Raw genomic sequence first — 72,089 nt, 5'->3', positions numbered from 1 at the left:
TTACTAAATTTTAATTGGGGTTATTAATTTTAGGGTTTTAAACTTTTTAAATGTTGGCCACTTTTGTAATATGCTTTGTTTTAAATTCTGTTTTAATTGTGTATATTGTGGATTTTATTCTGGCTGTACACCGTCCTAAGTCCTTCGGGAGAAGGGCGGTATAAAAATCAAATAAAATAAAATAAATAAAATAAACTTAGCAGTCAGAGAACATTTTAACGTATCAGGGAAAAACTTCCTTTAATCTGACTAATGGAGGAAACCCATCCACAGTAAGAAGGTGATCCTTTGGCCCTCTGGAAAATTGTTCTTGTTTCTTGTAGTTTTCCAACCTCACTGCTCTTTCCAAAATGAAATAGATTCTGGAAGCCAAGATGTCACAATATTGTCAGCAGATTATGTCTTGGAATCACTCTTTTCTTCTTCCCTTCAGCTGGCAACTTTTGGGAAGAACAGCAGGAGAGGGAAAAAAGAGCAAATAATAAGTAAACAAAGTGCAGAATTGCTCTTTGAGCAATCGGCTCTTTGAGAATCGGCTCTTTCTTGAGGGTCCCACATAATCTTTAGTATTATTGTTGGGACAGTCTGTATTCCAGGTAGAATTTGCCCATCCTGTGCAACCATCCGGAAGAGATGCTTAGAGCTCCCACCCCCCCATCTCCATGACAAGAGGAATGGGAGCCCAGGGACCGATTTCCTCAGTGTGAGACTCAACACTGTGGAATAGTTTTCCACCTAAGTGCGACTGACTTTCACCCTTTTGGTTCCTTTGGGAGCTGCTGGAAAATGGCCATATTTAAAGCAATGTTTAGATACTGGAGTGGGGATGAGGTGTTTGGGTGCAGCGTTATGCCTTTCAGGCAGTGGTGAAATCCAATTTTTTTTTACTAACAGTTTTGTGGGCATGGCTTTGTGAGTGTGATGTGGCTTTGTGGGCGTGGCAAGGGAAGGATACTGCAAAATCTCCATTCCCACCCCACTTTGGGGCCAGCCAGAGGTGGTATTTGCAAGTTCGCCGAACTACTCAAAATTCCCGCTACCGGTTCTCCAGAACCTGTCAGAACCTGCTGGATTTCACCCCTGATTTCAGGCCTTTTTCTTTTGGTTTTGAGTTTTATGGTTGATATATTTTATGGGTTCTTGTGGTAGGGATTTTAACCGGAGGGCTGTTGTATGAGTAGGAAAAAATGTAAATGTACTATCATCATTGTTGGTTGTACAGTCAGCCAGATGTTTAGACTGGATCTGGCATTTTTATCTACCTGTTGAATGGTTCCCAAGGATCTAGGGTATGTAGATGTTGCTGTTTGATGGTATTCCAATCCCAGTTGTGGTTGTAAATTGACCACTATCTGTGAATCATACACACACAGAGATACAATATATAATTAACCCATCTACAGTATTCTCCAACACAAGGCTTCTGTTCTGAACCAAGTTCCCTTATTTTGTGAAAAGTAGAGCAGCTAGAATAGATTCTACATGAGTTTCAGTACCATGATTATAATTTATAAGCCATGAGCCAAGTCATATTATTTCTTATATTACCATAAATTCACTGCAGTCTGTCAGCTTCACCCAACATAGAATCCTTATGTCTATACAAAGCCGTCTTAATGAATGCAAAGGACCATAGATTTGGATGGCCTTGAAAAATTTATTTATTCTTTATTCCCTTCAGCAGGACACTTTGGAGGTCCTCCTAAGCCAGCAGTTCTCAACCTGAACTTCCTATATGAATTGAACATTCTCTATCACTCTGTGTCTCTCTGATTCCTCTATCCCAGCCCCTAATTCAGCGGTTCTCAACCTGTGGGTCGGGACCCCATTGGGGGTCGAATGACGATTTGCCAGGGGTCGCCTAAGACTATCGGAAATATGGGAAGTATACTTGTGAGTCGAAGAATCGCACTCCAATGGTTGACTTCACCAGCCAGCTGCAGGCTCTTCAAATCGCTAGCCGAATTCGGCTTCAGGCGCGATGAATTAAAAAAGAGAGAAATCTGATGTCTCCCTCTCAAGCCAGCTGCAATCACTCCCAATCGCTAGCCTAATCTGGCTTCAGGTGCGATAAATTTAATAGGGATAGAGTCTCCGCTTTAATGCCTCCGTCCTCAAGGCAATCGCAAGCAGTTCAGATCGGTAGCCAATACGGCTTCAGGCGCGATAAATTCAAAACGAAAATAATTTTATGGTTGGGGTCGCCACATCGTGGGGAATTGTATTAAAGGGGTCGCAGCACTATAAAGGTTGAGAACCACTGTCCTAAGCAATCCATGAATTGAAGAGATAATGTCATCATCTGATGAGTTTCCTTGAGAAAACATGGGCTATAAAAATAGCAAATGACTGAATCACTCATATTAATCAAAACAATGCTGCATTGTAGTGTTTTCTTCTTTGTGCAGGGACAGGATCAGAATGACACCTTTGATGGCTCTGCCTCTGAAGCATGAACGCCACAGTGCCCCACTAGATGCTCTAAATTCTTTTTAACATCTCTAGGAAGCCGCTGGAGATATTTTGGAGAGCCTAAATATATTGATACAGTATGCTGATAAAACTCAGCTACAGTTCTCTTCAACTCTGAATCAGGAGTGGTGTTCATAAGGTGTTCATAAAATGAAGCTGAATTTTGACAAGGTGAAGACGCTGTGGCGGGTGGTTCTTGACTATGGAAACTGCAGAGTTTCTCTGGTCTACAAACAAGTACAGATTTTGTGGGTACTGCAAGAATGATTATTGTTATTGGAGGCCCAAGTGAATTGCATGGTCCATTTTTGCCAAATTAGTTTGATTTAGCAGCTAATCCTTTAGAATAGAATAGAATAGAATAGAATAGAATAGAATAGAATAGAATAGAATAGAATAGAATAGAATAGAATAGAATAGAATTCTTTATTGGCCAAGTGTGATTGGATACAGAAGGAATTTGTCTTGGTGCATATGCTCTTAGTGTACATAAAAGAAAAGATACCTTCATCAAGGTACAACACTTACAACACTTAAAGATTGTCATAGGGTACAAATAAGCAATCAGGAAAGGGATTAAGGATGTGATTGTTCATGTAATGGTTATCCCATACTATGGCTGCTGTGATATGCTCTTTGTGAAGGGATGGCCTTTGTGCTTGGATCCAGAAGCTGCAGTTGTCACCTAGACATAGACTGGGACACATTGATGCTAAAGCATTTGCTTCGGTAGCCAGCAAATATCAAGCCAGGTTCCAAATTTTGTTTTTGACCCACTATAGGTAATAATATTCCATAAAATAATTCCTACCTACTATTTAGATGGAATCCCCAATATTTTTTCCATAATGGATTTTTCTCCTTTATAAAAATTACCTCTATCATGAGGAAGAGAGAGAGAGAAAAAAGAATAAGGAAAAGGAAAAGGAAAAGGGGAAAAAAAGAGAAACCCTCATCTTCCTATAAATCTGAATTGTTCCTGATCAATTAAAGTTTCCACCTGTTTGGCTTTGTCTTAAGCAATACTTTCTTGACCTTTGTGTTGAGAGTTAAATATTTAAAGTTGGCAAATAGAATGCAAAAAACCACAGCATTCTATTGTGCATTGATTCAGCACTTCAGCATTTGGGTAATTACAGTTTGGGAGGTTAAGACTGTCATTCAAAGAATTAAGGATTGATGCCTTTGATTCTTTGGTGAAGGGCTGAGTCGTATATGTATATGTACATGTATATTAGCTAACACGTAAACCAAAAAACGGATACACAGTGGCTCAGTGGCTAAGACTCTGAGCTTGTTGATCGAAAGGTCGGCAGTTCAGCGGTTCGAATCTCTAGTCCCGCCATAACAGGGTGAGCTCCCGTTACTTGTCCCAGCTTCTGCCAACCTAGCAGTTTGAAAGCACGTAAAAAATGCAAGTAGAAAAAATAGGGACCACCTTTGGTGGGAAGCTAACAGCGTTCCATGTGCCTTTGGCATTTAGTCATGCTGGCTACATGACCACAGACACATCTTTGGACAGCGGTGGCTCTTCGGCTTTGTAATGGAGATGAGCACCGCCCCCTAGAGTCGGGAATGACTAGCACATATGTGCAAGGGGAACCTTTACCTTTAAATTAAAAATGAGTAACATTTAAAATAGTTTTGATTGGCTATATGTATTCATGAGAAGATAGTACTGTACAGGCCTGGCATAGTTGTTTTCTACAAAAGAGGGGCATAGGTGTTACCCAGTTCCTGTGTTGACTATGTAAGACAATTTAAATTCAGATAAAATCCTAGGTATGCGATACATATGAGAATCTATAGATAGGCTGAGTCAAATTGTCCCCCTCTCCCCTGTATTGTTTTTTTCTAATCCATCATCTAGGATCATCATCTCAAGGGGTTTGCTTCTGCTCATAGATCATTGCCTTGTTCTTTTTTTGATCTACAAGGGAAACAATTGTTCTTTTTTTGACCTACAAGGGACTGTGATTCCCAATCTGCATCTTCTGTCTCTTTCTTTTTCTTCAAGACCAGCTTTCATGTACATTATCACTGGGGAAAAAACCATCAATTTAACTATTTTGATCTTTGTTGTCATAGAAATATCTGTACTCTTGGCAGTCATTGCTTTCCCCTCTAGTTTAATCTCTTCCTTCCTTCCTTTACATATCCTAACTTTAATTTAAAAGTGAAAGTGATGGAAAATAAAATCCATCACTTTCACTTTTCCACCACCAGCTGTGTTCGCAGTTACTTTTGTGTTTTTAAATATTTCATTCATTCATTCATTCATTCATTCATTCATTCATTCATTCATTCATTCATTCATTTTATATAGCCATCCATCTCAGGGGGGCTAATTTATAACCTTAATCCAGATTTTTCATTGTCCACTTTTACTGTTTTGAGTTCATATGAATCTCTTTACTTTCAGCAACAAAAATGATAGTCTTCTTCTATTACTTATCAAAGCATAACCCTGGAGAATCGGACAAAGTATTTCTGTACTCATCTATGTAATGATAATTGAAAAGATAACAGCATTTTATCCACTCTTAGCCCACTTAGCAAATAAATTACTCTTTTGAAATAATACTTAGCATCTTCAGGGATATTTTACAGTAGACTACTTGCATTTTGATATGATTAGAGGCTATGCTTAAATTTTTTAACGTCTCAGTCAGCAAGGCAAATTAGTGTTTTAATACCAGGTTATATAAATTAAGTCATACAAATTGGTAAATGATACAGACTGCCACATTTACAATTTTCTCTGCTGGTATTCCCTGGTATTTAGAAATAAATTTTCTTAGAGTAAGAGGAACACTTCAAATATGTTTCTTTCAAAAATATTTGCACTGGTATTTTTTTAATTTCCTTTCACGTGATGCCCAGAGTCTGTGTATCATCTGTTTCACTAAAGCTTAATCATTATGGTATTATTATTATTATTATTATTATTATTATTATTATTATTATTATTATTATTATTACTACTACTACTACTACTATTATTATTATTAAAATGTATCATCAATCAATCAGTCAATCAATCAATGTCTATTACAGTCATGGACTAGCATTACAAATAAAAGCATTAAAAGCAATAATAGTAGTAAAAAATAAAAATAAAGACAGACAGAATAATATGTTACAATTGGTGGTGGATCAATCAGTGGGCATTTAAAGTTTGCCTAATTTTACATACAGGGAGTAGCAGAATTTGGCCACATTCAGATATACTAGTTCATATCGATTTGATAACAGTAGTTGCACACAGAGGTGGTATTCAGCAGGTTCTGACTAGTTCTGGAGAACCGGTAGTGGAAAATTTGAGTAGTTCGGAGAACCGGTTAATACCACCTCTGACTGGCCCCGCCCCCATCTATTTTCTAAAAACATGGCCTTTGTGCCTGGAAGTGTGATGGGGCCCCTTTCTTGGGTTTGTTAAGAGTTATTTTATGAAGTTCAGCTGTCATGTGTTCTTATGTATTTTATTTATCTGTTTTATCATATGCCAGTCAGAGTCACTTATGTGAGATGGGCAGCTATATAAATTAAATAAATAAAATTTCTGGTATCAGGGACCCCTAAAGGAAGATTAAAATGTCCCTGTGTGTGCACCCAATGTAATCCCATTCCTTCCTTACTGAAGAAAGAAGGAATTTTTGTCTTAGATTTCTGTCTTGCTTTTTCTTCCAAAATGGCTCTCAAAGCAGTTAATTTATCTTTAGCAAGAGCATTTTACTGTCATCCAAATCAAGCATCTACTTGTTTTCCTTCATATCTGCACCAAAGCTCTTAGCCAAAGAGAGATGCCATCTTGATCCCAGCTTTACTCTGAAAAATAAAATCTAGCTGTACAATGTCAGCATTATGTCTTGCTAGATTTGCTGTCCTAACCACCTAAAGATGATCGCTCCCTTAAATTAAATTTTATTCCCTTAAAATTAAATGTGCAACCAGACACACAAACCAGTCACCGCTGCCCTCTCTAAAATGCCCTTCAATATCTCTAATACCTGCCTCCTCTGTTGTTCCAGAATGCCTATGCCCCCCCCCACAACAAACATTTAACTATTCCATTATTTTGGAAATAATAAAGTGTGGTTTCATTGCCAGCTTGTCCACTGTGAATAGACCTCAGTTTAAGTTTTGGAGGTTTATCTGCTTTTAAATTAAACAAGCCCTTTTTAGCATTTTTCTCCCTTTATGATAGGAAGAAAAATGATAGGTGGCCTATTAATTGCCCATAAAGAGATCCTCTATCTTTTTTTTTATTTCTTTTTGTCACAACAGTATACACAAACAATTGTCATAGGTAAAAGAACGTATCTTGAAGAATATATATATATATATATATATATATAAGTAAAAAAAATATGCATCAACTATATTAATTTGATATAATGAAGGGAACAGTAGGACAGGAACGGTAGGCACTTTTGTGCTCTTATGCACGCCCCTTATAGTCCTCTTAGGAATGGGGTGAGGTCAATAGTAGACAGTTTTTGGTTGAAGATTTTGGGATTTTGAGTAGAGACTATGGAGTTAGGTAATGAGTTCCAAGCATTAACAACTCTGTTACAGAAGTCATATTTTCTGCAATCAAGTTTGAAGCGGTTAACATTTAGCTTGAATCTATTTTTTGCTCTTGTAATATTGCGATTGAAGCTGAAGTAGTCTTTTATAGGAAGGATATTGCAATAGATGATTTTGTGTGTTAAACACAGGTCTGTCCTAAGTTCTGCTTTGATTCCTGCAAGTGTATATTTAAGTCTTTCCTTTCACTATTTTTAATCAGTTAAATAGCTAATTGTGAATACAAAAGAACAATGAGAGGAAAACAGTAATTACATTCACCATTAAAACCAAAATATATATTCAAGCAATTCAGGAAAAGCTAGTTAATGGGACATTAATACTCTTCATCAATAATTCCAAGCTTGGATCAACAAGAAATAATGAACCGAGCCTTGAAGCAATTAACTTTTTGGTGTTGTTGTTGAAGGTGACCTCAGCTTAAAGGGCTATATAAAAGGATCTTAAAGTTGCAGAAGGACATTGCTCTAGACTTATTCGAATGAAAACTCTTTCTAATATCAGCTAATGTCAGCTAATTATTCCAGCTAATTATGGAAGAAAAATACTCTGACAGTGGTAGATGGAAGCAATATTTAGGTATTTCTGCAAGTGAAGGGTAGTGAAAAGAATGTTGAGCTTGGACTGAGAAGACTCAGATTCAAATTTCTGCTCATTAATGAAGACAGTGAATGACTTTTCTCTCTCCACCTAACCAATTCACATGATTGTTTGGATGACCAGAGACTTCAGTGGAAGCTAGGGAAAGGAAAATGGGTATGTCAGGCCTGGAAGCCATCTTTTTCATTGGATCTTCAGGCCTGCCACATTTACTACTGTGGGAAACTGGGAGGGGGGATTGTATAGAGCCAGGGTGATATATAGTCATAATAACATTCCTTTCTCAGAAAGTCAGGGACATCTTGCCCTGCACTGGATGGCTGAAAATGGGAGGCATCTTCAGTTGGGACGGTGTTTGGATTGGACCATGTGATGGACGTGTGGGTATTGGGCAGGGACTTGATGCAATTAATCAATGAAATGCTGCTTGTACAAAGGGGTCTTAGTTTACCTGAAAGACATTCTCATATTCAGCGAGACCTTTGAGGAACATGTAAAACTAATGCAGCAGGTGCTGAAAAAAACTCCTTGCTGCTAAATTCTACACAAAGCTGTCAAATTGTGAATTCTACCAAACCTCCCTTGACTACCTAGGCTACTGAATATCCAGTGGAGGGGTGGAAATGGACCAGGAAATTAAAAACGGTGCTAGACTGGCAACCCCCACACACCCGCAAACAGCTTCAAAGCTTCCTGGGATTTGCAAACTTTTAAAGACAGTTTATATCAGCATTTGCAGAAGTCGCCTTGTCCCTAACAGAACTGTTAAAAATGGGACCAACCGCTGCAAAGCCATGACCAAGTCAACCGCTCGCCTGGTTAATGGACTGTCAAAAAGCCTTTGAAAAATTAAAATGGCTCTTCACTGAAGAGTTGATCCTCCAGCACCCTGACCCAGAATGGGAATTCATCATCCAAGTGGATACCAACAATGTGGCAATGGCAGCTGTGCTCCTGCAAAAGGACCTACAGGGAAAGCTCTTACCCTGTGCCTATGTGTCCAAGAAACTCACCAATACTGAAAGGAGGTAGGCCATCTGGAAGAAAGAAGCCTATGCTGTCCGCTGGGCTCTCGTCTCCTGGAGGCATTTCTAGAAGGGGGTAAAGTGCCTTTTGAGGTCTGGACTGATCATAAAAACCTCGAAGCTCTAAAAAAACCCAAGGAAACTGTCTCCCAAACAATCCGCTGGGCACAGTACTTTAGGAGGTTTAAATTCGAGCTGAAGTACATCCCAGCGGGAAAGAATCTACTAGCCTATCGAGAAAGCTCCAATTCAATAGCCGCAGGGAAGAAGTCATCCACCCCATCATTCCCTCCTCACAATTAACCACACAAGTCACCACCAGGGTCCAAAACAGATGACAACACACCCCAGCCAGGACAAGCTGACAGTGGCACTGAAGGCAGCGAGTCCCAGCCGACCCATGGTTTATAGACAATAGGGATATCTTGACCCTGAGAAATGGACTGGCTTGGAAGGGTCCAAAACTATATGTCCCCATCAGCTTGAGGCTGGAAATACTACAGCACAGCCGTGACTCCAGGCTGGCCGGTCATTTTGGATTCTTAAAAACCCTGCATTTGGCCAGGAGGCAGTTTTGGTGGCCAAAAATGAATGTTGATGTAGAGGACTACTTGAAAAGCTGTGCCATCTGTGCTGCCATGAAAATGAGACCAGGGAAACCTCCTGGGCTCCTCCAGCAAGTGGCAAGCCCCAGCAGACCTTGGGAAGAAATTGTGATGGACTTTATAGTTGAACTTCCAAAGAGTGGCGGAAATACAGTCATTTGGACAATAACTGACTTATTCTCAAAACAAGCGCAGTTCACAGCTTGTTCGGGAAGCTGTGGAAGCCGCGAAAAACTGGCAAAGATGTTCATCAGACAGATCTACCGACTACATGGAATACCGCGTCAAGTCATCTCGGATCGAGGGGTTTAATTTACAGCAATGTTTTGGAGAGAGTTCCTGAAATCGGTTGAGTCTACACAAGGATTTAGCTCGGCTTTCCATCTGAGTATGAACGGAATGGCAGAATGAGCAAATGCAATAGTGGAACAATATATCAGATGCTATGTGGATTACCAGCAGGAAAATTGGGTGGACCTACTGCCTTTTGCAGAAGTGGCTTACAACAATGCTGTGCATAGTAGCACTGGATGGACCCCATTCCAGGTCACCAGTGGCATGGACTTTGTACCCATGCCTGAACTGCCAGTGAGCCTCCCTCCTCTATGACCCTGAATGAGTAGATGGAGTCGCTGAGGAGAATACCAAAAAGGCAATAGCGGAGACTGCTGAGGCATACGAAAAGCAAGCAGATAGACACCAATCTCTTCAACCCCCTTTCCGTGTGGGAGATCAGGTTTATCTGTCAACCAAATGCATAAGACTGAGGATTTGGAATTAGGAGGTCATTGGCTTATTTATTTACAGTTGAAAGAAAGGTTCAACTAAAACAAAATGTGTGTTGGGACACGACAATATGGTTTCGAAGCTGCTAAAGATGAATTTGAAATGATATCTGAACATAAAAAACTGCAACAGTTAAACCTAGAAAGGGAGTATGTTAAACATTATATGATTCAGTGGGCAAGAAATTTTGGTTATAATATAACGTTACAGCAATGGGAAAACTTGTTGACTAAAGGATTGAAATTTATAATTTTAAAGAGATCTTCTCTAAAATGATGGACTGCAGGTATTTGACACCAAATATATATCTGACACGAAGACATATAAGGGTGTTTCAAATATTTGTTAGAAATGCAAATATATGCAAATATATGCAAATATAAGGGAGGGTACTTTGTGATGAATATGTGACAAGGCAAAAAAAGTATCTGGTACAGATCTATGGTTTAATTCAGAAAATTTTAAATGGAGTTACAATGGAAACCAGAAACTTTTCTTTTAGGACTATTAAATAAAGAATTGGGGGGGGGGATGGAACTCTGCTGCTATATGCTGAAGGCTGCAAGAATTCTACATGCTCAGAAACTGAAAGATTGTTTAACCTCAACAATGGAGGTATGGATTCAAAAGTTGATGAAACTGGTAGAGATGACAAATGTAAATAGTATTGGGCTGATTTGAAAACCACTTGTGGACTTTCTGTATGAAAGAGAAAAAAATGAAACTTTGACTTTGGATTTGGATTTGACAATTAAGTGTGTTATATTATAGAAATGGCTAGTGGCTATTATTTAGCATAACTAAAAAGTTGATATTATAAATTCACTACGTATTAGAATAGGTGGTACCTGACTCAATAGTAGTAACTGCGAGAAAGATCTTGGAGTCCTAGCGGACAATCACTTAAATATGAGCCAGAAGTGTGCTGCAGCTGCCAAAAAAGCCAATGCAGTCCTAAACTGTATTAACAGAGGGATAGAATAAAGATCACATGTGTGTTAATACCATTTCAGAATGCCTTAGGGGATTAGGGGATTGGAGGCTAAAATTTAAAAAGAACAATTGCTGGAATTGGGTATGTCTAGTTTAATGAAAAGAAGGGCTAGGGGTGACATGATAGTAGTGTTCCAATATTTGGGAGCTGCCACAAAGAAGAAGGACCTATTCTCCAAAGCACCTGAAGGCAGGACAAGAAGCAAAGGATGGAAACTAATCGAGGAGAGAGCAAACCTAGAACTAAGGAGGAATTTCCTGACAGTTAATGGAATGACTTGCCTCCTTCAATACTGGAGGTTTTAAAGAAGAGATTGGACAATGATTTGTCTGAAATGGTATAGGTTTTGTGTCTGAGCAGGGGGTTGGACTAGAAGACCTCCAAGGTTCCTTCCAATTCTGCTATTTTGTCATTATCTTAATGGGGCAAAAAAGTTGGAAGTCACTGCTTTTTGTTTCTTTTTTATTCCCCACCCTTCCCTGACTATTCTCTCTATTCCTTTTCTTTCCCATTTTTCCAATGTCTTTATTTCTATTTCTATTTTATATTTTTTTAAAAAATAAAAAAAATAATTATACATAGAAAGACAGGCAAGTACTAGTTTGCCGTGGAAAAGGACCCCACAGATTATATTCCATTATTCCACGGTTGTAGACTAAATCAGAAAATTGACAAAAAATATTCCAGAACAAATAAAGGGCAAAGCCCTTCCATCTCAATACCAGCAGGGAATCTGTATCTAATGTATTTCATTATGAATCTTCTTTCGCTTGAAGATAACTTTACTTTTACTAAAAAGAAATTGGTAGCAGCACCATCAACTCTTGAGGAAAATGTTTTAAAGTGATCTGCTTGGGGACAATGTTTTAAAGTGATCTCCCAAAACAATTCTCTTAAAACTCCAAAACATTTAGAACAGGATTTTTGAAGATTGTAAGCATATTTGGAAGAGTTTAAGGCAAAGCTGTTCTAATCCCAGAAGGTGTGTGGTTAGATGATCTACCTAATCCCAGGAAATTTCGGAGGATACATAACAACTGCCACTAGGTCACAGAACATCACTCAGAGAGAGCGCAGCAAAAGCAGCATTGCGAAGAAAAAGGTAAGTCAGAATATTTTTATTTTGACACTTTCTCAGCAATTGTTCGGAAAAAAGAATTACCAATATGAAGCACCACATAAATATCAGCTGGTGGATTTTGAAATACTTAGAGTTTAGTAGGGGATATAGAAGGAGCAACACATGCTCAACTATATCAATGAAATCGATTTATTCTATAGCTGCTTTGACCTCAGTTCTTTATATTCACTGCTTCTTCTAATATTATGGTCAAAGACGTTATTTATTTTAAAGTGATCATATAGTCAGCAATGACTTAGAAGAGCCCTTCCCTATTTTATTACCCTTTTTTCTTCCCTAGCTTTGCCAGAGCAAATCAAGATCAAATTCATCTTCTGCTAAAGCAAACCTTGAACGTATGGGAAGGATAAATCCTTGCAGACTCATCTCTTTAGGATTATAGGCTGTCATGTTTCCTTATATTTTATGTTTCAAATGGTATTTTAACCATTTTTATCATGATGAATAAAGGGGAAAATGAAAGTACTTATATAAAATAGTAATACTTTTTTTTTATTAATAGCTTATTTCCAATGCTTGTAATCCGATAAAGCTTAGGTATTAAGAAATCAGAGAATCAGTCACTGAGCCACCCATGCTGTTTCTCTGTTCATTAGAAATTCAATTGATTTCTTGGGAAGAAAGCTCCATACCCTGAATGCAGCCACTCAGAGAATTCTGCCCAAAAGCTTTGGAAGGGTGCAATCTCAAAATTGTAATGAACCCATATTGCTGAAGATCATTAATGTCTTTAGTGTCTCTCTTAAATATAAATCAGAAGATTCGATTCAGACTCTGATACAGCCAATGAAAACTCCAAATGTTTAGATTTGCTTTTAAAATAATTAGGAAATATTCAAGAGAATGCTGAAAAAGTTTTTATCACTGATATTTGTTAGAAATCAACACATGATTCTATCACTTTCTTAAACACAATTATATAGCATTTACAGATATAATTAGACCAGGGGTGAAATGCTACAGGTTTGCTCCAGTTCAGGTGAACCGGAAGAGGCGGCAGCGTGAGGCTCGCCCACTTGCCCGGACCAGGAAGTAACCTATTTTTGACCCTCTGCACATGCTCAGGGGGTCTAAAATCGGACATGAAGATGGCACGCGCACTTCCAAACCGGTAGGGAAGGTAAGTAGATTTTACCCTTGAATTAGATCCATGAGATCTGGGAAACAAAATTCTAGATATCCATCTGATGGGAGAAGGGAGTTCTGATAGAGTTTGTAACTAAGACCCAAAACATTTTCTGAAGCAGCATGAATTAATTTGGCATTCAGTTAATTAATCGTTAATAACTCATAACTTTTTATTCTTACAGATTTATCCAACAAAATGAAGATTGTAATTGTTCTTGCCTGTCTTTTGGCCATCATTGTTCCCTCTGAGGTACACTTTAAGGATTGTGATTGCATGATAGAAACATGGAGGATTTATTTAATGGTTGGAAAAAACATAATAGTTAAATATTTGAGTCGGGGCTCATGTGTTGCTAATGAAATGGCAAAGCATTCATTTATCTCAAGATTCTCTTGTGATAGTTCAGTGAGGGAAATCAGCATTATTATTCCACACTACAAAAGGAAGCTGGGATGGAGGAATCAGAGAAACAGAAGCAGGGAGTGTTAACTGTCCCAATTTGGTCAGGTAGAAAAGAAAGACTCCTGGGCCCATGATTAGTCAAAAGTACACTTTAATAAAACCAACTGGTTACAGGAGAAGCAAAGATGGATCTGGAGTTTTCACGCACAAAGCATATGGTTAACTTTCCTTGTTCCCATCCACCACCACCACCACCCGGTTATCATCGAGTGTCCAACTAGCTGTTAAAAAAATTGTTAGCATAACAGTCCCTGTCTTTGGGTTTGATGGTTCTACATTCCTTTGTGTGACCTTGGAGTGACTTGTGGCTCTCACAGGATGCCACAATTCATGGTTTTGTTTTCCCCAGGCTAGCCCTCCCTTTATCTCACCCCACCGATCTCCTATCCACCCCCATTGCTTATGACAAGCTGACAGCAAGCAATGAATAGCATTGGATGGCATCCCTGACATACTGCCCCTCCTGGAAAAGAGCTAGCCATAAAAGAGAGAGAAAAAGAGACTTAAGGCTAGACAGGCTTACTTAGGCTTATCAGGGTATTTGTTGTGAAATTGGCAGGCGAGACGGAGTTAGTGCATGTGATGAGCACCAACCTATTCAGTGTCTGAAGGAGAGAAATCTTTCCATAAGACTAAGTATTGCAGTTGGCCTCTATAAAGGTGGGAGTCAAGGGTCTCCTTGACTTCAAAATGTTGTTCCTTTTCAATTAATATGGGAAGGGTGGTAGTTTTATTGCGGGATCAGGGGTGAAATGCTCCCGGATCGGACGGAATCGCACAATCCGGTAGCGATGGTGGCTGCTGGTTCGGAGGACCGGTAGCAAAAATCCCTGGCCCCGCCACCCCCGACTGCTGAGCCGCACCATCTGCAGAGGTTTTTTTTTTACTTTTAAAAGCCGGTTTTGCTTCAGCCAAAACAGGCTTTTAAAAGTAAAAAACAGCAGAACCTTACTTGTACTCTTACTTGTAGAAAACATGTTTTCTACAAGTAAGAGTAGAGATTCTAAGGCACTTACCTGATTACTGAGGAACGCATGGCCACAGCCCGAAAGCAGTTTCAGTTTCAGCCAGACAGCATCAATCGCTCAGCTAATCTATTTCCTTAGTGATCAACTGGCTGGCTTTGCTGGCTAAGGAACTCTGGGATTTGAAGTCCATAATAAAATAAAATAAAATAAAATAAAATAAAATAAAATAAAATAAAATAAAATAAAATAAAATAAAATAAAATAAAATAAAATAAAATAAAATAATAAAATAAAATATTTGTGCAGCTTTCTGAGATTTGGTGTGTTTCTGTAGTGTTTCACTCTAACTACACAAACACACAAAATCTCAGAAAGCTGTATTGTGTGTGTGTGTGTGTGTATGTGTGTGTGTGTTAGTTGTGTGTGTGTGTAAAGTGTGAAAGTTGATTTTTGAGCTTTTTGTGGCTGTGTGAAGTGTGAAGTGCAGCTGCTTTTATATTGTGTGTGAGTCAGTTGTGTTGTGTTGTGTGTGTAAAGTGTGAAAGTTGGTTTTTGAGCTTGTTGTGGCTATGTGAAGTGTGAAGGGCAGCTGCTTTTACATTGTGTGTGAGTCAGTTGTGTTGTGTGTGTGTAAAGTGTGAAAGTTGGTTTTTGGTACCTCATTGTTTTTTATACTTTGTTTATTATTTTTATTATTTATTGTTATTGACCACGCTCAACAAACCATCTGACCACCAAACCACGCCCACCAATTAAGCCACGCCCACAGAACCGGTAGGGAAATTTTTTAGATTTCACCCCTGTGCGGGATACAAGGGTGAAGTAGCTGTAGTCCTGGAAAACAGGATAGATGTGTTTAAGATTTTTTGGGGGGGCAATTTCAGCTCCACAGCCACTGGGTTAATAGCAATGGGGGAGGGCCTGATGAACTTGGGCCCTAAATTTTCCATGGTGGCCTGGATTGTAGAAACTTGGCAGAGAGGTATGCTTTCTCCCCAACTTTGAATTCCTTTTGAGGTGCCCTCTTTTTATCTGCATATTTCTTGCATGCCTCCCTTGCCTCCTCTAGTGCCTTACGGATAACTGGCCAGGTGTTTTCCAAGGTTTTCACACAGTTAACTAATGAGGCATGCTGGGGGTATGTTGGGGAAGTTCTGGCTAGGAGCAAAGTCCAGGCCGGTAGCAACTTGGAACAGCACAAAACCCATGCAGCTGTGGACGGAATTATTATATGTGACTTTTGCAAATGGCAAGAGTCCACCCAATCTTTTTGTTGGCAATTTAAATAGCAATGAAAGAACTGCTCCAACACATCTTTTGTACATTCACAAATTCCATTACTTTGGGGCTGGTGCGATGAGCTGAGCTCCTGGGAGGTCCCCAATAGCTTCAGGAACTCCTGCCAGAATTTAGATGTGAATTTTAATTCCCAGATCAGAAATTATTCTCTCTGGGACACCATGGAGCCTATACATGTATTGTACAAAGAGCCTCACCAGAGTTTGTGTGGATGGTATCTTAGGAGAGGCCACAAAGTGGACTAGTTTAGAGAACAGGTCGGTTATGACCCAAATAACTGTATTCCTCGAACTTTCTGGTAGTTCTACAATAAAATCCATGGCTATTTCTTTCCCTGGGGCAGTGGGGTTGGCCACGGGCTGCAGCAATCCCAGGGTTTTTCCAGGGCACCTTTTTGCTGATGCACATATTGGGCAGCTGGCCATATAGTCCTCAATGTCCTTTTTTCAGGTGCAGCCACCAGAATTGGCACTTCACATAGTGAAGGGTCTTTACGAACCCAAAATGCCCAGTGGTTGTGAATTGTGGTTCTGCTATAAGGTCAGGTTTCGCTGATTCGAGGCTGCATAAAGTTTGGTCCTCATCTATACTAAGTCATTCTCAGTGAGAGTTCTCCCTTGTAGAGCTTAAACCACTCACCATCCATTAAAGCACTTTTCATAGCTGGGTTAATTCATCCGCCACTTCCCACTTGGCCTTTTTCTGCAATGTCGTAAGGGCAGAGGCTACTATCTAACTGGATGGGATGATGGAATTTATGACTTCAAGTGCTATTGTACTGGGACATCCTGGATAGAGCATTAAGTAGGAATTAGAAAAAGTGGAATTAAAGCTGTTGAAATATTGTGCCCACCTCAGGGGATAATTTCCAGGGGGTCTTCAATGTTTCCAAATTTTTATGGTCAGTCCAAACCTCAAAGGAGGTCCTACTACTTTCTAAGAACTGTCTCCAAGTGAGGAGTACCCACCTTACAGTGTAAGCCTCGTTCTCCCATACCACCCAGTGGCACTCTGCATCAGAGAGTTTTTGGGAGGTATAGGCACAGGGCTGCAATTCCCCCTCTTCCTCTTTTGAGGAAGGACTGATGCCTGGGTTCTGTTGTGGTTCGTCAGCAGCCTATGGAGCTGGCAACGGAGTCAGACAGCGATGAGGCTGAGGTGAGGCCAGGGCCATCGGGAAGTGAGGTGCAGACTCCAGAGCCTCCAGAGACTGATAGTACTGAGGTAGAGGAGCAGGAGGAGTCTGTTCCTAATGCATGCATGAGAAGAGCTGCCAGAAGGCAAGAGTAGCTCAAGCATAGAGGACAATTCGGGAGTAGGGCCAAGAGATGATTGGCCCCTCCCATAAGGCTTAAAACAGACCAGCACCGATGTTTCAGCTTTGCTGGAAAACAACATTGTAGCTGTGTCTTCTGCTTCGTATATGTCTTTGTTTTTGTGGCTTCTGGACATTTGCCAGGAAGGGCCTTTGGCAGTTTGCCTAATTGGACTAAGGTTTGTGAGATAATTGAGGAATTTGTGTTGGGAGGCATTTGTTTTACTTTGAGTTGAATGATGCTGGGAATGAAGTAATTCCCAGCTGTTTGAATAAAGTTTCTTTTTCCACGGACTAAGTTTATTACTACCTACTTGGGTCTGGGTCATAACAGGTTCCTTGCTGGGCCTCCAGGGCCTCGTGATCTCCTTTTGGCCTGGTCTCTTTCTTCTTGCACTGCTCCTCCCCAGGGAAGGACACGTTTGCACAAACTCCACATTGGATGAGCTTTCCAGGTAGATCACTGTTGCAGATCCAGCTTAATGTTAACCATCCCAACTTGGTCAGTTAGAGAAGAAAGACTCCTGGGACCATGGTTAGCCAAAAGTACACTTTAATAAAACCAACTGAATCTGGACTTTTCGCACCCAAAGCATATGGTTAAACTCTTGTTCCCATCCACACCCCTGGTTATCATCAGGTGTCCAATTAGGTGTTAACAAATTGTTTGGGATAACAGTTCCTGTCTTTGCGAGCTTGATGGTTCTGCATTCTTTCGAGTGACCTTGGAACAGCCTGTGGCTCTCACAGGATGGCCTGTTTCATGGTTTCGTTTTCCCCAGACTGGCCCTCCCCTTACTCCAACCTGCCAATCTCCCTGCTCCCCATTTCTTATGACAGGCTGACAGCAGGCAATGCATAGCATAGCAGGATGGCAGCCCTGACAGGGAGAGAGAAAGAATATTGAATCCATGCAGGAAGTTCCTCAGTTACAAAAACCTGAACTAGATCCTCCTGCTCATTAGTTTTCAACCTTGGCCACTTTAAGATGTATGGCATTGCTGGATAGGGAAATCTGGGGGATGAAGTTCACAAATCTTGGCCACTGGCATACTGTAGAGCACGGGTGTCAAACTCGATTGCGTCATGTGATGTATCGATATATATCAGGTTTTTTGCCTTTGCGGAGCCAGGGTGGGCAAGGCCTGTGTGCGACACATCCGGCCCACAGGCCCCCAGTTTGACAGGCCTGCTGTAGAGGTTTCAAAGTAAGTACTTCCTGTTGAAATTTTTTTCCAAAGGTGGATCTAGAGATGATGTTATTTGAAGCTTTAGAAAGTGACTGTCTGCTAGGGGAGATCAGCTTCTACCATCCCATGACCTGCCAAACCAACTCAAAACTGAGAACCAGATTTTTCATACGGTCCTCCAGATGTTTGGCTGCAAGCAAACCAAACCAACCTTGGTTGATTGTTCTTATGATGGATTCCAAACCTTGCTGATGGCTACTTTCGTTTGGCTTGGGGAATCAGTTTCATACGTAGCACTGCTGACTAATTGATTTGGTCAAAAACATTTATCCCCAAAAGTTCGAAATATTTTAAAATAATTCTAAATACAACATTAAATATATTTACCCATTTTAATCTCATGTTTTCCTCATTCTTCTCCTTCTCTTCCAGACCAGCAGTAGTGGAAGTGGAAGCAGTGAACAAAGGAGATACAGAGTTTATCCATTCCAAAACCCAGCTTCAAACTTTGGCTTTATAAATCCTTCTTACTATCAACAGGATATAATCAACGCTTTAATAAGGGCTTTAGTAGCTGTCAGATCAGTAAATAATGCTCCTTCAGGAGCCCCAGTGCCATGGCCTTTCCCAGCGCCCAGGCCTCCCCCAGCGCCCAGGCCTCCCCCAGCACCCATGCCTCCCCCAGCGCCAATGCCAGGTATTATATCATCTATCTTTAATAAAATAGCTGGCTTTTTTGGGTTGGGGAAGTAGTACCAATGGGGAGGGAGGAAGGGGAATGAGAGGAACCAGAAGTATCCATTCGGAATGAATTGGCCGACCAAGGATGGAGCTGTGAGAATGGAATATGAAACTCCGTCAAAGAGGCACCAAACCTCAAAGCCATTCCCAAAACATCTAAAATGAAATCTATTGGACACTGATGGACTGGTCAAGGGGAGAAGGCCAGAGAAGAGGGGGAAATGCAGGCTTTGCATGGGAATATTCTGATCCAGCTTTGCTTATGCTGTAACTGCTTGAACTTAGTAAAAGTGAACCTTTCATTTCAATCATGGAGTCAAGGGTCTTTCTTTCCTAAGTGCCCAAGTCAAGGACAAGCCTGACATTAAGCTGGATCTGCAGTAAAGGTCCATTGAGAGATACACATCTACTGTGGAAAGCATGCACGGACAGTCCGTTCAAAAAAATGAGCTGGAGGGTCTGTTGGGAAAATTCTGACATAGGAGCAAAATCCAGGCCAGTAGCCACTCAGAACAGCACAAAACCCATACTGTTGTGGATGGAATTATTATATGGGACTTCTGCAAATGGTAAGAGGTCCACCCAGTTATTTTGTTGGTAATTTAAATAGCAAAAACATGCAATTTGAACATTCATAAGCTCCATTATTTTGGGGCTGGTGTGATGAGCTAAGTCATTTCTCAATGAAAGTTCTCTCTTGTGGAACTTAAACTACACATCATCCATTAAAGCGCTTTCATAGCTGGGTTAATTCGTCTGCCACTTCCCCCTTAGCCTTTTTCTGCCCTCTCGTAAGGGCAGGGGTTGCTATCTGACTGGATGGGTTGATGGAATGTATGACTTCTTCCCAGGTGGAGCATCCTGGACAGAGCATTAGGTAGGAATTCCCCCCCCCCCGGGATAGCCCCTCACTTGTTTAGGCGATAATTTCTGAGAAACAACAAAAAGATGGAGCCATGAAGAAAACACCGAGATGTCACACCGAAGGAATGACTGATGTATCAAATGTTTGTTTGTTTATAAAATAAAAAAATATAAAAATAAAAAAGGAAGAAGGAAGAGTGGGAAGAGAAGCCCTTAGGGGTAACGTTTACCCGAGGAAGTAGAGGGAGCCAGCCCAAAGCCCAGTGCACTGAAGAAAAATGTAAAATTGGCAAGGGGTGAACTGAGCTCCTCCCTGCAGCCGGTGAGCTCCAGACGCATGGCTTGCCTGGGCTCCTTCCCCACTGCAGTCTGTGGCTCCCAGCAGAGAGGAGCCCAAGCTTCCTCACCGAGATATAGCAGTTGCCTGCTCTTCCCTCTCTGCCTACCGCCCCCCCCCCCTTAGCCCTGCACCAAAGTTTGGGAAGCATCGGGGAAAGTCTGTGCGCTGCACTTGGGGCAGGAAAGCAAGCCGCCGCTGTCACCAGCATTGTGGAGAGCAGGCCAGCCGGGTCGGAGGAGACCACCCGACCAGCTCCCTGCTCCTCTGCAGCTCGCTTCTTCCCCAGAGAAGGGACAGCGGCATACAGCAGAAGTGCTCTTGGCCCCAACAGGGAAGCTCCAAATGCGCAGCTTGCTTGGGCTTTTTTCTGCTGGGAGCCGCAGGCTGCAGGGGGAAGGCCAAGAGCAACCAGCTGGCTCAGGCGCACGGGGCAGCATTTGCTGGCTGGGAGGCTGGCTGCCCTGCCTGCTGCTCCTTCCCTGGCGTTGGCCTGGCCGACAGCGCAGCAGTGGGTGTGGCGGGGGTCAGATGACAGGCCCAACTGCAGGCAGTGTAGTGGTGGGGGTCGGGTGGGAGTGCCGTGCCGAGCCGAGCCAGGGAACGATGGTTCCCACTGGGGAAGGAGCCCAGGCAAGCCATGAGTTTGGAGCTCATTAGCTGCTGGACCGCCAAAGCCCCACCAGCTGCACCTGCTCAGCCTGTGGCTCCCAGCAGGGAGAGCCCAGGCAAGCCACGCATTCATAGCTTCCCTGGCAGGGCTGAGAGAGCAGCCATCAGCCAGGGAAAGGTGGCTCCCAGCGGGGAGGACACCAGGCCACGGGGTCATCTGCTCAGGCAGCCCACCACCACCACCACCCTGCCTTCACCAGCTGCTGGTCCAGACCACCTGGGGCTGCAAGAAGCCTGCACGGGCAGGCAGAGAGGGAAGCCCCGGCTTACCTTGCTCTGCTCCTTTTGGAGTGACCGCCAGGATTTACTCTCCATGTCTTTTGGCATGTGCATCTGTTGCTGTTTTTTGCACCTGCATGTGTGCCAGAAACCAGACCAGCTGGCTGGTGTGCATGCGCACTCTGGAAAGAGGAAGATCATCTTCCTGGAGGGTGCATGTGCAATGGGCGGCTGTTTTTCAGGTTTCCGGCCTGCCAGAACCCGGAAGAGCAATTGGTGAGGGCTCCGCATGCCCAGAGAAATGGCCACTTCTGGCATGTGTGCCATAGGTTCGCCAACACAGTGCTAGGGTAAGGAATATAATCAGTGGTGGATTTCAAATTTTTTTACTACCAGTTCTGTGGGTTTGGCTTGGTTGGTGTGGCATGGCTTGGTGGGTGTGGCTTGGTAGGCATGGCAGGGGAAGGATACTGTAAAATCTCAATTCCCTCCCCACTTTAGGGGAAGATTAATGCAAAATCCCAATTTCCTCCCGATCAGCTGGGACTTGGGAAGCAGAGAATAGATGGGGGTGGGGCCAGTCAGAATTTTTACTACCGGTTCTCCAAACTACTCAAAATTTCCTCTACCGGTTCTCCAGAACTGGTCAGAATCTGCTGAAACCCACCTCTGGTGCAGTGTTCATCTCTGCTATATTGGGTAATATATTATTTACTGTAATCTAGGTAATATATAGGACTATAGAGCAGGGGTCTCCAACCTTGGCAACTTTAAGACTTGTGGACTTCAACTCTCAGAATTCCTCAGCCAGCAAAGCAAAGCTGGCTGAAGAATTCTGGGAGTTGAAGTCCACAAGTCTTAAAGTTGCCAAGGTTGGAGACCCCTGCTATAGAGAATAGATTCATGATCATTCACATAAAAGGCATAAAGGTGGCTGTTCCATCCACCTCCATTGTTAACATTGTCTTCCCACTTCTCCTGGCAAATCACAAAGGGGCCTCATATATGGAATGATGGGTATTCTTATGCACGGACAACCTGATTTAATGTGAGAAAAAGAGACATCAAAATACCTTGGGTTGAGTTATGGGGGACAGTTAGTGAAAACAAAGGATTTTCAAAAGGCCTGTAAAATGAAATGGACTGCAGAATTGAACCTCTTCTGACAAAGAGAAAAGATGGTGTACTTTGCGTCCTTATTTCCTTGGCCCCTTCGCCCAACAAATCTTGAAGCTGGAAGGGATTTCTGTGAATGAGCTTCACAAAATGAAAATGTCAAGGAGGGCCATCAGTTGACAATGACAGAACAAAATGATAAATCAGGATCTGGCATTGGGGCTAACCTGATGCTCTTTTGCTGGTGAATAAAGAAGATGCTACAGGGCCACTGATCATTGTTCCTGTGACTGCGAGCAGAGTGGGTTATTTCCCTGATCCTTAGTCCCTTGAAGCTCAGTATCAAAAAAGAGAAACAGAGAAAAAGAAATAAAATCTACCCATTTTAAACAAAATATTACCTAATCTGGGAGAAATAGTATAAATGGTTGGAGGAAAAGGAAAAAACAACAACAACAAGGCAAGATTAAATAACGGTTAAATTAGGAGTAGAAATATAAGAACAAATAGGAAGAAACAAAAATTGTGGAAAGGAAATCAGAATAATATAATATATTATAGTGATATATATATATATGATATATTAGAAATATGTATAAAAGATACACTAGGATAAGAAAGAGAAAATGTATAAGTATTGATTACCAATGCAAAACTGTTGAAAAGAAGAAAGTGTTAATATTTCTTTTTGGTTTTTTAAAAAACTGTTTAAAAATTTTTAATTAAAAATTGTGTGTGTGTGTGTGTGTGTGTGTGTGTGTGTGTGTGTCTTTGGTTATTTGGGTTTTCTCCCGCGTAAAAACCCCCAACCAATTAGAACACACCTCCACCCAAGCAGAACACAGCCAAGCTTCCAACCAATCAGTTCAAACCCCCACTAGCAGTTCAAACCCCCACTAGCAGTTCAAACCCCCACTAGCAGTTAAAAGGAAGAAACAGCTGCGATCCACATTTCTCCTAGAAGCACGAAGCTGTAAACACCTAGCCTGAAGATGACTAATGGGATTTCGTCGAAACGTCGCCAAGACACCTCCAATTTTACGCGGGAGAAAACCCAAATAACCAAAGACCTACATACAAACACCCACAAAAACCTCAGAAAACAAATATATATATACAAATATATAGCTTTGGGTTATTATCCTCAATGAATGAATACATACAGACATATATATATGTGTGTGTGTGTGTGTGTTTTTGTGTGTGTGTGTATGTGTGTGTGTGTGTGTGTGTGTATATATATATATATATATATATATATATATATATATATATATATATATATATATATATATATATATGTTTTCTGAGGTTTTCACGGGTGTTTGTATATAGGTCTTTGGTTGTTCGGGTTTTCTCCCGTGTAAAATTGGAAGTGTCTTGGCGACGTTCGACGAAGTCTCATTCGTCATCTTCAGGCTTCAGCTTCGTGCTTCTGGGAGCAATGTGTGATCGCAGCTGTTTCTTCCTTTTAACTGCTAGTGGGGGTTTGAACTGATTGGGTGGGAGCTTGGCTGTGCTCTGATTGGATGGGGGTTTTTTTGTGCTCTGATTGGCTGGGGGTGTGTCCTGTGTTGGTGGGGGCTTGGTTGTGCTCAGTTTAGTCTGTGTTGCAGGGGGATTTGAGCTGGTGAGCTGCATAGCTGTTGTTTGGCTTTCTGGTCGTGCTACATCTTCATAGTGGGTGTCAGTCTGCTGCATGTATGGATTGGAGGGGTTTGAAATGGCTAATGTTGCAGCTGCGGTCTGGCTTCTGGTCCTTGGTCGTGCTTCATGATCAGTGTGGGTTTGGGTCTGCTTTCTGGGTGGATGTGCGGTGGTGACATCCTGTGTGGACCTCGTGAGTGTGGGACTGGTGTCATTCCTCGTGTTAGTGACTCGTTTGTCAATAAGGGCGGGTTTCCAAATGGCTGGTAGATGGGAGGTGTCATCTCGTTTGTTCATGCTGTGTGGGCGTTTTTCTATCTCAATGGCTTCTTTAACAACAGAATAATCAGAGATTTTAACATAATTTACAAATTCTGTGACAACAATTTAGAGACTCTAATTATCAACTGCAAACCTTACTATTCGCCTCGTGAATTTTCCTCATTTCTTCTAATTGCTGTTTATGTCCCACCACAAGCCTGTGTAAACGAGGCATTACGAACTCTAGCTGACCAAATCATGGAGGCTGAAGCCAAACACCCTGATTCACTGGCCATTGTTTTGGGAGATCTAAACAAGGCAAACTTAAGGAAAGAACTACCAAAATACTTTCAGCATGTCAATTGTCCCACCAGAGGCAAGAATACTCTAGACCACTGCTACACAACACTAAAAGATGCCTATCGGTCTTTACCACGTGCAGCTGTAGGACACTCTGATCATTGCATGATTCACCTTGTACCTGCTTACAGGCAAAGACTTAAAGCCATAAAACCAATAATTAAATCAGTGAAAACCTGGACGGAGGAATCAGAATTAAAGCTACAGGCATGTTTTGACTGCACTGATTGGAATATTTTTAAAGATATCTCTGCAGACCTGGATGAACTCACAGATACTGTAACATCATATGTCAGCTTCTGTGAAGACCTATGTGTACCTACAAGGAACTTGCGAATACACAGTAATAACAAACCTTGGTTTACACCTAAACTTAAGCAGCTACGACATTCCAAAGAGGAAGCCTACAGAAAAGGTGATAAAATGCTGTACAATCAGGCCAGAAATGCACTAACAAGGAGATAAGAGCAGCAAAAGAAGCTACTCTGAAAAGCTAAAGAATCAATTTTCAGCAAATGAACCAGCAAACATGTGGAAAACTCTTAAAAATATCACTGGCTATGGCAAACCTCCTTCCCAGGCTGAAGGTAATCAACAACTGGCAGATGACCTGAATGAGTTTTACTGCAGGTTTGAAAAGAAACCACAGCCACCTATCTCCACCACCCCTACCTCAGACACACCAACAACAGCCAAGCCTCCTACAACTGACCCCATTTCATTGGGTTCACAACCCCTAGTGATCACAGAAAAGGAAGTGCAGGACCTATTTCACAGACAAAAGCCAGGAAAAGCTCCAGGCCCAGACAAGATAACTCCTTCTTGCTTAAAAGTCTGTGCTGACCAATTGGCCCCCATCTTCACCCATCTCTTCAATAAATCACTAGAGATGTGCTATGTTCCTTCTTGCTTCAAACACTCTACCATCATCCCAGTGCCAAAGAAGCCCACCATCAAGGAACTGAATGACAACAGACCAGTTGCTCTAACATCTGTAGTCATGAAAACCTTTGAAAGGCTAGTGCTTTCCTACCTGAAAACCATCACGAATCCGCTCTTAGACCCCTTGCAATTTGCATACCGAGCAAATAGATCAACAGATGATGCTGTTAATATGGCTCTGCACTACATCCTACAACATCTTGAGTCTCCAAAGACCTATGCAAGGGTCCTTTTTGTAGACTTTAGTTCAGCATTCAATACCATCATTCCAGACATTCTTCTAACTAAGCTAAACCAGCTACAGGTACCGGAACAGACTTGTAAGTGGATCACAAGCTTCCTAACAAACAGGAAGCAGCAGGTGAAGCTAAGCAAGATCACATCAAATACCTGTACAATTAGCACAGGGGCCCCCCAAGGCTGTGTGCTCTCCCCACTTCTCTTCTCTCTGTATACCAATGACTGCATCTCCAATGATCCATTTGTTAAGCTACTGAAGTTCGCAGATGACACAACAGTGATTGGTCTCATTCGAGACAATGACGAATCCGCATATAGACGAGAGGTCGAACGACTAGCCTTGTGGTGCAACCAAAACAATCTGGAACTGAACACACTCAAAACCGTAGAAATGGTGGTAGACTTTAGGAAAAACCCTGTCGTGTCCCACTCCTCCGCTGACGGCTGGGTCAGGGAAATCCGAATCAGGCTTGCCTCTGCAGCTCTGCCCAAAGTCCTAGCAAAGTCCTCAGAGCAGGCAGGAGACCAGTAAGTGACTTCAGCAAGATAAGTTCGACTTTTGCCTGACTCAGAGACTGCCAGAAAGTAGATCCTTTATATAGGCCATGGGGTGTGGCTCCATGACTCAGCACTCATTAAGGCCTGCCCCTCCCTTCCTTCTGTTGCCTCCGCCTCTCCAATCTTCTGATGCGAGGTCACCCAATCAGCTGTTGTTAGAGTAAACCTCCTCAGGCTCACCTGCTGTGGAGGAGGGGGAGGGGTCTAGCTGCTCCGTTTGCCTGGGCATGGAGTCAGGGCTGGGGCAGGGAGATGCTCCTTCTTCTGCAGTTTGTGTGGGCATGGAGCCAGGACTGGGGCCGGGAGGCATACATTCCTCAGTGTTCGGGAGCAGGTAAGAAGGCCCCGGCTGCTCTGAGGGCGGGCAAGACACAACACACCCTTCCATACTTCCACCTCTCACAATACTTGACAACACAGTATCAACAGTAGAAACCTTCAAATTTCTGGGTTCTATCATATCGCAAGATCTCAAATGGACAGCTAACATCAAAAACATCATTAAAAAAGGACAACAAAGACTGTTCTTTCTGCGCCAACTCAGTAAGCTCAAACTGCCCAAGGAGCTGCTGATCCAATTCTACAGAGGAATTATTGAGTCTGTCATTTGCACCTCTATAACTGTCTGGTTCAGTTCTGCAACCCAACAAGAAAAACACAGACTTCAGAGGATAATTAGAACTGCAGAAAAAATAATTGCTACCAACTTGCCTTCCATTGAGGACCTGTATACTGCACGAATCAAGAAGAGGGCCGTGAAAATATTTGCAGATCCCTCGCATCCTGGACATAAACTGTTTCAACTCCTACCCTCAAAACGACGCTATAGAGCACTGCACACCAGAACAACTAGACACAAGAACAGTTTTTTCCCGAAGGCCATCACTCTGCTAAACAAATAATTCCCTCAACACTGTCAGACTATTTACTGAATCTGCACTACTATTAATCGTTTCATAGTTCCCATCACCAATCTCTTTCCACTTATGACTGTATGACTATAACTTGTTGCTGGCAATCCTTATGATTTATATTGATATATTGATCATCAATTGTGTTGTAAATGTTGTACCTTGATGAACGTATCTTTTCTTTTATGTACACTGAGAGCATATGCACCAAGACAAATTCCTTGTGTGTCCAATCACACTTGGCCAATAAAATTCTATTCTATTCTATTCTATTCTATTCTTATATTCATGTTGTCTAACTTTGATTCCCTCTATCTCCTTTGCTTCTCGTATTTTATCCAATAATGGCTCCAGAGTCAAAATAAACAACAATGATGATAAAGGACATCCCTGTCTTGTTCCTTTCACAATCTTAAAAGCTTCTGTTAAGCTATCATTAATTATTATCTGAGCTGTTTGCTCTCCATAAATTGCCCTAATTATTCTTACAAAACCATCTCCAAATTATATTTTTTCTATTAATTTAAATAAAAAATCCCAATGCAATCGATCAAAAGCTTTCTCTGCATCGAGAAAGATAAATGCTGCTGGAATAAAATTTTTCTTTTCTAAATATTCCAATAAATTAACAATCTGCCTAACATTATTCCTCATCTGTCTCCCTTTTATAAATCCAGATTGATCAGCATGAATTCTTCATTGTAAAACTAACATTAATCTGTTAGCTATTATTTTAACAAAAATCTTATAATCATTATTTAAAAGTGAAATTGGCCTATAATTCTCAGGTTTGGAACAATCCTGTTCCTCTTTTGGTATCAATGAGATAAAAGAAGTTCTCCATGAGGGGGGAATTCCCTCTCCTAATTGTATCTGATTAAATAATTCCTTAAGTGGACCTATCATCTCATCCTGTAAATTCCTATAATAACTTACTGTAAGCCCATTCGTACCAGGAGTCTTCCCCATTTTTAATTGTTTAACTACCAAAATAATTTCTTCAGAAGTTATAGGCCGATTCATTTCTTCCCTTTGTTCTAGAGTTAAATTTTTAACCTTATATTCTTTCAAATAATATTATCAATATCCATATTCAATATTTTATCTTTAGCATATAAATTTGTATAATATTCTAAGAAAGCTTTCTTAATTATATCCTGTTGATATCTCTCTTTACCTTTATATTCTATTTTTTCTATAGTACGTTGTTTTTGTTTTTTCCTTAACGTATATGCTAACCACCTACCAGGTCTATTTGCATTATAAAAAGCATTGTGTTTGGCATATTGTATATTTGTTGCCACTTGGTCAGCCATTATCATATTAAATTGACTCTGTAATATCTTTATTGCATCCTTAAGTTTTTTGTCATGCGGATTATGTATTAATAATTGTTGTTTCTTATAGAGTTCCTCTTCTAGATACCTGTGCTGTCTTTGTTGCTTATTTCTCTGTCTATTATTAATATATATTAATATACCTCTCATAAAGGCCTTATTGGCATCCCAGATCATTTCTATAGAGGTTCCCTTATTCGTTACCTCTCGCTTGGATTACTGTAATGCTCTCTACATGGGGCTCCCCTTGAAGTGCACTCGGAGGCTTCAGTTAGTCCAGAATGCAGCTGCGCAGGTCATAGAGGGAGCTACGCGTAGCTCCCATGTAACACCGCTCCTGCGCAGACTGCACTGGCTGCCTGTGGCCTTCCAGGTGCACTTTAAGGTGTTGGTTACGACCTTTAAAGCGCTCCATGGCTTAGGACCTGGGTACTTACGGGACCGCCTGCTGTTACCACACGCCTCCCACCGACCCGTACGCTCCCATAGAGAGGGACTTCTCAAGGTGCCGTCCGCCAAACAATGCCGGCTGGCGGCCCCCAGGGGAAGGGCCTTCTCTGTGGGGGCTCCCACACTCTGGAACGAGCTTCCCCCAGGTTTACGCCAAATACCTGACCTTCGGACATTCCATCGCGAACTGAAGACTCATCTTTTTATCCGCGCGGGGCTGGCTTAAATTGGGGATTTTAATGTTAAATTTATTAATTTTTAAACGGGGTTTTTTAGTATGGTTAATTTTAATATCTAGGCTAATTTAAATAAGTTTTTTAAGTCGTATTTTAATTTGTATATTGTACTGTCGGTTTTATCTTGCCTGTACACCGCCCTGAGTCCTTCGGGAGAAGGGCGGTATAAAAATCAAATCAAATAAATAAATAAATAAATAAATTCAAATTGTAATCAAAAAATTCTTTCATCTGCTTTTTACATTGATTTACATTATCCTGGCATCTAAACAAATTTTCATTTAGTCTCCATGTTCTTCTGCCTTCTTTTCCATGTTGCAATTCCATCCAAACAGGATTATGATCAGATAAACATCTTGAAAATATTTTAATTCTCTTTACCCTAGAAAGCAAATCATTAGAAGTTAATATAAAATCAATACGTGAAAAAGATCGATGCCTATCAGAAAAAAAAGTATAGTCTCTTTCCTCCAGGTTCTGCAATCTCCATACATCTCTCAACTCAAAATCTTCTATCATCTCAAAAAAAGACTTAGGAAGCTTTGCATGTGCAGGTATCTTTTTGGAGGAAATTGTCTTGTTCTTTCGTGTATCAATTACTCCATTTCAATCTTCTAATATAATACACGATCTATAATCCCATAGAATCAACTTGTCATATAACATTCTGTAGTATTTTTCTTGTTGCTGATTGGGTGCATATATTCCAAGCAAAAGAATCTTTTTTGTTTCTAATATAAGTTCAATGGCAGTATATCTTCCATAAGTATCTGCCTCAATTAACTTGGCTGGTATAACTTTTCTCAAATAGAATAGAATAGAATAGAATAGAATAGAATAGAATAGAATTGAATTGAATTTTATTGGCCAAGTGTGACTGGACACACAAGGAATTTGTCTTGGTGCATATGCTCTCAGTGTACATAAAAGAAAAGATACGTTCATCAAGGTACAACATTTACAACACAATTGATGGTCAGTATATCAATATAAATCATAAGGATTGCCAGCAACAAGTTATAGTCATACAGTCATAAGTGGAAAGAGATTGGTGATGGGAACTATGAAACGATTAATAGTAGTGCAGATTCAGTAAATAGTCTGACAGTGTTGAGGGAATTATTTGTTTAGCAGAGTGATGGCCTTCGGGAAAAAACTGTTCTTGTGTCTAGTTGTTCTGGTGTGCAGTGCTCTATAGCGTCATTTTGAGAGTAGGAGTTGAAACAGTTTATATCCAGGATGCGAGGGGTCTGTAAATATTTTCACGGCCCTCTTCTTGATTCGTGCAGTATACAGGTCCTCAATGGAAGGCAGGTTGGTAGCAATTATTTTTTCTGCAGTTTTAATTATCCTCTGAAGTCTGTGTTTTTCTTGTTGGGTTGCATATATACCACTATATATATATATATATACCACTATACCATTTTTCTTGTCCAAAGCCGAGGCAACAAAGTGTTTACCTAGTTTTGAGTTTATTAAGTATTTCTGATCTGATGATTTAATATATGTTTCTTGTAAACAAATCACATCATTTCTAAATTGTTTCAAATAATGAAATACTTTTCTTCTCTTCTGAGCTGAATTCAAACCATTAACATTCCAAGTCAGAATTTTATTTGCCATTACTGGCCTCCTGAAACTTTTGAACAATCAGCTGAAGATCCTCCTCCCGTATCTTCAGCCTTGCTCCTCCCACAGCTTCTGTGACAGTATCCTGACCTTTACTTTGAGTTTGTAGCTCCTTTTCTTTACGCTTGAGGGCTCCCCTTGTCACTCTTCGTTCTTGTGGTTGTTCCTCAGATGATAACATCACTGGGGTCACCTCAGCTTCCACACCCATTTGGATCTCTTGAATTGTTTTTTCTATTATTTCTATTTCAAGTATCAGCACAGTAGAAAGAAAATCTTTGGCCTTAAGTACAGTATCAATACAATAGCTTCTTCCTTGATAAAACACTGTCAAACCAACTAGAACTTCCCATCTAAATTGAATCCGATATTTTTTAAGTTCTTGTGTAAAAAATATAAAGTCTTTCCTATCCCTTAACATCTTGGGAGGAATCTTTTTCAAAACCTTCAGCTCCTGGTCTGCTATTCTCAACTTTTTCTGATATGCAACTTGCAAAATCTGATTTCTCACTGTCCTTTTCAAAAAATAAACCACAATATCTCTAGGAAGTTTCTTCTGCCTAGCAATCCAGGAATTAACTCTATAAATTATATCAATTTGATAAGCAACCTCTTGTGGGTCAAGTTCAATAAATTCAGCCAGGGCTTCTGATAGAATTTTTTTTAAAATCTTCACCTTTTTCTTCCTGTAATCCCCTAATTCTCAGAGCTCCTTCCATCATTCTGTACTGCATCATGATCTTCATTTTTATCCAATTTTATTTGCATTCCTCCCATCTTATTTTCTAATTGCTGGTTTGATTGGACTACTTCTTGCATTTCCTCCTCCAACCCCTCCAGTTTATTTGCCAAACCTTGAAAAGCCATCAAAATATCTTCTCTTATCTGTTTATTATTTTCTTTTATTTCTTCTCTTATTTTCTCATTATTGTCCATAATATTATTCATCATCTCCTTAAACCTCTCTTCAAACACTTTCCCTTGTTCTTTAATCAGATCTTCCAAAGCTACCCCTTCTGCCAGCAGTCTTAGGTGGTTTAGCAGCCATTTCAATTTTTTAAAAGTCACAAAATTTAAGTTTAAAAACTTCTTAGTTACACAGCCTGCTCACTTTCACTTCAGTTAACTTTCACTTCCTCTCAGACGCCATTTTAAGCAGTCAGTTAAAGCAAGGAAAAAAGAGTTTCTCTTTTTAAAAGGTAGAAGTCAGGAAATCAAAAATACTTGCAATCCAATAGTTGTTCACTCACACTTGTTCCGTCTGCATATAGAAACCCACAAAGAAAGATCAATTAGGCAGAGATGGACACTTTCTTCTTTTCCTGCTTTTGCAGGAGCGCGCTGAAGATCGGAGCTTGGCAGGGTTTCAGTGGGACTCAACCCTCCAGGGCTCTGCTTAACAAAACAAGCCCCTGGGGAGTCTACCACTCTCCCGCCGCTCTATCCTCTCCCTTTCTCCCAGGGAGAGAAATTGAAGCCGGTGAACAGCTGTTCTTCGCTGTTTTGCCGGCTTTTACAATATTCAGTGTGGAGCGCCTTAATTAGGCACCCAGTGAAGAAGGTGGCGCCACTGGAAGTCAAATTTTAAAAAAAAAATTTGTATCCGATTGGTCTAAAACTTGGCAACTCCAAATCTCAACCAGCAAATGCTCAGTCTTACATATTGGAAAAAAGAACCCAAACACTAAGTACAAGCTTAATGGACATTATCTTACAGATGACCCCCACCCTGCTAAGGACCTTGGAGTTTTCATATCAAATGATCTAAGTGCCAAAGCCCACTGCAACTACATAGCAAAAAAGGCTCTAAGAGTTGTAAACCTAATCTTGCGTAGCTTCTTTTCCAAAAATACTACACTACTAACCAGAGCATTCAAAACATTTGCCAGACCCATTCTTGAATACAGCTCATCTGTCTGAACCCATACCATATCTCTGACATTAATACAATTGAACGAGTCCAGAAATATTTTACAAGAAGAGTTCTCCGCTCCTCTGTAAACAACAAAATACCTTATTTCACCAGACTTGAAATCCTGGGATTAGAAAATTTAGAACTTCGCCGACTCCGACAAGACCTGTGTTTAACACACAGAATCATCTATTGCAATGTCCTTCCTGTTAAAGACTACTTCAGCTTCAATAGCAATAATACAAGAGCAAACAATAGATTCAAACTTAATGTTAACCACTTCAATCTTGATTGCAGAAAATATGACTTCAGTAACAGAGTTGTTAATGCTTGGAATACATTACCTGACTCTGTGGTCTCCTATCCAACTCCCAAAAGCTTTAACCAAATACTGTCCACCATTGACCTCACCCCATTCCTAAGAGGACTATAAGGGGCTTGCATAAGTGCACAAAAGTGCCTACCATTCCTGTCCTATTGTTTCCTTTCAATATATGTTCCTGTATATAATGTTGTGACAAAATAAAAACAACAACAACCTTGTTCCTTTTTTTTTTTGAAGATTGTGCCATTTTTGAGACTCCTTTATTGTTAAACAATAAGGAAGAGGATTGCTGAAGGCCAGCTAAAATAAGGAAGCATGGAGTATCTTTGACGGTAAAACATAAGGACAAAAAGTTGTGGCTCTGTTTTATTTCTTTATGTTTATGTTCTTTCTGCGCCAACTCAGGAAGCTCAAACTGCCCAAGGAGCTGCTAATACAGTTCTACAGAGGAACTATTGAGTCTGTCATCTGCACCTCTATAACTGTCTGGTTTGGTTCTGAATCCAACAAGGCAGACCCAGACTTCAGAGGATAATTAGAACTGCAAAAAAACAATTGCTACCAATCTGCCTTCCATTGAGGACCTGTACACTGCATGAGTCAAAAAGAGGATTGTGAAAATATTTACAGACCTCTCGCATCCTGGACATAAATTGTTTTAATTCCTACCCTCAAAACGACACTATATAGCCCTGCATACCAAGACAACTAGACACAAGAACAGTTTTTTCCTAAATACCATCACTCTGCTAAACAAATAATTCTCTCAACACTGTCAAACTATTTACATTAGACTGCATTACTATTGCTATTGATCTTCTCATTGTTCCTGTTGCCCATCTCCTCCCACTTATGACTGCATGATTGTAACTTTGTTGCTTGTAACCTTGCGATTTATATTGTTGTTGATTGTTTCCTAGTATGGTCTGTCTGTCTGTCTGTCTGTCTGTCTGTCTGTCTGTCTGTCTGTCTATCTATCTATCTATCTATCTATCTATCTATCTATCTATCTATCTATCTATCTATTTTTTTTTAATGTGCATTTATATCCTGCCCTTCTCCGAAGACTCAGGGCGGCTTACACTATGTCAAGCAATAGTCTTCATCCATTTGTATATTATATACAAAGTCAACTTATTGCCCCCAACAATCTGGGTCCTCATTTTTACCTACCTTATAAAGGATGGAAGGCTGAGTCAACCTTGGGCCTGGTGGGACTTGAACCTGCAGTAATTGCAAGCAGCTGCTGTTAATAACAGACTTCATTAGTCTGTTCAGCCACCAGAGGCCCCTTTTAAGTAATCTTTGGATTGTTTTGTTGGGGGTGGCTGAAACTTTTCAATTTTTATGGATTTTCATTGGCCAGGAAGCATTAACTGATTTATTATAAATCTACTGTTTGACCATGAGAGGGAGCTAAGAAGATAGAGACTGGTGCATTTCGACTTTTTGAAAAAGAGCTGCTTGAGAAATATTGAAATAAAACTGTTCACTTTATAGATCAATTAGGTTCTAAAGATGTTATGAAAACTACTTAAATAATTGGAAGAAAATCAAATATTTCAGAGATGCAATTATTTGTAGAAAGAAACCGCTGAGACAATTTCACAAGTATCTAACAATGCAAAGGAATTAACTACAATTTTGGAATATAAATCTGACACTAATCTTTATTATGATGACTGTTTAAATACAAGCCTCTCAATGCAACTGAAAGAAGAGTTCCAAGTAAATCTGCAATTTTTAAGAAGAAAAGTTTGGGAATTTTTCTTCATGGATACTTACAAAGTTGTGAATCCTTTGAAAAAAGGAGAACTTTATATTTATTTGATAGATATTCCAGAGAAGAAAAAGATTTTATTCTATGAGGATAAATGAGAGGGAGTGCCTTAAATTTAATAAGCTATTTGGAGTTAATTGGATTTTTATTGGCCTGATATGTAATTGAAAGAAAGCTTTAATGTAGTTTTGTGTTTATAAAGTGGCTTTTAATTTTTTTCCTTTATGTAATGCTTGAGTAATTTCTAAACCTTGTAAAATATTATTGAAAGTGAATTTTAAAGTATGTATGTTAAAAGGAAGTTAAAAAAAGATGTACTAGAATTTATTGATTGTAGAAATATTAAAAGTTTAATGTTTTAAAGTGAATGTAAAAAAAGTGTTTCTCCTCTTTGATGTTTAATTTAAATCTGTCTTTCAATTATAAATATGTAATCCAATGGCAAACATGTCCATCTGATTCCAGCTCCTCTTTAAATTTGAGAATAGGGTCACCATACTTGAAAGATATTATTTGACCATAAGTTCACCAGGCTGGCCTCTCCACCTTTTCTTTTCTAAAAAAGCTCCCTGAGGAGACACCCAAAGAAACATCTTCACAGAGAATCTTACTTTATATTTATTATAAACTCTTAGGATGGTATGTCTAAAAAAACCCAAACACTACAGAAACAGTGAAATATATTAGAGAGAAATAAAAAAAAATGAAGATATATTTTAGGTAGGATGCGGTGGAAATATACTTGCTCCTTTCAGATTTTTCTAAAGGGATTTGTTTCATTTATTTTGTAATCAAAGTCATAAAACATGTGATGTCCCATGTACAGTATGTAAAAAACTAATAGACCTTTGCTGCTTTCAAATCAATTAAACATGTAAACATGGCCAATTGTGTGAGTTCTGACTGGAGCCAGCTCTCTCCACCATAAATCTCACAAGCTTTGGGTCCTTTCTTCACAATGAAGTTCTTATCTCACAGATCCTATACGGTGGTCATATTCTCACAAAAGGAATCTCTGAGGATGCCATTCATTCAGAGATGAAATCCAGCAGGTTCTTACAGGTTTTGGAGAACTGGTAGCAGAAATGTTGAGCAGTTCGGAGAGCCGGTAGCGGAAATTTTGAGTAGTTCGGAGAACAGGCAAATACCACCTCTGGCTGGCCCCAGAGTGGGGTGGGAATGGAGATTTTGCAATATCCTTCCCCCAAAAGTGGAAAGGGAATGAGGATTTTGCAGTATCCTTCCCTTGCCACACCCACCAAGCCACACCCACCAAGCCATACCAGTAGTAAAAAAACTGGATTTCACCGCTGCATTCATTGATGGTTTTTTCCCATGAGAAGGAGAGGATTTGGGACAATACTAAATTTTCCCATTGTGTCAGAATCAGTTCAAGACTGTAGACTACAAAAAATCACACAAACCCAAAACTTCCCAGTTTCTCTCGGGGGTGGGGGTGGGGGGCTAAAGACAGTGTGACTGACTTTGTTGTTACAAAAGCATTGGGTGAAAATAGAATTCATAAAACAGAAGTAGAACAGAATATATAATTTTGGAATAAAACCAAACACATACAATCTTCGTTGTCTTTCGACCAAATTTGTATGGTGTAGTCTGCATTGACTGATGAGTTTTATTGATCTCACCATCTGGGATGACAGTGTTTCATGTAACTGACTGTGATACAGATTTTTGTTTAGAACAGCGCATTTCCACAGAAGCTTGACCTCCCACTTCATCAAGTCCTTCTAGTCCACTCAGACTTTAGAAGTCCAAGCAAGTCCACCTTCCTCTGAGAATTTAAGGGGTTTGCAGAATCACAGTTCTAATGTGTAATAGTGAAATAGTTATAATTTCTAAATATTGTTCTCATTTATCTTTAACCTTGTCCATGGTTTATGACATCAATTTTACTTTGAAAATGCTCATTCCGATCCATTCCATTATTCTCTGACTTTTGCATTCCTGTTTTTCTTTTCAAAAGGGAAAGGTTAGAGTACTGCTAAGGCATTTTGCCCACCTACATCTATCCGTGGCAGGAAGAGGCCCAAGAAACTTTAATTTTCTGTTATGTACAGTATTTAATCTTTATTTTATCTCCAACCAATAAATGGCTGTATTGGCATTCAAGCAAATTTTTCACATCAGACAAGCAGACGAAAAGCCACGGCAGCTTTGCCATGAGTGCTATTTGCAAGATCCAATTATTTCTTCTTTAAAATCACAAAAACAGCACCACACTGTGAGTTCTACCATTTTTCTAAGTGTTAGCACAAATTCAAAAGGAGCAGAGTTTGCCTTAGGATATGCAATGCTTTCATTAGTTACTTCCTCTTGGTCACCTCTACCGACGTCTGTAAACGCAATCTCTCTATTTTGTCGAACCTTTATTTATTTATTAGATTTTTAGCCCACCTTTATTACTCTCTATGTGACTCAGAGTTGCAAATAAACATAATACTCCCGAATCTGCCTATTTTCCCCACAACAGTTTTGTGAGGTGAGTTGAGCTAAGACAGAGGGATTGGCCAACACACAGTCTATGGCTAAGTGAAGATAGAACTGGTTTCTAGGCCAGCACCTTAACTTCTCCAGTAATGTTTCAGATCTGATCTCTACTTCAGAGGTCTGGATCACTGTGAATAACAACTGAATGTTGGTGGCTGCAACCATGAAATGAGAGAGCTCTTTCCCTACTGCTTTGTGATACAATGTGACTTTGACTGTCAGCTGTTGTTTGAACTGCTTTTCAATATGAGTGTAGACTCTTTTGAAAGAGCACTAAAATCATATCCAAAGGAATCCAGAGGAATAGCTCTGGTTCCAAGTAAGTATTTTCTGCTGATTGCATTCAAAGAGAACCCAATAATCAGCTGATGTTAGACTTCTTTTAACAGCTTTAGTAGTACTGCAGAATGTAGCCATTTGAGGATTGCATTAAGGCTTTCTCCAAATGAGTCCAAATTTAGTGAGAGAGGAGAGGAGTGGACAGGGTAGGGTAGGGAAGGGAAGGGAAGGGAAGGGAAGAGAAAAGGGAAGAGAAAAGAAGAGAAGAGAAGAGATGAAACTGGGGAACAACTATTAGTTCCTTTCCTTAATGTCCACACAAGAATAGAATAGAATAGAATAGAATAGAATAGAATAGAATAGAATAGAATGGAATGGAATGGAATGGAATGGAATGGAATGGAATAGAATAGAATAGAATAGAATAGAATAGAATAGAATAGAATAGAATAGAATAGAATAGAATTTATTGGCCAAGTGTGATTGGACACACCATGTTTTGGTGCATATGCTCTCAGTTTACATAAAAGAAAAAGAAAAAAAAACCTTCATCAAAGGTACAACATTTACATCACAAATGATGGTCATAGGTTGCAATTTAACCCTTAATGATAGCAACAAAAAGTTACAGTCATACAGTCATAAGTGGAAAGCAATTGGTGATGAAAAAGATGAGAAGATTAATAGTAGTGTAGATTTAGTAAATAGTTTGACAGTGTTGAGGGATTTATTTGTTTAGCAGAGTGATGGCGTTCGGGAAAAAACTGTTCTTGTGTCTAGTTGTTCTGGTCTTATGATATCATAAGGACATCACCCTTGTCTGGCGTTGAGCCAGCCAATGTTTTGTCCATTTCAGAATTTACTACTGTAGCCACCGAATACATATCAAGGCCAGGAGCCTTTTAGTGATGAGATTAAACTGAAGATTTAGATGCTAGACCAGGACACAAGAGACTCAATTCCCCACTTCAGTTTGCAGACTGAATATGAGCCAATTACTGTCAGATCAGTTTCCCTCACACTGTTGTTGTGGGGAAAAAATGAGGGGGAAAAAACCCCCATGTAGGTGAACTAGAGTTGTTTGAGGAAAAGCAGGTCCTACGTGCAGCAAAAGTTGAATTCTGAAGCAGAGCTCGTGCAATGAGGATATTGAGGACACCATGCAATGTCGAAGATCTGTGGTTTCTAATGAAGAAACAGATGATACTCTGAGTCAGAGCTGGATTGTTCCTCAGACAGGGCATGTGAAAATGGGGAATTTATAATCATCTGAATACGAAACAATCCAGAAAAACAGCCTGATATTCTGAAGAAAAAAGTCAAGAAGAGCACAAGATCTAACATATGGCATTAACCCATTTTTCAAGACAAGACAAACCACTTGCTCATCTTAATGTGGAATTAAAGCTTTAGTTCCTGGAGCCGCAAAATTTGTGACTTCCCTGGTGGATCACAGCACCAGGACTTTAACTGAATAGGGCTCTTTGTGGAATCAGGCCCACAGATGTAAGCTTATCAAAATGAGGCACAGCTGTGGTCAAAGGGATAATAAAGAACAGACTGGAATGGGGCGGTGAAACCACAATTGTTATTCAGAGTTTCTAGGACTATTGCACAAAGAGCGATGTATCTATAAATAGATATTTACTTTTTTCCCAGTGAAACTGATTTTCTGTCTCTGCTTGTTATATATAACATTGTACAAGATGTGAATATGTTTTGGAATCTTGGACTTTTAAGGAATAAACAGATTTATTTATTTATAAACTTTATATTCCACATTTTCATTGCTTTGTAAAAAAACAAAAGAACAAAGTATTCCCATATTAGGGACAATGATGATGTTATACATTTATTTGTGTCCAGCAGTTGGTGTTTCTATGGGCTGGGTCTCTCCACATCTCCCAAATTTGTGCTACTTCTTTGAGTTTTTCTATATTCTAGCTGATGTCAGCTTTGATGGTGTCCAGCCATTGTGTTCTTTGGTGGCCTGGTTTTCTTTTACTGCTAACTTTTCCCAACATAAATGCTTTCTTCAGTGAATTACTCTACATGACGTGGTCAGAGTAAGTGAGAACACAGTTTTGTGATTTTTTTTCCTTCCAATGACGTATGTGGTGTTATGTGCTCCATTACTTGCTTGTTACCTTTGCTGTCAAGAAATATACAGGAGCCTTCTCCTGCACCACAGCTCAAACAAGTCAATTTTCTTCATGTCTTGCTTTTTTAAGGTCCAACTTTCACAACCAGAGTTAGCTGTGGGGAACACAATATAACAGACTAATCTACATTTGATTGCCAGGCTGATATCCTTGCTTTTTCATATTTGACTCATGTTCATCATTGCTGTATGACCTAAAGCATTTTTTAAAAATTCTTCACTGTCAATTTCTATTTTGATGTTTACATTCCTTGCAGTGGTCATGAGCTTGGCCTTTTTGATGTTAAAAAAGAGACTAAAATTCTCACTTTCTTCTTTGATTTTTTTGGTCAGATGTTCCAGGCCTTCTTTACTTTCTGAGAGGAGAAGTGTATTGTTAACATATTGAAGATTGTTGATGTTTCTTCCTCCAATTTTTAATCCCAAGTTTTGATTTTTTGAGATCTAGCTTTCTCAAGATCATTGTTGTGTCCCACTCCTCCGCTGACGGCCGGGTCAGGGAAATCCGAATCAGGCTTGCCTCTGCAGCTCTGCCCAAAGTCCTAGCAAAGTCCTCAGAGCAGGCAGGAGACCAGAAAGTGATTTCAGCAAGATAAGTTCGACTTTGCCTGACTCAGAGACTGCCAGAAAGCAGATCCTTTATATAGGCCATGGGGTGTGGCTCCATGATTCAGCACTCATTAAGGCTTGCCCCTCCCTTCCTTCTGTTGCCTCCGCTTATCCAGTCTTCTGATGCGAGGGTCACTCCAATCAGCAGCTGTTGGAAATAAACTTTCCTCAGGCTCACATGCTGTGGAGGAGGGGGAGGGGTCTAGCTGCTCCGTTTGCCTGGGCATGGAGCCAGGGCTGGGGCCAGGGGATGCTCCCTCCTCTGCAGCCTGCTTGGGCATGGAGCCAGGGCTGGGACCGGGAGGTGCCCCCTCCTCTTCAGCTTGTCTGGGCATGGAGCCAGGACTGGGGCCGGGAGGCATACATTCCTCCGTGTTCGGGAGCAGATAAGAAGGCCCCGGCTGCTGTGAGAGCGGGCAAGACACAACAATCATTTCAGCATACAGGTTGAATAAGAAAGGGGAGAGAATGTAATCTTGTCATACTCTTTTCTCTACCTTAAACCAATCCATGTCTCTATATGGCGTTAGTACAGTGGCTTCCTGATTTAAGTACAGTGATTTCACCATCTTGACCAAACGTACTGATAGGACTCTCCATAGCTTCTCATAATCCACACAATTGAAGGCTTTCTTGTAATTGAGGAATTTTGGTGGAATCGAATTTCTTTGAAGGCACTGCCCTTTTGATAGTGCATAATTTGACTTTAATCTTTGCTAACAATAATTTATGATCTGAGCCACAGTCAGCACTTGGATATGTCATAATAGAACTGGGCCCTCGATGGCTGCCTAGGACATAGACAATCTGATTACAGTGAAATCCATTCGATGGGCTCCACTTGTATAAGCGGCAATACTTGTGATCATATATTCATGATGTAAATTGTTTTCTTGGCAAAATTGTATCAAATGATCTCTGTACTGTTCCTCTCACCTAGTCCAAAATGACCAGTGATGCCTGGTCTCCATTTGTTTGCCAGCGTTTGCATTGAACTTGCCCAAAATGTATACAATGTCTTTTGGGCACTTGTTTCAGAGTTTCTTGGACCATGGCATAAAAGCTCTGTTACAGCAGTCACTGGGGCATAGACTTGGATAATTGGTACCAACCTGCCTTCCATTGAGGATTTATATACTGCATGAGTCAAAAAGAGGGCTGTGAAAATACTTACAGACCCCTCACATTTTGGACATAAACTGTTTCAACTCCTACCCTCAAAACGATGCTACAGAGCACTGCACACCTGAACAATTAGACAGAAGAACAGTTTTTCCCTGAACAGTTTAGCCATCACTCTGCTAAACAAATAATTCCCTCAACACTGTCAACTATTTACTCAACACTGAGTAATAATTCCCTCAACACTGTCAACTATTTACTGTCTGCACTACTATTAATCTTCTCATTGTTCCCATCACCCACTTATGAGTGTATGACTGTAATTTTGTTGCTTGTATCCTTATGATTTATATTGATATTGTTTCCTAATTGCTTATCTGTACCCTATGACTATCATTAAGTGTTGTACCTTATGATTCTTAATGAACGTATCTTTTCTTTATGTACACTGAGAGCATATGCACCAAGACAAATTCTATTCTATTCTATTCTATTCTATTCTATTCTATTCTATTCTATTCTATTCTATTCTATTCTATTCTATTCTATTCTATTCTATAACTGTGATGTTGAGGGGCTTGGCAGGAATTCTGATGGTCATAATTTGGTCATTGACAGTTGACAATATATCCACTGATCTAGCAAGTTTCTTGCTTACGGTAAATGCCACTCCATTTGTTTACCTTGTATCAACTCCTAAGGAGAAATTTCTAAAGTGCCATGCCCAACTTTGCAAAACCATCTTCTGGAAGCCACAAAAGATTTCAAAATAGAGCAAATTTGAAAATGATTACATGCGTACTTGGAAGAGATCAGAGTAAAAGTCTTCTAACCACAGAAGATGTGTGGTTAGATGATCCACCTAATCCCAGGAAGTTTCAGAGAGTATATAAGCATTGCCACTTCACCTCAGATCATCTCTCCAAGAAAGCAGAACCAAAACTTCATCGCAAAAAAAAAAGGTAAGTCAGAATACATTGTTTTAAGGCTTCCTCAGCTATTATTTGACAAACAGAATTACTATTTTGAAGAGCTGCATAAATACCGACTTATTAATTTTGATCACTTTGAGATATTTTGAAATGAGTGGGGGATATAGAAATAGCAATACTTGCTTAACCTTTTCACTTCTATTAATCTTCTCATAGTTCCCATCACCAATCTCTTTCCACTTATGACTGTATGACTGTAACTTGTTGCTGGCAATCCTTATGATTTATATTGATATACTGACCATCAATTGTGTTGTAAATGTTGTACCTTGATGAACGTATCTTTTCTTTTATGTACACTGAGAGCATATGCACCAAGACAAATTCCTTGTGTGTCCAATCACACTTGGCCAATAAAAATTCTATTCTATTCTATTCTATTCTATTCTATTCTATTCTATTCTATTCTATTCTATTCTATTCTATTCTATTCTGAAATCAATTTACCTATAGCAGGGGTGTCAAACTCGTGTCATCATGTTGTTGTAATGTGACATATTGTGACTTTCCCCCCCTTCACTAAACAAGGGGTGGAGGTGGGCAGTGTGTAATGCATCTGGCTTGCGGGCTGCAAGTTTGACACCACTGACTTATAGCTACTTTGCACCCCAGTTTTTGATATTGTGCTGCTTCTTGTAATATTTTAGTCAACTCCTATATGAAACTCCTATACTATTCATTTTAAAGTGGTCAAATAGTCAGTCATGTTTTTAGAAGAGCAGGCTCTTTGCCCTTCCTTGTTTTATTTTCTTCTTTTCTTCCCCTGCTTTGTCAGAGCAAGTCAAAATCAGATTCATCTTCTAGATAGCAAATATTTCATGTATGGAAAGGTTATATTCCTTCACATTTACATTCCAAATTCAGAAGACATATTGTCCTAGGGCCATAGGAGACTAGTGGAGAGAGAGGGCCATAGGAGAGTAGTGTTTATTTAAATTTCTGTTTATATTTTAACTCTTCTTTTTACCATGATGAACAAAGAGGAACATTAATGTATTTATATAAAAGAGTAATATTTTTTCTATTCTATTTCCAATGCTTGTAGTCAATATCAAAGCTTGGATATTAAGGAATCAGTCACTGAGCCACCTATGTTTTTCTCTCTGTGTTAGAAATTCAGTTGTTTTCTCATGAAGCAAGAAGGTCCATATCCTGAATGTAGCCACTCAGAGGATTCTGCCCAAAAGCTTTGGAAGGGTGCAATCTCAAAAGTCTAATGAATCCACATTGATCAAGATCATTAATGTCTCTAGAGTCTTTCTCTTAAATATAAATCAGGAGATTCAGTTCGGACTCTGATACAACCAATGGGAGGGGCCAATGATTACATTTGCTTTAAAATAATTAGCATGTTTTCCAGAGAACACTAAAAACTTTTTAAAATCATTGATACTCATTAGAAATCAACACATGATTACCATATATTACTTTGTTAAACACAATTGGGTAGAGCCATGAGATCTGGGAAGCAAAATTCCAGATGTCCATCTCATGGTAGGAGGGAGTTCTAATAGTAATTTGGAAACCAACAATTTTTTCTTGAGCGGCATGCATTAACTTGGCACTCAATTAACTGTAAATAACTAATAACTAATTCTTCTTACAGGTTTATTCAACAAAATGAAGATTGTGATTCTTCTTGCCTGCCTTTTGGCCATCATTGTTCCTTTTGAGGTACTGTACCCATATTGTGATTGCATGTAGGATCCATTTAATGCTTGAGAAAAAATAACTGCAAAGTTTTGGAGAGTCAGAAGGCCATCTGGTTATTATGGAATTGGTTGGGCAGAATATTCATTTTCTCGTTTCATGTCTGAAGGTTCAGTGAGGGAAGTCAGCATTATTATTCCACCTTGCAATTAGGGCAGTGGTTCTCAACCTTTATAGTGCTGCGACCCCTTTAATACAATTCCTCACGATGTGGCGACCCCAACCATAACATTATTTTCGTTTTGAATTTATCGCGCCTGAAGCCGTATAGGCTAGCGATCTGAACTGCTTGTGATTGCCTTGAGGATGGAGGCATTAAAGCGGAGACTCCTCCCCTATTAAGTTTATAGCGCCTGAAGCCAGATTAGGCTAGCAATTGGGAGTGATTGCAGCTGGCTTGAGAGGGAGACATCAGAGCAAAGATTTCTCTCTTTTTTAATTCATTGCGCCTGAAGCCGAATTCGACTAGTGATTTGAAGACCCTGCAGCTGGCTTGTGGAGTCAACCATTGGAGTGTGATTCTTCGACTCGCAAGTATACTTCCCATATTTCCGATGGTCTTAGGCGACCCCTGGCAAATCGTCATTCGACCCCCAACGAGGTCCCGACCCACAGGTTGAGAACCGCTGAATTAGGGGCTGGGATAGAGGAATCATAGAGACACAGAGTGATAGAGAATGTTCAATTCATATAGGAAGTTCATCATCTGCAGAGACTTGAAACAGATCTTCCTCCTCGTTGGCATGGAGCAGTGTTTCTCAATCTTGGCAACATTCATATATATGGTTGACTGGCTGGGGAATTCTGGGAATTGAAATCTCCACCACATATGGTTGCCAAGATTGAGAAACAGTCTCATAAGGTAGAGTTTTCAAAGTATTGCCTTTTAAAAGATTTCCAAAGGTGGATGTGGGTCAATGTGAAGTCACTTGAAGTCTTGGAAGGCAACAGTTTGCTGGGGGAGGTCAGCTTCTACAATCCCATGACCTACTAAACCAACTTAAAACTGATTATTCATATGGACTTCCAGATACCTGGCCAAAGGCAATCAAAATGCTTGCTTAGTGCTCTTGTGATGGGCTGCAATCTTGGCTGATGGCTGGCTTGATTTGACTTGGGGAATCAGTTCTGCAATAATATTGGTGATGGAATGCTTTCATAAAAAACAGATATCACCTCAAGTGAAATATTGTAAAATCATTATATTTACAACTTCTGATCTCATTTTCTAAAATCATTTTAATCTTATTTTTTCGTCATTTTTCTCCTTCTCTTCTAGGCCCACCCTATAGAAATTGAAAGCAGTGAACAACTGCCATTCCCATTTTATCCATCACATCCAAACTACCCAATTCTGAGTGATCCACCTCAAAACCAATCTTTAAATTGCTATCCAAAGGAGATAGTTGACCCTTTAATAAGGGCTTTCATAGATCTAATAATTTATATTCCTGCTGGGCCTCCTGGACCCCCAGGGCCAACAGGGCCTGAGGTGCCTATGAGACCTGTGTGGCCCATGGATCCTGAGGGTCCTCCTGGCCCCATAAATCCTGAAAACTTCCCATGGCCCTTGAGTCCTGACAGTATCCCACCACCCATAAGTCCTGAGAGTACCCCACAACCCATGAGTCCTGAGAGCACCCCACAACCCATGAGTCCTGAGAGCACTCCACAACCCATAAGTCCTGAGAGCACCCCACAACCCATGAGTCCTGAAAGTACCCCACAACCCATGAGTCCTGAGAGCACCCCACAACCCATGAGTCCTGAGAGCACTCCACAACCCATAAGTCCTGAGAGCACTCCACAACCCATGAGTCCTGAAAGCCCCATGGAGCCCATGGATCCTGAGTATCACCCCCTAGGCATATTTCCTGCTGAGGTCCCTGTGTAGAGTGGAGGCAAAATCCTGTTTTTGTTGATTGGTAAGTCCTGAGACATTTCACACCAGAAGGGAATATGGCTGTGGGCTATTCATACTCCCATTCCATGATGACTGATATTATTAGCCTTCCTGAAGGACAGGACAGCTGTTTTCTCAAGCATTGGTCTAGGATGGGGTGAAGTCACAGAATTAGCAATGTGAATGGTTCTGGGACCTTGGGGTGTATGTGTTGGAGGGGGTGAGATGGGGCTGCTGTTTTCCCCCCCTCTCTCGCTTGCTGTAAGCCATCAAGCTTCACTTTGTGAGAGATAGATGGTATTTAACTTCTGCTCTTTACCAAGAGATGAAAAGCTATGTTGCCAAGAACCACCAAACAACTATTGCCCAGTTTGGTTCTTCTGTAGTAGAAGTACTGAAACATTTTCAAGTTGTAACACCTGATTTTTTTTTAAAAAAAATCTGATAATTATCAGAACCCTGGTCACGTGATGAAGGCCTAGAGATGAAAAAGCAAATATGTTCAATTAAAATTTGTGGTATCCTTGATAGTATAGTTTTATTTTATAACAAGAAGGCCTAACTCCCGGGTAATATATTATATACTGGGTAATATTGTATAGTATTGGGTACTATATTATTATGCTCTATGTAGTATACCATAGAAAATAGATACATTAACATTTAAATAAAAGGCATAACACAGCTGCTCCATTCCATTCCTCTGGTAACATTGTCTCTGGCAACATTCCCACATCTCTTGGTCCATGGCAAAGGAGGTTTACCTATTGAATGATATATAATCTTGCAGATGGATAACTAGGCTGATTTTGAGATAAAGAGACATTGTGCTGAGTTACGGGAGACAGTTTCCACTTTTATGCCCTGTCATATATCAGTCAAAGCAAAGGATTTTCAAAAGGCCTGTGGAAATGAAGTACACTGCAGTGTTGAACCACTCATGGTGCATTTGGGGCTCATTTCACCCCACATCCAAAGGATCAGGTAGCTGGAAGAGGTTTCTGTGAATGAGCTTCACAAAATGGAAATGTCAAGAAGGGCCATCAGTTGGACAATGGCAGAACAAGATGACAAATCAGAATCTGGCATTGGGGGCAAACCTGATCTTCTCTTGCTGGTGGATAGAGAAGATGCTACAGGGCCACTGATCATTGTTCCTGTGGCCATGAGCAGAGTGGACTATTCCCCTGATCCTTAGTCCTTTGACAATCTGAATCAAAGAGGAGAAATGGAGAAAAAGAAGGAATTACCCTTTGAGTGAGGGCCTAAATCTGCTTTCTCAAATACAATGTCTTTCAGGCAGTTTGAACCCATGGGGAATGGGGAGTAAGTGTAAATTGAGAAAGGCTGCTAAGAGCTAAAGAACATAATTGATACCCTGTAGCATAATCGATGCTCTGCCACTCAAGGGATAATATTTAACTTAGGAAATAGGCAGGGAAAATTTAGTTTAGTCATAAAGGTCTGAAATAATTCCTGATAATCTTTTTTTAATTTTTATTTTTTTGTAGATTTTGTTGAAATGCTGTTTGCAAGATACCTAGAAGACATTTTTTTTGTTTCTGGCACAGCTGAATGAATGACCCTGAATTAGACTGATTTTTTTTAAAGCTTTGCAATATGTTTGCAATAAATAAATTTGACCAGCTTTATATTCCTTCTTCTATATTTTTATTTATATTTGTGCATATGTAGATGAGGATATGTTTGTTTACAAATGAGGTGGGAAGCAATTGCCAAAGACTGGCCTTTGGAGCTGGGTGGAATAGAGAATTGGCTACAGTCATCTAGCCCTGCCTACTTTATCCCAGCCCTCCCATCCCAGCCAACCCTCCATGGGTGTTCATCCCTGGCTGCCCCTCCTTCTTCACTCCTCCCCCACCACTCCTCCCCCATTGTTCCTCAACTTCCATGCTGCTCTTGGAGACTGGCTACGAGACAAATCACTGTGGCCAATTCACCATGCATGACAATTAGTTCTGCAACCCGGTGGCCAATTCATGTGCTGGGGAGTGGGCCTTTGCCTTATCATTGGATACACCACACAGAGATGGATGGGATGGGCAGCCCCCTCAGGCACCAGCTTTTTCAAAAGGCTGTGTGCTGGGAGGCGGGGGACATGGTGGTTGTAATCAGGCCGCTCCTCTCTGCCAGGTGCACCTTCCTAGTGGTGCCATAGCGCCTTGTCACTCCTAAAATGGAAGGCAATGGGCTTCACCCTGCCTCGCCACCTTCACTGACTGCCCAGTGCAGCACCATCACCTGAGACTTGGAGGGGAGAGTCTGCCCTGCAGAGTCTGTTTGCTCAGCTGCTGCCTTGCCTGGGACCAGTGGCAGCGCTCCAGTCCAGTGCCATGCTGGGCAGAGTAGCAGGTGGATATGTAGAGAGAGGCACTTCCCCCGCACCCCTGCCTGGCATAGTGGAGAAGAGGCAGAGTCACCGAGGATGCAGCCAAGGGCCTTCCTGGGCCCCTCTTCCCCAACCATATTTCTTCGGATGGCCAGTGGTGGCCAGCCTCCGCAGACCCTCCAAGATTATTATTATTATTATTATTATTATTATTATTATTATTTATCGTATTTGTATACCGCCCTATCTCCCTAGGGACTCAGGGCGGTTCACAGGCAAATAAAAAGGTACATATAAATACAGAATAAAATATCAATTAAAAAACTTATTCTACACAGCCAAATAGTTAAAAAAGAACAATATAAATAATAAAACCCATTAAAACCCGTATAAATTTAAAATCTAATCCAGTCCTGCGCAGATAAATAGATATGTTTTAAGCTCGTGGCATGATAGGCTGTGTCCAGTAGGCTCCCTCCTCGCACCTCTCCAGCCAAACTGAGCTCTGCCAAAGCTGGTGAGGCCAACCAGGACAGCTGAGAATGGGCAGCTAGGCTACAGTGTCCCTGGCAGGGAAGCCTCTCGGATGCCCCAGAGACAGCAGGTGGTTGGTGGGTAGAGTGTCTTCATCCCTCAAGGGGGCTTCAGACCTTCCCTGTAAAAGTTTGTTCAGATATCAGCCCCTTCCCCAAAAGGCAGAATGCCCCAAAAGGCACCAATGAATCTTCTACATTAGTCTCTGTACTTGCTAGTCAGTGGTGCGTTTCAAATTTTTTTACTACCAGTTCTGTGGGTGTGGCTTGGTGGGCATGGTAGGGGAAGGATACTGCAAAATGCCCATTCCCTCCCAATCAGCTGGGACTCGGGAGGCAGAGAATAGATGAGGGCAGGGCCAGCCAGAATTTTTACTACCGGTTCTCTGAACTACTCAAAATTTCCACTACCGGTTCTCCAGAACTGGTCTGAACCTGTTGAAACCCACCTCTGTTGCTAGCAGCAGGAGGGAGGACTGGTCATAACTCTCCCTTCCCCCAAAAAAGTGACTTTCCAAAGATGAAGAGTAAAGCCTACTGAGCAACTCTCTTCCATGGGCGGGGGCTGCTTCTTCTCTGGGCAGGCTCAGAACTCAAGAAAATAAACCAAGGCGTGGCGTCTTTGATTTGAAGCAGTTTCAAGCAAAGCCACTTTGCTCTGCATTCCCCAACTCAGAAACAATGAAAGGATTGCGGGGGGGAGGGGGTGCGATATTTACTGCAGAGCAGTGATCCAACCTGGGGTAAAAGTATAGCAGATTCCAAACCTCTTGAAACCTCAGCTGGCCACCCCATCCTCTGCATCCTGCCAAAACATGGAGCCCTCCACACATGCTGAATTAAAGTCCCTATGCTCCACCACCAGGATGGACACTGTAGTCCAGCAGGCGGGAAATGTCCAGTCTGGATTAAGCTTCAATCTGACCTAAGCATAGTACATAAAATTATCTACCACAATGTCCTACCTGTCAGTGACTACTTCAGCTTCAACCACAGCAATACATGAGCAAATAATAGATACAAACTCAAGGTAAATCGCTCCAAACTTGATTGCAGAAAATATGACTTCAGCAAAAGAGCGGTCAATGCCTGGAATGCACTACCTGACTCTGTAGTTTCTTCCCCAAACCCCCAAAACTTTAAGCTTAAACTGTCTACTGTTGACCTCACCCCATTCCTAAGAGGTCTGTAAGGGGCGCTGCATAGCGTGTCTACTGTCCCTGTCCTAATATTCCTTTTTACTCTTACTCTTTCCATGTATCCAAATGATGTTTATACTTTTACCTGTTATCTTATATATGATTGACAAATAAATAAACACAAATAAATAAGCTGCTCTCTGTTTAGAAGTCTCAGGCAAATTTTCTCCTTCTGTGAATTAAGAAATACTTCTTTGTCAAGCAATAAAAAATGAGATCTTTCACCCAGGCGTTGGGCACCATTTCTGAAGGAAGTTTTAGGACTACTTCATCAGCCACACTTTTAAACATCTTAGGTATGCAAAGATGTGTGAACCAGGTCTGCCCTGCCTGCTACAGAACATGGAGAGAGGATTTCATTTTCCTCTCTTGTTGTGCTTATATCTTGAGCTGGAGGGCAGATCCTCCCTTCTTTTCAAAGTTCTGAACTACGTTCTGAAAAATCAAGGCTGCCTTTGCATGTCCCTAAATCTCCTGCTTCCAAGAAACGGTTCTTGGCTGGTGGGGTGGATGCTTATGGCTTGGCCACGCAAGATCCACCTCCCCTTATCGGGTATTTTTCTGAACTCGCTGTTAGGTGAAATTGTCAAACACGATTCCTGCTGTGGCGTTTCAAAAGGAAGCGATAAACCTACCTTGCTGGAGGCCAGATCGCTTGTCCAGCATTATTATTATTATTATTATTATTATTATTATTATTATTATTATTATTATTATTATTATTATTATTATTATTATTTACATTTATATCCCGCCCTTCTCCGAAGACTCAGGGCGGCTTACAGTGTGTAAGGCAATAGTCTCATTCTATTGAGACTTGCCAATGTGCAAAGGCGCCTGCCATGAGAGCCGCCAGCTCCAGCAGGAGATTCAAATTTTATGACTGTATTTCGGGAAAAAAGGTTGTCTGCACACCAGGTCTAGCCAGCTACTAACCAAACTCCCAAAATTGTCATCTTCATTTGAGGCAGAACAAGAGATTTCTGGTCTGGGAGCAGGAAAGCAGGATCAAGTTTTTCCAGGGAATTTTCCCTGCCCATAATAATGCAAGGAAGGTGGAAGGTAGAACCAAGACTGAGAAAAGACTTTTCCTATCTAAAAGGGAAAAGCAGTGTGAAATCCCCCCACTGTATTTTGCAGCAGGCAGGGCAGACCTGGTGCACATACCCTGCATACGTAAGGTGTTTAAAAGTATGGTTCATGGAACTACCTTGAGATATGAGGCCCAACATCTGGGTGAAAGATCCCATTTTTAATGCTTGTCAAAGAAGTATTTCTTAATTCAACCAAGGAGGAAATTTTCTGAAGGTTTCTAAAAAGTATAGAGCAGCTTAACCCAGTCTGGTCCCTTTCAGGCCTGATGGATTGTAGCACCCATTCTGGCCCATTGTGGACCGTGAGGGCTTTAATCCAGCATGTGTGGAGAGCTCCATATTTTGGCAGGATGCAGCAGATGGGGTGGCCCCCTGAGGTTTCAAGAGGCTTGGAATCTGCTACATTTTTATCCCACATTGGACCCCTGCTCTGCAGTAAATATCCCCCCTCATCCTTTCATTGTTTCTGGGGTAGGAAATAGGACCAAAGTAGGCCTGTTTGAAACTGCTTGAAGTCAAAGATGCCACACCATCAGAGGTGGGTTTCAGCAGGTTCTGACCAGTTCTGGAGAACTGGTAGTGGAAATTTTTAGTAGTTCGGAGAACTGGTAGTAAAAATTCTGTCTGGCCCCATTTATTCTCTGCCTCCCAAGTCCCAGCTGATTGGGAGGAAATGGGGATTTTGCAGTAACCTTCCCCTGGAGTGGAGTGGGATGGGAATGGAGATTTTACAGTATCTGTCCCCTGCCATGCCCACCAAGCCACACCCACCAAGCCACACCCTCATAACCAGTAGTAAAAAATTTGAAATCCACCACTGCACACCATGGTTTATTTTCTTGAGCTCTGAGCCTGCCCAAAGAAGAAGAAGCCCCCATCCATGGAAGAGAATTGCTTAGTAGGCTTTTCCTTTCCTCCTTGGAAAGTTGTTTATTGGGGAAGGGAGAATTATGAGCACTCCTCCCTCACATTGTTGGTGAGTACAGAAGCATTGATGAAGCCCCCTCAAGTGAGGAGGACACCCACCACTGCCCGCCTGCTGTTTCTCAGGGGTGTCTGAGGGGTTTCCCTGTGAGAGATCCTGTATTCTGTGAGGGACACAAGGCAAGGGCCTTTCTGTCAACTTCGAACCTAACTTGGCAGAAGCCATTTTACAGTTCCTCAGTTGCCACACAGAAGGGGAATGGGGGTGGGGGAGAAGGAGGTTGTAATACCTCACAACAGACAGCTTTCTTGTAGGAACCAAGGTCATCTCCACAGAGAACAGATCAGGTTGGGGAAGAGAGCTTGGAGAACCTGCCAATTGACACAATTGGCCAACGTGACCCTGTGACACTTGGGGATGAGTTTATTTCTTCTTTTAATTATACTGAAACCATGGGAACTATTTAGAGTTGGTTTTCCTTTAATCAGTGCCAATATGATGTACTCAATAAAGAAGTAATTTGAGGTGGATTCGAGCCTCAGAGTTTGGATTTGTTTGAGTTCATTAGTTGGAAACTTGACATTTTCTTTGCCTCTCTGTGTGATGGTGAGCTGGTCAGCTGGCTGGCCAGGTGACTGGGCTGCCATACAACTGAGCTTCACCTGTCACCGGACTACAGCAGCACCACTGATCCTGGGCAACACTGCAAAGCTGCTCCGCAGGGCAGATTCTCCCCTCTGGGTCCAACGTGGTAGCATGGTAGTGGGTAGGCAGTGGGATGTTGAGGCAGGGGGGAGTCCATCGCCCTCCCTTTTGGGGGGTGGCCAGGTGTTGTGCAGCCTCTGGGATGGCATGACTGGTCGGAGGAGCAGCCTGATTGCCTCACACAACAACTGCTGTGACCCCTGTTTCCCGGGACACAGCCTTTTGAAAAATCCCAGGGCCAGAGGCCCCTAGCCACCCAACCAGCACCCACTCTGCATGCCACATCCAATGAGAAGGCAGAGGCTCACTCCTTGGCACATGGATTGGCCACCAAGATGGAAAGCTAATTGTCCCACACAGTGAATTGACTGTGGCTAATTCTCTCTCAGCCAGTCTCCTGGGGTGACATGGAATTTGAAGAGCAATGGGGGAGGAGTGGCATTGGAGGAGCTATAGAGTAGGGGCAGCCAGGGATGAACACCCACATGGTGGGTTGGCTGGGGCGGGAGAGCTGGGGTGAAGCAAGCAGGGCCAGGTGACTGTCCAATTGTCCATTCCGCCCAGCTCCAAAGGCCAATCTTTTTCCATCTCATTTGTAAACAAATCCATCCTCATCTACACATGCACAAATATAAATAAAAATATAGAATATATAGAATATAAAAAAGAATATAATATAGAATATAATATATAGATAGAATATAGATTATAGAATATAAAAAATATAGAAGAAGAAGTATAAAGCTGGCCAAATTTATTTAAAGGAATACATTGCAATGCTTTAAAAAGTCAGCTGAAATCAGGATACAGCTGTGCCAGAAACAAACATAAAAAGTCTTCTAGATATCATCCGAACAGCTTCTCAACAAAATCTACAGAAAAAAAAAGATTATCAGGAATTATTTCAGTCTTTTATGACTTAGACTAAGAGTTCCCTTAAGTTAGATATTATTCCTTGAGTGGCAGACCATCAATTATGCTACAGGGTATCAATTATATTCATTAGCTCTTAGCAGCCTTTCTCAACATACACGTACTCCCCATTCCCAATGTGTTCTTCAATGGAAATATTGTATTTGAGAAAGCAGATTTGGGACCTCACTCAAAGGGTAATTCCTTCTTTTTCTCCATTTCTCCTCTTTGATTCAGAACATCAAGGGATTAAGAACCTACTCTGCTCCCAGCCATGGGAACAATGATCAGTGGCCCTGTAGTATCTTCTCTATCCACCAGCAAGAGAAGATCAGGTTTGCCCCCAATGCCAGATTTGTCATCTTGTTCTGCCATTGTCCAGCTGATGGCCCTGCTTGACATTTTCATTTTCTGAAGCTCATTCACAGAAACCTCTTCCAGCTACCTGATCCTTTGGATGAGGGGTAAAATGAGCCCCAAATCTGCCATGAGAAGCGGTTCAACACTGCAGCGTACTTCATTTCCACAGGCCTTTTGAAAATCGTTTGCTTTGACTGAGATATGACAGGGCATAAAAGTGGAAACTGTCTCCCGTAACTCAGCACAATGTCTCTTTTTCTCAAAATCAGCTTAGTTGTCCATCTGCAAGATTATATATCATTTAATAGGTAAACCTCCTTTGCCATGGGCCAAGAGATGTGAGAATGTTGTCAGAGACAATGTCAGAGGAATGGATGGAGCAGCTCTGTTATGCCTTTTATGTAAATGTTAATGTATCTATTTTCTATAGTATATTTCACAGAGTAGAGTAAATAATATATTACCCAACAATATACAACATTACCCAGTATATAATATATTACCCAGGAGTTAGGCCTTCTTCTTATAAAATAAAACTATACTATCAAGGATACCACAAACTTTAATTGAACATATTTGCTTTTTCATCTCTAGGCCTTCATCACGTAACTAGGGTTCTGGTAATTATCAGATTTTTTTTTTTAAATCAGGTGCTACAACTTGAAAATGTTTCAGTACCTCTACTGCAGAAGAACCAAACTGGGCAATAGTTGTTTGGTGGTTCTTGGCAACATAGCTTTTCATCTCTTGGTAAAGAGCAGAAGTTAAATACCATCTACCTCTCACAAAGTGAAGCTTGATGGCTTACAACAAGAGAGAGAGAAAAAAACCACCAGCCCCACTCACCCCTCCAACACAGTGGTGAAATGCTCCTGGTTCGGACCGGATCACGCGATCCGGTAGCAATGGCAGCAGGTGGTTCAGAAAATAATATATTACTAAGTATATAATACATTACTACAGTATATAATATATTACTAAGAATTTAGGCCTTCTTGTTATAAAGTAAAACTATATTGTCAAGAATACCACAAACTTTACTTCAACATATTCGCTTTTCATCACTGGTTGACTGGGATTCAGCACTTGACTGGGGTTATGGAAATTATTAGATTTTTTTTTTAAAAAGTAAGTTTTTACCACCTGAAAATATTTGAGCACCTCCTCTACAGAAGAACCAAACTGGGCAAACAGTGAGGAATTGTTTTCTGGTTCTTGTACAAGATAGCTTCATCCAAAGATTTTCATCTCTTGGTACTCTTGGTATAAGTTATATAACCACCTATCTCTCACAGAGTGATCCTTGATGGCTTACAGCAAGGAAAACAAAAACGCCAAACCCCCCCCTCCAACATACACATTCCAACATCCCAGAACGATTCATTTTGTTAATTCCATGATTCCATTCCATCCTGGGCCAATGCCTGAAGAAACAACTTCCCTGTCCTTTGGGAAGGCTAAAACTATTGGCCATCTTGGAATGTAGCCTACAAGAATATTCCCTTCCGATATGAAATGTTTCGACAGGACTTACCAATCAACAAAGCAGGTTTTGCCTCCACTTTACACGGACTCCACATGAGGCCACATGCCTTGGGGGTGGTGCTCAGAATTCATGGGCTCCATGGGATCTTCAGGACTCATGTCATGGGGGTGGCTGTCATGATCCTTGGGCCCCACGGGGCCTTCAGGACTCATGTCTTGGTAGTGGCTGTCGGGCCCCATGGGGCCTTCAGAATTCATGTCTTGGTGGTGGCTGTCAGGACTCATGGGCCATGGAAAACTTTCAGGATTTATGGGTTGTGGAGGGCTCTCAGGAGGTATGAGACCAGGGTGACCCTCAGGACCCATGGGCCATACAGGACCCATAGGCCCCTCAGGCACTTGAGGTCTTTGAGGTCTTTGAGGTCTGGGAGGCCCTGGGGGACCTGGAAACCCTGGGAATCTGGGAGGTCCTGGAAGCTTTGGAAACCCTGGGGGTCTGGGAGGTCCTAGAGGCCCTGGGGGACTAGGAGGCCTAGCAGCAGCATTCCTTGCTAGTTCTATTACAGCCATTATTAGAGGGTAAACTATCTCCTTTGGATAACAAAACCCAGAATTTAAAGGTTGGTTTTGAGGTGGATTGCCCAGAGTTGGAGGTGATGGATGAAATGGGAATGGCCATCGTTCATTGCTTTCAATTTCTCTAGGGCGGGCCTGGAAGAGAAGGAAAAACATGAAGTAAAAATTAGATTAAAATGAGATTACAAGTTGTAGATATAATGATTTTACAATATTTCATTTGAGGTGATAACTGTTTTTTATGAAATCATTCGATCAGCAGTACTATTTACAGAACTGATTCCCCAAGTCAAATTAAGCCAACCATCAGCAAAAACTGCAGCTCACCACAAGAGCTCCAAGCAAGCATTTTGCCTTTATCCATGTATCTGGAAGTCTACAAGGAAAATCTGCTCCCCAGTTTTAAGCTGGTTTAGTAGGTCATGGGATTGTAGACGCTAATGTTCCCTAGCAGGTTGTTGCCTTCCAAGACTTCAAATGACATTGACCCAAATCCATGTTTGGAAATCTTTTAACAGAAAATACTTACTTTGAAGTCTCTACTGTATGTCACTGTTTCTCAGCCTTGGCAACTGTAAGATTTGTAGATTTCAACTCCTAGATTTCCTTAGCAAGCCGTGCACACTTCTTAAAATATCAAGGTTGGGAAACACTGCTCCATGCTAATGAGCAGGAGGAGCTGGCTGAAGTCTCTGCAAGTTCTGCAACTTCCTACAAGGATTGAACATTTCTTTCCCTTTCTCTGTCTCCGATTCCTCCATCCCAGCCTCTATTTGCAAGGTGGAATAATAATGCTGACTTCCCTCACTGAACTTTCAAACATTCAGAAAATTAACATTCTGTCCAACCAATTCCATAAGCACCACATGCCCTCTGACTCTCCAAAACTTTGCAGTTATTTTTTTTTCAAGCATTAAATGAATCCTATATATTCCTGACATGCAATCACAATCTATAATATGGATACCTCAAAAGGAACAGTGATGGCCAAAAGCCAGGCAAGAAGAATCACAATCTTCATTTGGTTGGATAAACCTATAAGAACAATTCATTATTAGTTACTATTAACAGTTAGGTAACAGAATGCCAAGTTAATTCATGCCGCTCAAGAAAAGAACTGTTGGTCTCCAAATAACTATTAGAACTCTCTCCTACTATGAGGGAGTAGGAGAAGGGCGGTATAGAAATCAAATTAATAATAATAATAATAATAATAATAATAATAATAATAATAATAATAATAATAATAATAATAATAATAATAATCTGGAATTTTGTTTCCTGGATCTCATGGCTCTCCCCAATTGTGTTTAAGAAAATGATATAATTATGTGTTGATTTCTGATGAATATCAATGATAAAAAAACTTTAGTGTTCTCTGGAAAACATGCTAATTATTTTAAAGCAAATGTAATCATTGGCCCCTCCCATTGGCTGTATCAGAGTCCGAACTGAATCTTCTGATTTATATTTAAGAGACAGAGACACTAGAGACATTAATGATCTTGATCAATGTGGATTCATTAGACTTTTGAGATTGCACCCTTCCAAAGCTTTTGGGCAAAATCCTCTGAGTGGCTGCATTCAGGATATGGAGGCTCTTGCTTCATGAGAAAACAACTGAATTTCTAACACACAGAGAAAAACCTTAGGTGGCTCAGTGACTGATTCCTTAATATCCAACTTTACTTGACTACAAGCATTGGAAATAGAATAGAAAAAATATTACTATTTTATATAAATACTTTAATACTCCTCTTTATTCATCATGGTAAAAGAAGAAAACAAACAAACAAACAAACAAACAAACAAACAAACAAACAAACAGTACTCTCCTATAGCCCTAGGACAATATGTCTGATCTTCTGAATTTGGAATGTACACGTGAAGAAATATAACCTTCCGATACATGAAACATTTGCTATCTAGAAGATGAATCTGATTTTGACTTGCTCTGACAAAGTAGGGGAAGAAAAGAGGGAAATAAAATAAGGAACGGCAAAGAACCTGCTCTTCTAAAAACATGGCTGACTATCTGATCACTTTAAAATGAATATTATGTTTCTTATATAGACCAAAATATTACAAGAAGCAGAGCAATATAAAAAACTGGGGTGCAAAGTAGCTATAAGTCAGGGGTGTCAAACTCACAGGCCGCAAGCCGGATGCATCACGTACAGGCCACCTCCACCCCCAGTTTAGCGAAGGGGGAAAAAGTCACGATACGTCACATTACAACAACTTGATGACACGAGTTTGACACCTCTGCTATAAGTAAATTGATTTCAGTGAAAAGGTTAAGCAGGTATAGCTATTTCCATATCCCCCACTGATTTCAAAGTATCTCAAAGTGATTGAAGCCCACAAGCTGATATTTATGCAGCTCTTCATATCAGTAATTCTGTTTGCCAAAGAAGAGCTGAGGAAGCATGAAAACAAATATATTTTGACTTACTTTTTCCTTTGCGATGAAGTTTTAGTTCCGCTCTCTTGGAGTGATGATCTGAGGTGAAGTGGCAGTGCTTATATACTCTCTGAAACTTCCTGGGATTAGGTAGATCATCTAACCACACATCTTCTGTGGTTAGAAGACTTTTGCTCTGATCTCTTCCAAGTACACTTGTAATAATCTTCAAATTTGCTCTGTTTTGCAATCTTTTGTGGCTTCCAGAAGATGGTCTTTCAAAGCTGGGCAAGGCACTTTAGAAATTTCTTCTTAGGAGTTGATGGTAGTGATGCAGCAACAGATTTAAAGAGTTTCTTTGAATACAAGTAAAGTTACCTTCAAGTCAAGCTGGATTCATAATGACTCCATGAATACATGCTCTTTTCTAATATGACATGAAAATCCTTTGCTATTTCTTTGTTCTGGACTTTTTTTTCTCAATTTCCCAATTTAGTCTACAACCCTAGAATTTCTTTAGACTCTCCAGTCCAATATGTTCCAGAATTTCATTGTATTTTACTCATTATTAAATTTCTACATCACCACCCATATCACCTACGCTACTCACAATTTTACTTTGTGGTGAAAGCAAACTTCATAAGCAATTTGATTCTGTAACTCCTTTCCTCTTCAGTTACGCTTGGTGTCGTTTCTTAGAATCTTCTGATACTAGTTTATAATATGTGTCTTTAATTAAGAGTCTGGTTAAGTAGATATTGTGTGTGATTTGTTCTAAGTCATACTGTTATCCTACCTTTCCTAAAGTTTTAAGGAAGTCTTGGATTTTTAAACTAGTGGTGGGATTCAGCCAGTTCGCACCATTTCGGGAGAACCGGTTGTTAACTTTCTGAGCAGTTTGGCAAACTGGTTGTTGGAAGAAATCATTAGGGCAGAGAACCAATAGTTAAATTACTTGAATCCCACCACTGATTTAAACACACTTTAGACCTTTTGCGTAACTGTTTTCACATTCTTAATTGGTTTGTTTCCCCTCCATGTGAATACCTCTTTGAGAGGCTTGTGAGTTCTGTTAAGGTTGAAAGCCCTGCTGGAGCTATACCACCAGAAAGTATACCAATAGGGTCACCCAAGCCAGACAGGTCTCAACTGAGGAGCCAGACTAAGAATATCCACAATGCATTAACCATGATGAGACAACAAAACAGAAATCCCATACTGGGTGGGTCGTCACCCGAGGTGACAAGGACCATAGTGATATGGGACGACACCCACCTTTTCTGGTGGAGGAGAAAATACCACAAAGGATTAGAAAAACAGGAAGTATTTATTAAATTATTTGCGCAAATAGGCACAGACCTCCACTTGCGTGGAAAAGAAAATCTGAACCCCTGGCACCACCCAAGCCTATACTTTTATAGCTTCAAATACAGAAAGTAGAAAGCAGGAAAACACGAAATGGTACATAATTGGTTTATAGTTAACATGTCTATATATGGCAGTTATCTTACACCTTAAGTCACCTTTCACGACACGAGACATCCTCTGACACGTGTCATTAGTCAACTCCAGTACCCTATTCTTGTTCAGAACATTTCAGGGTTAAAAAGTTAAGATGTAAACAGTTACAATATGTAGAAATATTTCCCTAAGTTTGCAACACAAGCCTCAGCCAAGCAAGATAACTTCTGCTTTCACATAGAAGTAATTTTTCCATTAGCATTACAACATCCTTACAGAATCATATGAGCAGTATAGGTACACACAGAACTTATTGGTATTTTAGGGTTGCATATATGTTGGGGTCCTTTATCAATAGCAGTTGGTGTCCCTGGCAGCTGTCAAAAAGTGAGCTACAGGCAACCTGCTCCACAAAGTAGTCACCAAATAAATTCTATGAAAAGGGTTTCAAACATGTCATATATGGTATCCAACAGTAGGACAAGTGGAATCCTCGTTGCTGAGGCAGCCAGTGGCATAAGCAAATGTCTGTGTTGTGCAGAGATATATTGGAAAGCCACATGGAATGTCAGAGGAATGAGTCAGGGTAAATCAGAAATTGTCAAACGAGAGATGATCAGATCGGAAATTGATCTCCTTGCAGGGGTGAAATGCTTCCGGTTTGGACCGGATCAGACAATCCGATAGCAATGGTGGCGAGTGGTTCGAAGAACCGGTAGCAAAAACCCTTGCTCCCCCTTCCATGCCCACCCAATCGCCCAATCGCCCACTTGCCACTTCTTTTAAAAATGCTTTTAAAAGGTAAAAAAAGGGGTTCTGACGATCACAGCTGAGCTGCCTGATCATCAGACCCCTTTTTTACTTTTAAAAGCATTTTTTTCATCCGAATAGATTGTAAAAAATGCTTTTAAAAGATAAAAAAGGCTCTGATGATCACAGCTGAGCTGCCTGATCACCAGAGCCTTTTTTAACTTTTAAAAGCATTTTTTTCGCCTGAATAGGTTGTAAAAAATGCTTTTAAAAGTAAAAAAAAAAGATCACATGCCACAGCGGATCACTCCCCCTGCGCACGCTGTTTTACTTACCCATGCCTCCTTTTGGTGTGCACTGCGTGCCCGCATGCACCTCACATTTGGTGTGTGATGTGCAGCCAGCGAACTGGTAGTAAACCAGTTCAGATTTCACCACTGTCTCCTTTGTGTCAGCGAGCTTCACCACTCAAACAATGGCTTTTTCAAATCTGAGCATTCACTGTCTATTATTTAGAACATGATATGAGGGGGGAAAAATGGAGTGGCATTTACTGTAAGCAAATAAACCAGAACATGATGCTAAAGAACATGGTGGCTGGACCCCATTCAAAGCTGACACCAGCCAGAGTACAGAAAAACTCAAGGAAGCAGTGCAATAGTAAGAAGCGGAGAGACCTGGCCCATAAAACCCCTAAGAGTCAGACCCGACTGAAGGGATAACATCATCACCTGATTCACTGGTTCACCTGATTCGCCAGTTGCGCCCCTTCCTTGACTGGGACGCCTTACGCACGGTCACTCACGCCCTCGTCACTTCCCGCCTGGACTATTGCAATGCTCTCTACATGGGGCTCTCCTTGAAGAGCACCAGAGGCTCCAGCTAGTCCAGAATGCGGCCGCGCGGGTGATAGAGGGAGCACCGCGTTGCTCCCATATAATACCCATCCTGCGCGGCCTACACTGGCTGCCGGTAGCCTTCCAGGTGCAATTCAAGGTTTTGGTCACCATCTTTAAAGCGCTCCATGGCTTAGGACCGGGATACCTTCGAGACCGCCTTCTGCCGCCGATTGCCTCCCAACGTCCTGTGCGCTCCCACACAGCGGGCCTCCTCAGGGTGCCGTCGACCAAACAGTGTAGTTGGCGACCCCCAGGGGGAGGGCCTTCTCTGTGGCGGCACCGGCCCTGTGGAACGAGCTTCCTCTGGGGTTACGACAACTCCCCGACCTCCGGACCTTCAGACATGAACTGAAGACTTTATTATTTTAGCGAGCTGGACTAGCCTAAGAATAAAATATTTTAGTTAAATTTTAATCGGTTTTTAATTGGTTTTTTATGGTTTTAGTGATTCGGCTATGATAATATTTAGTTTTAATTGGGTTTTATATTGCTTATTTATTATATTGTCTTATTTTAATATGCCTGTGAACCACCCTGAGTCCTACGGGAGATGGTGCGGTATAAAAGTATGATAAATCAATCAATCAATCAATCAATCAATCAATCAATCAATCATCATCATCGTCCCCAAACAACAATCCCAATATTGAATTAGTTTGTTCTTTTTTTTTACAGAGCAATGAAAATGTGGAATATAAAGTTTATAAATAAACCATTCTGTTTATTCCTCAAAAGGCCAAGATTCCGATTTCCCTTTATAAGAAAAACAGCAAAACGTATACAAATCTTGTACAATGTTATATACAACAACCAGAGATAGGAAACCAGTTTCACTGGTAAAAAAGTAAATACCTAGTTATCGATACATCCCTCTTTCCATAACACTTTTAGAAAATCTGAATAAGAACTGTGGTTTCACTGCCCCATTCTACTCTTCATTATCTGTCTGTTCTTTATTATCACTTGGTTTCCCTGTTGTGCCTCCTTTCGATAAGCCTAAATCTGCAAGACTGGTTCACACAAAGAGGCTTATTTAGTTAAGGTCCTGGAGCTGTAATCCACCAGATAAATCACAAATATGGAGAATCAAGGAACTAAAGCTTTAATTCCTCATTAAGCTGAGCAAGTGGTTTGGCTTATCATGAAAATGAGTTAATGCCATATATTAGAGCTTGTGCTTATCTTGGTTTTTGCCTTCAGAGTATCTGGCTGTTTTTCTGAATTGTTTCATATTCTTATGATTATAAATTCCCCCTTTTCACTTGTCTGAGGAAGAATCTGGCTTCTGGCTTCATCCACTTCTCCAGTGGAAACCACAATTGGCCAAGATTTTTGACATTGCACGATGTCTCCCATGTCCTCATAACGTGAGCTCTGCTTCAGAATTCAACATTTATTGCATGTATGACCTGTTTTTCCTCAACCAACTTTAGCTCACTTACCTGGGGTTTTCTCCTCATTTTTTTCCCCACACAACAACACTGTGAGGGAAACTGATCTGACAGTAATTGGCTCATATTCACTCTGTAAACTCTGAAGACAAGTGGGGAATGGAATTTTTCAAGCATTTCAGTTTTCAGTTTAATCACGTCACTAAAATGCTCCTGGCCTTGATATGCCTATGGTGGCTGCAGTAGTAAATTCTAAAACAGACAAAAAGTTGAATTTGTTAATCTTCAGAAACACTTCAAAAGTATAACTCTATGATTGAACCTCATTTTTTCCCCCTCCATATTCATGTTGTGTTTTGTTATTATCTCTAATGTGGCTGTAGTTTGGGGGGACGGACGGACTATGAGCAACAATCCAATGAAATGTTGCAGAGGAGATCATCACCTATCTTAGATATTGCTTTTGGATGAAGAAGTGACATCAGAGGTATTCTGTACTTGATACAATGGCCTCAGAAGTTTTGTTTGTCCATCACCTGTGGAGAATTAAGAAGATTATACTGTTTAATCCAGCATTTGGTCTTCCTTTTCCTATTTGCTAAAAGAATGGAGCCTTGTTGAATTAAGATGATCCAACTGTGGGAAATAAAAAGAATGTCTACACTTGTGTTTTTAGGGTTTAGGACTAGGTTTTGATAAACCCTGATGAATATTAAGAGATTGTGGGCTGTTTCAGACTTGCATCTCAGTGTGACAAAGAAGATGCAAAATGAAGCAGATTGAACCAGGAAGGTTTTACAAGTGATGTGCTGCTTCATAGCGTTTCAGAAAGCGAGGGTGCGAAAAAGATGTATACTTTTCTTGGTAAGGTACTTGATCGCAGGAATAATTTAATGTCTCTCAAATCTCCTCCTCATAATCAAGTTAAAATTCTCAAACTAGCAGAAAACCATACTGGTGGAAAATGTGCCCTTTGCAATCCTTACCTTGCTTGGGCTCAATGCCAGCCAAGGGTGATGACCTTATGTGGACATTAAGGAAAGGGACTAGTAGTTTTTGTTATTTTTAAAGAAATAATTGGATCTTGCAAATACCTGTGATAGCACTCATGGCAAAGCTGCCATCACTTTTTCTCTGCTTGACGTGAAAACTTTGCTTGAATGCCGATACAGCTAAGGACTCATTTACATTCCCTCATGAATTGGTTGATAAAATAAAGATTAAGAACATAACGTCAGGCCTGGAAGTCATCTTTTGCATTGAGCCTTCACGCCTGACACATTTCCTACTGTGGGAAACTGGGAGGGGGGGATTGTATGGAGCAGGGGTGATATCCAGTGGTGGGATTCAAGTAATTTAACAACTGGTTCTCTGCCCTAATAATTTCTTTCAATAACCAGTTTGCCAAACTACTCAGAAAGTTAACAACCAGTTCTCCTGAAGTGGTGCAAACTGGCTGAATCCCACCACTGGTGATATATAGCCATAATAACATTCTTTTCTCAGAGAGTCAAGGACATCTTGCCCTGCACCTGGAGGGTTGGAACTGGGAAGCCTCTCCAGGTGGGATGGTGCATTGATTGGACCATGTGATGGACTTGTGGGTGCTGGGCAGGGACTTGGACTTTCTGTTGGGTGGGGAAAACCTGGAAGCTTTCAGATTCAGGTTTTCCCAGATGTACCAATATGACATCTCTAATAAAATGGAACTTTGAGGAACTTCAAGCCTTTGAGTCTTCTTTCATTGGGAGGTGTTACTTGGAACTCTGACACATAACAGAAAATTAAAGTTTCTTGGGTTTCTTCCTGCCATGGGTAGATGTTGGTCGGCAAAATGCCTTAGCAGTACTCTATCCTTTCCCTTTTGAAAAGAAAAACAGGAATACAAAAGTCAGAGAATAATGGAATGGATCAGAGTGAGCAGTAAAACTGATGTCATAAACCATGGAGAAGGTTAAAGATAAATGAGAACAATATTTAGAAATTATAACTATTTCACTATTACACATTAGAACTGTGATTCTGCAAACCCCTTAAATTCTCAGAGGAAGGTGGACTTGCTTGGACTTCTAAAGTCTGAGTGGACTAGAAGGACTTGATGAAGTAGGAGGTCAAGCTTTTGTGGAAATGCGCTGTTCTAAACAAAAATCTGTATCACAGTCAGTTACATGAAACACTGTCATCCCAGATGGTCAGATCAATAAAACTCATCAGTCAATGCAGACTACACCATATAGAATAGAATAGAATAGAATAGAATAGAATAGAATAGAATAGAATAGAATAGAATAGAATAGAATAGAATAACAGAGTTGGAAGGGACCTTGGAGATCTTCTAGTCCAACCCCCTATTCAGGCAGGAAACACTATACCACTTCAGACAAATGGTTGTCCAATCTCTTGTTAAAAACTTCCAGTGTTGGAGAATTCACAACTTCTGGAGGCAAGTTGTTCCATTAGTTAATGGTTCTAACTGTCAGGAAATTTCTCCTTAGTTCTAGGTTGCTTCTCTCCTTGATTAGTTTCCATCCATTGTTTCTTGTTCTATCCTCAGATGCTTTGGAGAATAGCTTGACTCCCTCTTCTTTGTGGCAGCCCCTGAGATATTGGAACAAGGCTATCATGTCACCCCTACTCCTTCTTTTCATTAAACTAGGCATACCCAATTCCAGCAACCATTCTTTATCCTCCAGTCCCCTAATCATCTTTGTTGCTCTTCTCTGCACTCTTTCTAGAGTCTCAACATCTTTTTTACATCGTGGCGACCAAAACTGGATGCAGTATTCCACGTGTGGCCTTACCAAGGCATTATAAAGTGGTATTAACACTTCACGTGATCTTGATTCTATCCCTCTGCTAATGCAGCCTAGAAGTATGTTGGCTCTTATGGCAGCTGTATATAGATTTGGTTGAAAGGCAACATAGATTTTATTTCCTTTTCTGCAATATTCCCAAGCACCACAGAACTTGTAAATCCTTTCTGGTTCAATCTGCTTCATTATGCAGGGATTTTTCTTTGCCACAATGAGGTGCAAATCTGAAACAGCCCATGATCGCTTAACATTCAGGGTTTAGCAAAATCCAGCCCTAAGCCCTAAAAACTCAAGTGTAAAAACTATCTGGCTTCCCACAATTTTATCATCTTAATTCAAGAAGGCTCCATTCTCTTAGCAAATAGAAAAAGGAGGATGGGCGATAAGAGCAAATACTAGATTAAAGAATATAATCTCCCTAATTCTCCACAGATGATGGACTAACAAAACTTCTGAGACAATTGTATCAAGTACAGAGTAGATATGATGTCACTTCTTCACCTAAAAGGAATATCTAAGAAAGGCAATGATCTCTGTAACATTTCTTTGCACTGTTGCACATCCAGTTTTCTTTCTCTTTAATAATATCAAAGAGCAACATGGATATGGAAGAAACATTTTGACATTCAGTCATAGAATTATAGATTGGAATGGATTCTGGAGATCACCTAAGTCAACCCTTCACCCTATTTACTATAACAGGATGCATTTACTAGGTCAGATCTGCACACTTTATGGCTCCCAAACCTATCAAACCCTTGGCTGTCCCTGACCCACCTCCATGACATCATTTTGAAAATAGAAATCAATTTTAAATAAGCACCTCACAGCAGGCAGGAGAAGAAGTAGAGTTGGGTTTGGTTCTGTGTAGTTGATTGGTGGGTGAGAAAGGGCAAGGTGAACAAATGTTTATCTGTGCCTGCACAGCGCTCACACCTCACCTGGAGCAGAACTGAGGAGTTGAGGAGATGGAGTTTGAGGGCATCAAAATAGGTTACGTTGATTTGCCCCTCCACAACAGTCCCAGTGTGAAAGGCTGCTCCAGGGAAGGGGTGAGTGCTTAGTTAATTAATCACATCAATCATTAGTTAATTGCTACATTAAGGCCATGAGTGTTCTGGTAACAAGATTTAAATGAAGATTGATATACTGGTCTAGAATTCAAGAGACTAAAATCTCCCCTTGACGAGAGAGCTTGAAGCTTGGAATTTGAGCCAATTCCTCTCAGCTCAATTTCCTTTAACGGTGTTATAGTGGGACAAAATGAGAGAAAAAACCTCATGTAAGTGAGCTGGAATTGTCCGGAAAAAAACAGATCACACATGCAACAAAAAATGAATTCTGAAGCAGAACTCACCTTATGAAAACCTGGGGGAAATTATGCAATGTCAAAAATCTTGCTCAATTGTACGTTCCGTTGAAGATGCTGAAACTTAGATGATGAGGATGATTCATCTGACTCAGAAGCCAGATTGTTTGTAGGATGAGGCCAGTGAATAGGGTTTTTTTATTAATGCAAGAACGCTAAATAAACTAGAAAAACAACATGATTCCCTAAAGAAATAAGCCAAACCAAGCTTAAGTCAGATATGAAGCATTCACTCCTTTTTTTGACATAAGCCAAACAACTGCTTAACTTAATGAGGAATTAAACTTTTAATTCCTGCATCCTCAAGATTTGTGGCTTACCTGGTGGATCACATAGGCCAAAAATATTATCGTGTGTGAATCAGATTTGCAGATTTAGACTTATCAAAATATAGAACAACTGTGGATAAACTGACAATAAAGAAGACGAGACAGATAATGAAGACTGGAATAATCCATAACTAGCTAGGTATGTTTTTCCCCCAGTCAAACTGACTTTCTATTTCTGTTGTATCTAACATTGTACAAGGTCTGTCTGTCAGTCATCTATCTGTCTATCTATCTATCTATCTATCTATCTATCTATCTATCTATCTATCTATCTATCTATCTATCTATCATCTTGCTATTTTTGTTCTACGGGGAAATTGGAAAGTTGAGCTTATAAGAAATAAACAGACTGATTGATTTATAAACTTTATATTCCACATCTTCATTGCTCTTAAAAAAAACATACCATATTGAAGTTGTTGTCTGAGGACACACACAAAAATTAGACAGTGAGAACAAGTTCAGTAACAAATCTAAAAATATAATTAAAAACAAAAGTCCCCTCAAGTTCTATGAAGCCAGTATAACAACATAACTTACATTGAATCATAAAGCATTTCTAATTAACCAGAATCTTAGTTAAAGACACACTAAGATAATGGTGTCAGAAACTTCTAAGAAATAAGCATCATCCATAAATCCATAAAGAAATGTTGGATAGCCATTTGTCTGAAATGGTGTAGAGTTTCCTGCCTGGTCAGGGGGTTGGACTAGAAGACCTCCAAGGTCCCTTCCAACTCTGTTATTATGTTATGTTATGTTATAACTGAACAGGGAAGTATTTCTACAATCAAATTCTATATATCTTTTCACTTGTAGCAAACTAAAATTGTGGGTTACTTAGGTGAGATATGTGGTTTAGACATTTAATAATAAAATAAAACTATGGTAGATATAGGCCAGGAGAGTCTAAAGAAATTCTAGGGTTGTAGACTAAATTGGGAAATTGAGAGGAAAAAAAATCCAGAACAAAAAAAGGGCAAAGTATTTTCATGTCAATACTAGGAAAGAATATGGATCCATGGATTCATTATGAATCCAGCTTGACTTGAAGGTAACTTTACTTGTATTGGAAGCAACTCTTTAGGTCAGTTGCTGGACCACCACCATCAAATCTCGAGGGGAAATCTCTAAAGTAACTTGCTCAACTTTGCCACAAAACCGTCTTCTGGAAGCCACAAAAGATTTCAAAATGGGATTTTTAAAAGATTATTACGTGTGTATTTGGGAGTGATTAGGGCAAACCTCTTCAGTCCCTAAATGGTGAAAAGTGGTTGGATGTTCTTCCTAATCCCAGGAAGTTTCAGAGGGTATATAAGCATTGCCGCTACACCTAAGAACATCACTCAGAGAGCGCGGAACAAGAAATGCATCACAAAGAAAAAGGTAAGTCAGAAAATATTTGTTTTAACGCTTCCTCAGCTATTATTTGTTATTTATGAAGAACTGCATAAATTGTGCTTGTGAATTTTGAGAGCTTTGAGATAACTTGAGTCAGTGGGGAATATAGAAGTAGCAACACAGGCTTGACCTTTTCACTGAAATCAATTTACCTATGGCTATATTCTTTATACTGTACTGCTTCTTATAATATTTTGGTCTGCTCTTATAAGAAGTACATTACTCGTTTTAAAATGATCAAAGAGTCAGCAATGCTTTTAGAAGAGTAGGGCCTTTGTCCTCCCCTATTTCATTTCCCTCTTTTCCTCCCCTGCTTTGTCAGAGCAAGTGAAATTTATCTTCACCTGAAGCAAACATTTCATGTATGAGAAAGATACATTCCTTCACATCTAAATTCCAAATTCAGGTCCATTGCCTTGGGAAATACCAATACTTTTTTCTAATAATAGTTTATTTTCAATGCTCACATTCCGGTAAAGCTTGGATATAAAGGAATCAGGGATTTAGTCACTGAGTCTCCCATGGTCTTCTCTTTCTGTTAGAAATTCAGGTTTTTTTGTTGTTGTTGTTGTTTTATGAAGCAAGAGGGTTTATAGCCTGAATGCAGCCACTCAGAGGATTCTCCTCAAACGTTTTGGAAGGGTATAGTATCAAAATTGTAATGGATCTGCATTGTTCGATATCATTAATGTCTCTAATGTCTTTGTCTATTAAATATAAATCAGAATATTTAGACTCTGATATAGCCAATGGGAAGGGCCAATGTTTAGATTTGCCTTTAAAATAATTAACATATTTTCCAGAGAACGCTGAAAGTTTTTTTTAAAAAATCATTGATATTCATTAGAAATCAACATATGATTATATCATTTTCTTGAACACAATTGCAAAGGATTTGCAGGTATAATTAGAGCCATGAGATTTGGGAAGCAAAATTCCAGATGTCCACCTCATGGAAGGAGAGAATTCTAATAGTAATTTGGAGACCAACAAAACGTCTCCAAATGAGTATTAAGTCTTGAGCACCATGAATTAACTTGACATTCAGTTAACTAATTGTTAATAACTAAAAACTAATTGTTCTTACAGATTAATCCAACAAAATGAAGTTTGTGATTGTTCTTGCCTGTCTGTTGGCCATCGTTCTTCCTCTTGAGGTACACATTAAGGATCGTGATTGCATGATAGAAATATCTAGGATTTATGTAATGCTTGAAAAAAATACTGCAAAAGTTTGAGGGTCAGGGGATTATGTGGTATTTGTGGAATGGGTTGGGCAGAGCAGTCATTTTCTCAAGATTTTTGTCTGAAGATTCAGTGAGAGAAATCAGCATTATTATTCCACACTGCAAAAGGAAGCTGGGATGGAGCAATCAGAGAGACAGAGAAAAGGAGAGAGAAGGAATGTTGAGTTAATATAGCAAGAGATTTGAACTAGATTTGAACTAGATTCTCCTTCTCATTAGCATGGAACAGTGTTTCTCAACTTGGCAACTGTAAGGTGTGTGGCAATGACTGGCTAGGAAGTTCTGGGAGTTGAAGTCCACACATCTTCAGCCAATGCTGAAAAACACTGATATAGTGTAGAGCCATGATGAAGAACCTATGGCATGTGTGCCAGAGGTGGCACACAGAGCCCTTTCTGTGGGCACGCACACTGTCACCAGATGCTTTTATGGTTTCCGGTGCACCCATGCACATTGGCAACTAGGTTTTGGGTTTCCAGCATTCAGGCATGCTCAAAGACCAGCAGAAACCTGAAAACCAGGTGGCCAGCGCACACATGCACACCGGCCAGCTGGTTTTTAGGTTTCTGGCACTCCGGCGTGTGCAAATTCCAGTTTGGGCACTCGGTGCCAAAAAGGTTCACCATCACTGCTGTAGAGATTTCAAAGTAAGCATTTCTTGTTGATAACATTTCCAAAGGTGGATCTAAGGATGATGTCCTTAACAGCCTACTGGGAAGACCAACCTCTATGATCCCATGACCTCCCAAACCAACTGAAAACTGGGATCCAGGTTTTTTTTTATATGGTCTTCTGGATACTTGGCTTAAGGCAGCCAAAATGCTTGGTACTCTTGTGATGGGCCGAAATCTTTGCTGATGGCTGGATTGATTTGACTTGGGGAGTCAGTTCCATAAATAGCACATCTGATAGGCTGATTTGGTCAAAAGCAATTATCACAATAAATGAAATATGTTAAAATAATTCTAACATTAAATACATTTGCCCATTTTAACTTGATGTCTTCCTCATTCTACTCTTCTTCTTCCAGGCCAGTAGTAGTGAAAGTGGAAGCAATGAAAGACAGAGATTCCCATCTTGTCCACCATGTCCAGATATTTTAACCAAGGATATAATTGACGCTTTAGGAAATGCTCTAGTCGCTCTCCAAGCAGCCCCTCCAGTGGCTGAATGAAACCTATTGACTGGTATGTTCTGTTGAGATATTTCACCTCAGAAGGCAATATATTGTGGGCTATTCCTGCTACCAGTTCATGATGACTGATCTATTTAATTTTCTAGAAGAAGACCTGGTTATTTCCTCAGGTAGTTGGCTAGGATGGGATGGAATCAAGGAATTAGCATTTTGAGAGGTTCTGGGACCTTGCTGCCCGTGTGTGGGGTGCTGGTGGCAATTGTGGTGTTTGTTTTCACTGGTTGCTGTGGGCCATCTAGGACAGGGGTCCCCAACCTTTCAGACCTCAGGGACCACTACATTCATAATTTTAAA

The 72,089-nt window shown here is 40.5% G+C and overlaps 2 protein-coding genes and 2 long non-coding RNA genes across 4 annotated transcripts in view; 3 read left to right on the top strand and 1 right to left on the bottom strand.

Annotated features, from left to right (window-relative positions):
• Positions 1–12,089: 12,089 nt before the first annotated feature.
• LOC131193379 (uncharacterized) lies at positions 12,090–19,606 on the top strand. Its single transcript, XR_009153905.1, has 3 exons — positions 12,090–12,174; positions 13,524–13,591; positions 19,009–19,606. It is a non-coding gene; the product is annotated as an uncharacterized LOC131193379 (long non-coding RNA).
• Positions 19,607–42,645: 23,039 nt separating this feature from the next.
• On the top strand, positions 42,646–48,049 carry SMR3A (submaxillary gland androgen regulated protein 3A). Its single transcript, XM_058168038.1, has 4 exons — positions 42,646–42,754; positions 44,391–44,458; positions 45,774–46,419; positions 47,909–48,049. The coding sequence occupies exons 1-3, from the start codon at positions 42,646–42,648 to the stop codon at positions 46,386–46,388; spliced, it is 792 nt and encodes a 263-aa protein (XP_058024021.1). The 3' UTR covers positions 46,389–46,419; positions 47,909–48,049.
• Positions 48,050–53,958: 5,909 nt separating this feature from the next.
• On the bottom strand, positions 53,959–59,021 carry LOC131193309 (EMI domain-containing protein 1-like). Its single transcript, XM_058173343.1, has 4 exons — positions 58,992–59,021; positions 57,504–57,571; positions 56,010–56,671; positions 53,959–54,075 (listed from the first exon to the last, which is right to left on the bottom strand). Exons 2-3 carry the CDS (start codon positions 57,555–57,557, stop codon positions 56,039–56,041), a joined length of 687 nt encoding a protein of 228 aa, XP_058029326.1. The 5' UTR covers positions 57,558–57,571; positions 58,992–59,021; the 3' UTR covers positions 53,959–54,075; positions 56,010–56,038.
• Positions 59,022–69,289: 10,268 nt separating this feature from the next.
• Positions 69,290–72,089, top strand: part of LOC131193310 (uncharacterized) — a 4,315-nt gene continuing 1,515 nt past the window's right edge. The window contains exons 1-3 of the long non-coding RNA XR_009153880.1: positions 69,290–69,338; positions 70,443–70,510; positions 71,631–71,787. This is a non-coding gene — a long non-coding RNA (uncharacterized LOC131193310). The remainder of the gene's footprint in view (positions 69,339–70,442; positions 70,511–71,630; positions 71,788–72,089) is intronic.

The sequence above is a fragment of the Ahaetulla prasina genome, chromosome 2 (genome assembly GCF_028640845.1).
Source record: "Ahaetulla prasina isolate Xishuangbanna chromosome 2, ASM2864084v1, whole genome shotgun sequence".
NCBI lineage: Eukaryota > Metazoa > Chordata > Lepidosauria > Squamata > Colubridae > Ahaetulla > Ahaetulla prasina.
This window is presented reverse-complemented; position numbering and strand designations above follow the sequence as displayed.

Coding starts and splice junctions, on each gene's coding strand:
- LOC131193309 (XM_058173343.1), bottom strand. CDS start 57,557: ATGAAGATTGTGATTCTTCTTGCCTGGCTTTTGGCCATCACTGTTCCT. Junction 56,672..57,503: donor CCATCACTGTTCCTTTTGAG/GTATCCATATTA, acceptor CTTCTCTTCCAG/GCCCGCCCTAGAGAAATTGA.
- SMR3A (XM_058168038.1), top strand. CDS start 42,646: ATGATCCACCTAATCCCAGGAAGTTTCAGAGAGTATATAAGCATTGCC. Junction 42,755..44,390: donor CTTCATCGCAAAAAAAAAAG/GTAAGTCAGAAT, acceptor TTCTTCTTACAG/GTTTATTCAACAAAATGAAG. Junction 44,459..45,773: donor CCATCATTGTTCCTTTTGAG/GTACTGTACCCA, acceptor CTTCTCTTCTAG/GCCCACCCTATAGAAATTGA.